This window comes from Ipomoea triloba, chromosome 13 (genome assembly GCF_003576645.1).
Source record: "Ipomoea triloba cultivar NCNSP0323 chromosome 13, ASM357664v1".
NCBI classification, from domain to species: Eukaryota; Viridiplantae; Streptophyta; class Magnoliopsida; order Solanales; family Convolvulaceae; genus Ipomoea; species Ipomoea triloba.
The window spans coordinates 22,119,739-22,184,173 of record NC_044928.1 but is presented as its reverse complement, the minus strand read 5'-3'; the positions used below and the strand labels follow the sequence as shown (position 1 = coordinate 22,184,173).

At 35.5% G+C, this 64,435-nt stretch overlaps 6 protein-coding genes and 1 non-coding gene across 8 annotated transcripts; 3 read left to right on the top strand and 4 right to left on the bottom strand.

The window, feature by feature from the left end:
- Nucleotides 1-7,267: 7,267 nt before the first annotated feature.
- LOC116001362 (mitogen-activated protein kinase kinase kinase 17-like) lies at nucleotides 7,268-8,263 on the bottom strand. Its single transcript, XM_031241243.1, has one exon. It carries the CDS (start codon nucleotides 8,261-8,263, stop codon nucleotides 7,268-7,270), a length of 996 nt encoding a protein of 331 aa, XP_031097103.1.
- A 6,390-nt stretch (nucleotides 8,264-14,653) lies between these two features.
- On the top strand, nucleotides 14,654-17,676 carry LOC116002503 (ubiquinol oxidase 3, mitochondrial-like). The gene is made up of 4 exons (XM_031242651.1): nucleotides 14,654-14,975; nucleotides 15,096-15,224; nucleotides 15,954-16,442; nucleotides 17,490-17,676. The coding sequence occupies exons 1-4, from the start codon at nucleotides 14,727-14,729 to the stop codon at nucleotides 17,547-17,549; spliced, it is 927 nt and encodes a 308-aa protein (XP_031098511.1). The 5' UTR covers nucleotides 14,654-14,726; the 3' UTR covers nucleotides 17,550-17,676.
- Nucleotides 17,677-19,341: 1,665 nt separating this feature from the next.
- LOC116001782 (pentatricopeptide repeat-containing protein At1g08070, chloroplastic-like) lies at nucleotides 19,342-22,245 on the bottom strand. Its single transcript, XM_031241722.1, has 2 exons — nucleotides 19,836-22,245; nucleotides 19,342-19,680 (listed from the first exon to the last, which is right to left on the bottom strand). Exon 1 carries the CDS (start codon nucleotides 22,159-22,161, stop codon nucleotides 20,356-20,358), a length of 1,806 nt encoding a protein of 601 aa, XP_031097582.1. The 5' UTR covers nucleotides 22,162-22,245; the 3' UTR covers nucleotides 19,342-19,680; nucleotides 19,836-20,355.
- LOC116001361 lies at nucleotides 22,160-23,448 on the top strand. The gene is made up of 2 exons (XM_031241241.1): nucleotides 22,160-22,215; nucleotides 22,698-23,448. The coding sequence occupies exons 1-2, from the start codon at nucleotides 22,160-22,162 to the stop codon at nucleotides 23,446-23,448; spliced, it is 807 nt and encodes a 268-aa protein (XP_031097101.1).
- Nucleotides 23,449-27,597: 4,149 nt separating this feature from the next.
- On the bottom strand, nucleotides 27,598-39,858 carry LOC116002159 (alpha-glucosidase 2). Its single transcript, XM_031242217.1, has 23 exons — nucleotides 39,723-39,858; nucleotides 39,085-39,382; nucleotides 38,911-38,979; nucleotides 38,693-38,830; nucleotides 38,507-38,624; nucleotides 38,226-38,308; nucleotides 37,734-37,829; nucleotides 34,059-34,227; nucleotides 33,815-33,957; nucleotides 33,652-33,738; nucleotides 33,237-33,422; nucleotides 32,336-32,503; nucleotides 32,039-32,159; nucleotides 31,656-31,725; nucleotides 30,566-30,653; nucleotides 30,346-30,466; nucleotides 29,987-30,180; nucleotides 29,776-29,884; nucleotides 29,491-29,646; nucleotides 28,903-29,005; nucleotides 28,587-28,757; nucleotides 28,151-28,296; nucleotides 27,598-27,921 (listed from the first exon to the last, which is right to left on the bottom strand). Exons 2-23 carry the CDS (start codon nucleotides 39,328-39,330, stop codon nucleotides 27,728-27,730), a joined length of 2,976 nt encoding a protein of 991 aa, XP_031098077.1. The 5' UTR covers nucleotides 39,331-39,382; nucleotides 39,723-39,858; the 3' UTR covers nucleotides 27,598-27,727.
- A 10,892-nt stretch (nucleotides 39,859-50,750) lies between these two features.
- Nucleotides 50,751-63,365, bottom strand: LOC116001777 (probable LRR receptor-like serine/threonine-protein kinase At3g47570). Of its 2 annotated transcripts, XM_031241714.1 has the most exons (4): nucleotides 62,400-63,365; nucleotides 58,455-58,817; nucleotides 51,644-53,620; nucleotides 50,751-51,325 (listed from the first exon to the last, which is right to left on the bottom strand). In XM_031241714.1, exons 1-4 carry the CDS (start codon nucleotides 63,313-63,315, stop codon nucleotides 50,910-50,912), a joined length of 3,672 nt encoding a protein of 1,223 aa, XP_031097574.1. In that variant the 5' UTR covers nucleotides 63,316-63,365; the 3' UTR covers nucleotides 50,751-50,909. The 2 variants fall into 2 exon arrangements, with proteins under 2 accessions (XP_031097574.1, XP_031097576.1); XM_031241716.1 differs by lacking the exon at nucleotides 58,455-58,817.
- On the top strand, nucleotides 58,085-58,162 carry LOC116003215. Its single transcript, XR_004094647.1, has one exon. It is a non-coding gene; the product is annotated as a small nucleolar RNA Z199 (small nucleolar RNA).
- Nucleotides 63,366-64,435: the final 1,070 nt, after the last annotated feature.

Sequence of the window (64,435 nt, the reverse complement as noted above, 5' to 3'; positions counted from 1 at the left end):
GGGGGGGGGGGGGGGGGGGGGGGAGAATTAAAAAAAAAAAAAATAGACAAGTTTTTGTTAGCCTAGGGATAAATCACTGTCAATCTTGTGCTTACACATATGAGCAACATGGGCATATAGAAAGACGTCATATGCACATTGTTAAAAGCAGTCTCACATTGTTTGCCCAAACTTCTATTCATCCTAGCCTCCTAGGTATTGGACTTATGCCTATGAAACTGCAGTTTTTCTTATTAACATTATGCATTTTGCCACCGTAAACAATATGAGTCCCTAAGATTGAAATACTCAAAAGATCGGGAATTGAACACTACAAACCAATCTAAACTCCAATTCCAGTTAATAGTAAGCTAAGTGTAATAACCACAAGTCAACCATATGAAAATTCTACATAGTACCGCAGCTTTGTTGGAGCATTTCAATACCTAACCATCACTCGCCCGAATCTATCCTTTGCAATCAACAAACTTTGTCAATTCATGCACTCTCCAAACATTTAGCACTGTGTGACACTCAAACAAGTTCTAAGGTATGTCAAAGGGGATCTAGACTATGGACTATGTGACTATGATGATATATATCCATGCTTTCTCGGACCTATGATGATATATATCTATGCTTTCTTGGACTCTGATTGGGCAGGGGGCCTAATTACTGAAAATCCACTAGTGAATTTGTTGTCTTCATTGTCAACAATTTAATCTCTTGTGCTTGTCGCAAGTAAAAGGTAGTGGCAAGATCTTCAACATATTAGAAATATATATATATATCAAAACCTCTATTTTATAAAACTAAAAATCCAAAATTAAATTTTTGAAAACATCCTACATATATAAAACAAAGTGCAAACATTATAAACATCAATTAATATCTAAACTAGAAGAATTAAATTATTTTAAGGCTAATAGCATAATTAGATAATATTGTTGCATGATATATATTTGATATTAAATCATCAAAATTTTAAATTTTAAATATAATTATTACAGTGTATAAATGTTTGATTTTTTTTTATTTTTTTTTTGCGCCAATAAACCTAGTAATTAATGGAGAAGGACAATGGTTCAGATTGCTGAAATTTTCATTTTGACCAATAAATTCATAAATTATTTAGTATACCCATCTCGCACTCTGCTTTCAGTGGTACACTGATACATATATATATACACGAGAGAATTTAATGTAAGCACATGCATGCCACGTAACTGACAATATAATGCTTATTTCCATTTTGCGATTTGGACCACTGGTTTTCATCCTTACACTTTCAACTCCATCTATTGCAAGTAAATTACACACAAACCATTGACTTCTCAAATAAAGTATTCCTAATTTTTCCTTTCAATTCCATCTCCCTTGTTATATTTTGTAGCCAAATATTGCGCATGGTGTAATTAAATAAATATTTAATTAGATAAAAGTAATAAAGTTATAAAGCAAATAAAGAAAAAGAGAGAAAAAGAGGTCAAATACTCAAATACACCTCCAACTATTAATGAATTAATAATTAAACTTTCAAACTTTAAAAAGTTATAATTAGATATTCAAATTCAACTAAAACATGTAATTAAACATTTTTACCATCTATTGTCAATAGCCTTATGATTATATGACACATTATCTTTATATTTACTTAACTAATATATAATAATTAATAATAATATTTTAAAAAAAAATTATATCTACTTCTTCCTTTCCAATATCTAGAAGAAGAATGAATAAGGATCAATGGTATTATTCTATCTGCACTGTAAATTACATTAAAAAAAGAAAAAGCAATCCCAAGTAAAAAAATCAAACAAGGGTATTTTGCAAGCAAAATAAGGGTAAATTTGTCTATTCATATTTTCTTTTTCTTCCTATTCTCACGGAATAGAAATTCCTGGAGAAATGGTGGTAATTAAAATTCCATGAAACAAGGGAATTGTAATTTCGTAAAATTACAATTCTCTCCATGTAAATAAAGGGAAGTGAGGAGTAATGTGAGAAATTGGGTGATAACATGTTATTTTGGGGTCTCCACCTCCCTAGAGCTCACTGGGTGGTAAGAGAGTCCCAGCCTTCGTTTATTTTGGGGTCTCCACCTCCTTTCTAATTCAAGAAAAATAAGGAAATTTTAGAAGTTATTGAGTTATGTATGAAAGGAATTAAAATTCTCATGTACTTGCCACATGTTATTTAAAACAAAATTATGGGGTGTTTGGAGTAAAACGCTCCCAATTCAAACGTTGTTAATTACTAACCCTTTGGGTCTAGTTAAAAAATCGATTTAAAGCGATTAAAGTTGTGAGATATTTCCACCACCATAAATAATGAGGCTTAGAATAAAGTTATTTTTAATTCAACTTTTCATAATATTAAGTTTAAATTAGTATATACAAAATTTATATATTTAGAAAATATATTAAAAGTATCACTAACCACAAAAATTTAAATTTAAAAATAATTTTAAAAAATACTAAAATATAAGCATAGAAGATCAAAGAGTTAATTTGACTAAAGTTCTTTGATTAATGGGTCAGATCTTTGACCTTAATAATCAAAGATCCGACGCGTCTCACGGATTGAGACTAGTGAGACTGTTAGTTTTTGTCATGCGGGTAACACTTGTATAAGGCCGTCTCACGGATTGAAATCCGTGAGACAGTCTCACATAAGTGTTACTCAAAAAGTCCAGTGTTGCAAAAATCGCGCCTAGGCGTCGATTAATCCTCGCCTAGTCGCTAGGCACCGGTCGACCACCTAGCGTATCACTTTAAATGGTGGTCTAGGCGGCTGGCCGCCTAAGCACCGCCTAGGCCGCTTAGGCGCTGTCCACCTAGGCCTCTTAGGCACCGATTAGGCTGCCTAGTCAGCCGATTAACTATTGTTTTTTTTAATGGGTTATTTCGCTCAAAACAACATCATTTGAGCGAAATAACCCTAAATTGTAAAAATTCTAGATATTTTTAGGTTAATATTTAATGTTTTAGTATTAACTATTAAAGTATTATATACTTTATAATTATTAGTCTTTGAAAAATAAAAATAAAATAAAAAAATATACAGGCACCTAGGCGCCGATTAATCCCCGCCTAGGCGTCCTAGGCACTAGGCGCTCCCCGAGCGCCCGAGGAGCGCCTAGCGATTCTTTCAACCATGCAAAAAGTATAATGAGACATAGAGAATAACTAAACTTGAAAGAAAACGTAGATGATAGAGATTATATTTTACTCATATACTTGTACACGTGCTCGGTATGTGTACAGAGACCGGGAGGTCCATTTACCAAGCATGTCTGACCCCCTTGTGTATTGCCTGACCAGGGTCAAATCAGAAGATGGTCCCTTCAAGTTAATAGAAAGCACACTTTGCACCCGGGAGTAAATCCCCGATCACATTCGATCAGGAACATCATCCCTGTTAAGAGTCCCACATTGATAAAATATGAGGGGGAGTGTTAAGAGTCCCACATTGATAAAATAAGAAAGATAATATGGGTTTATAAGGCTATGCGTTAGACTAGCTAATTGGTTGAATTCAATCTTTTAGTGTGGTTTGGCCCATGTGCATTATAGTCCAGTTCAGTGATCCTAGCGCAATATTAAATTATATAACAATCCCGAGCACCGAACCCCTTGTTGCTAAAGGATAAATATAACCTGGCCGTGTTGCCCGCGGCTTGTGCCCCTCCAGACTTGTATATAAGGCGCATTAAATGGTCATTTTAAAGGTGTTTAGAACGGTGGAATGCCCTAAACACCCTCCCGTATAGGCGCAAGTGTATAATGGATGAATTTCATATTTAATTTATCATGTACTCCGTATAATATTGCAATAATGGCCCTAGCTAGCTTTCTTCTTGAAATAAAAGAACAAAAGAAGAAAAGCAATTGTAAGGTTGGCTTACTATATAGTATACATTACTCCTTTAGATCATAGTTGAAATGATGAATGGTAGGTGTTGGCATTTTTCAGTTAGGGTTCAGAGTTCTACTTTTGTTTTTCAGGTTCCGGGAAGTCAGAGAGAATTTCATGAAAGGGGATATGATGCCATGCAAAAAAGGATAAAACGTAGCAATAATAGGGAAAGGAAAGGAGAGCACAATCCCCAAGAGATTGGAAGATATATAGGACAGGATTTGGTATCTCAAAATCTACAAAATTTTGGAATCGCACTAACGGGAAATTATATTGATGGGAACTGGGAAGTAGGTCAGTGTTTTTCACAATTAGGGAATGAAAATACTTCATGATGTGCCTGTGGGAAAATTATATTCTTGAATTGTTATATACACAAGTTGAGATTGATTATGAAAAAAAAAAAAAAAACCTATATATTGGTCATACCTATTGCTTAATGAGCCAATAATTATACCATAGACTCGGTCTACCTTACCTTGCAAGGTGAATCCGTCTCCGTGTTCATTTATATAATAAATATATTTAAATCAAAGTAAGTGTTTGAGCACTGGAGAAAGATGTGTTTCGTCTCGTCTCATCTACTTCTTCTGTTGGATGACACTCCTTCCACCCTTTTCTTTTGCCACAACTCAGCCCGGATCAGGGTCTACATAGTATTATGGACTCTGGATCGAAACGGTAGTGAGGTACAAAATTTATATTTGTAAAGCATAGAATTTTATAACACAAGACACTAAAATCACAACGCAAGACACATGCATGTTATATATTTAATTACTTATTTTTTCAAATATGATTTAGGTACATATATAATTTGTGTTCATAGGCTAAAAATTTCACAACACAAATACTAATTTGTTTCAGGTACAAAATTCATACTAATTTGTTTCAGGTACAGAATTCATACTATTAAAGTACATAATTTCATAACACAAAATATAAAAGTTTTCAACATAAGAAACATACACTTCCACTAAGGTGCACAATATAAATATTTATTTCAGTCACATGCCATGCAACTTTTTTCATTGCCTTGTATTTATTTTATTTTATTTTAAATTTAACTTGCAAGAATCCAACTTAACAAAGGGCCGGTCCACAAAAACCTCAACCAAGGGTTGCTCTTAGTTAGAACGTAACATCCCTATTGATTCAAAATGTTGGGGTTTTGCTATCTTTTTCTTGGGGGCGGGGCGATAAATATGATGTGGAGGAGTGATGGAAGGGGAGAAAAAAAATTTAAAGATTTACGGCCAAAATCTCAAATCTTTTTATTTTATTTTATTTTTAAAAGAGACACTCGCGTTGCCTAACAAGCAGCCCAACCTAACAATGCAAGATAGTGACAAGTTTGATCCTGTATTTTTATCTACAATCTACTATCAGGAAAGCATGAATCAATTAAGTTGTCTGTGCCGACTAGCTTTATTTTAATATTCTTGCATTCCCTTAAAATGAATCACACTAGAATTACGAAAATACAATTCAAAAGCTAATTTGATAGGAAATGTACAATTAAGAAGTTATGCATGTACTTAAATTCGTGTATAATATTAGAATATTGTATTTAGCATGTAACAACAAAGAGCCCTATTGCTACATCTTAAGCATTAGTCTAGCCGACGAGAAATCTTAAAGCTTATTTCTAGCATTAAGATGGTAGTTTAATTTCTGCTACGAACATTCAATTTTTTGTATGAGTTGGGTTGTGTGCAGAACCTTTGAGGCAAGTTCATCTTACTTTGACTTTAGTCAGTTAGCTATGGACAACTAGGTTCACTTCATTATGTAGTGATCTTTCGTCGGCTAGAGTCACAAGGTAGTCAAATTCTACCTGCTTGTGGTCCTTTATTAAGGGGATTTGATTTTTATTACTAAACAATAGTCTTACTCCATGCATCCACGTACTGTTATGTTGGAAAAAATGGCAATAAATGGCATTTTAAGTGGCCATTTTGTGGTATAAATATATGTAGGGTCCACATCCGATTTGGGTCGGGTCAAAGTGGATTCGGGTTCTTCGTTCTTAGACGAAGATATCGATATATTATACGCTCAAAATGGATAATGGGTGAATGAGAAATTGGTTCTCAAAGTAAACCCATTGAGATGGAAAAATGTGGGAAAAGCTTTAAGGAAAAGCAATTGTCCCACATTGGTTTGGGAAGAAGATTTCACCCACTATATATACAAGAGTCATTTTATGACTAATTAACTTGTATAGCATAGATGCTCTCTCTCGCGCGCAGGGGGTGCAAATCAAATCCCAAAAATGCCTTCGAAAGGCTTGAACTTGTGTGCACCTGGATTTAGAGTTAATTGCATATTAGCCTTCGAAAGGCTTGAACTTGTGTGCACCTGCAGGCACGAATGTACCTCGTTCAGGGGATTTAGAGTTAATTGCATATTATTGGCAAAGTTAATACTTGGTTAGTGGGTGGAGGTTACAATGCCATGATAAATGCCAAGAATCCTTCATCTCCTCTCCTATATATATTTCCAGGTCCCATTAATCCATCCTTGAGGTTACAATGCCAGATTTTAAAATATATGAGAGAGGTTACAATGCCAAGGCCAAGATGTTACAATGCCAGATTTTAAAATATATGAGAGAGGTTACAATGCCAAGGCCAAGAATCCTTCATCATCGCATCATCTCCTATATATATTTCCAGGTGAGCAGCAGGTTACAATGCCAAGAATCCTTGCAGCAGGTTACAATGCCAAGAATCCTTCATCTCCTATATATATTTCCAGGTGAGCAGCAGGTCTCCTAGCAGATTTTAAAATATATGAGAGAATAACATATACGTGATATACACGAAATACTTTCCACCTCGAAACTCTGCTCTCCTTCGTTCTAGCCACCTGTGTTCATCCCACGTTCTCGTTCGCCGGGTCCAAGTTTGTGTGCTCAAACGGCGGATCGTAGCACGTTTTATCCTGGGAAGCCTAGGCCGCAACGTTCCAGCACCTCGGGAAGCGGCAAATAAGGTTTTAAGGATAATGACAACACGACTCGTGCTTACAACTACCCTAAAGTCCGTTATACACCGTCCCTGTATTCCAGGTTTATCTAACCTTTGTTGTAGGTTTAAATTCCTGAAATTTTTTCCTTGTATTTCTTTTGTTGTAATCCTTCGTGGATTATTATTTCTTGTAATATTCGTTTAGTGAATTTTTCTATTTCATCCATTTTCTTGGGTATTTCGAGAATTGTTTCCCAACATGTTATTCCAAGAAGTTATACACTCAATGCTTATACAAATTTCTAGCTTGCTTATTGACTATAATATAAAATACTTTGAATTGAGAACCTGTATCTATTTGGAGTTGATAAGATGATCATATGAACTGAACTGCCTTAGCATATATACTCCTCCTCATCATCCATGCAATCATAATGGGAATATCTGTTGAAAGTTGAAAACAGATCCTTGTTGTTCACCCATTGATCATCATATCCAAAAGGGTTTTCCCGCAATTCATAATCACAGTCCACTTTGGTCCAATATATGACAGGAGCCAAGTTCCTCAAGAAGAATGGGTGTGTCATTAACCTCGTAGCATTCCATCTCCCCTCAGAGTTTTTGTTCAAACACTTGTTGAGAAAATCTTTGCAAATTACAGAGACATTTTCTGGAATTTTGGGCTCTAGGGTTTCAATCTTGGCCATCAAATCCGCTCTGTTGCAGTACTGTCCCCAAACTGATTTTCCGGTGATCATCTTCACAGTAATGCAACCCAACGCCCAAACATCCCTAGGGGCCTTGTGAACGCCGTATAAAGATTCCGGCGAGGCGTATTGTAACGTGCCACGACAACCGTATTTCTTGCTAAGTTCCTCTTCTACCTTTTTTCCATTATTATCATGAATTGCCAGCCCGAAATCTGCAATCTTGAGATGATTAAGCCCGTTTTGTTGCATGGGGAAAACAAGAACGTTGTGGGGTTTTAAGTCGCAGTGGACGATCCCCATGGCGTGCAAATCCGAAAGACCCACGAGAAGTTGATAAGCGTAAAACGCGACCTCGCCTTCCGACATCTCTCCTCGGCGCGATTTTATCAGGCTTTTCAGGGAACCGCCGGCGGCGTATTCGAGCAGGAGATTGTACACTAGTTTGCCGTCGTCTTCCAGGCTGGTGTCCGTGCCGTAGCAGTGAACAAAGTTGGGGCTTCCTCGCAGGGAATATAGAAACTGTTCCTCGCGTCGGAGAGAATCGGAATGCTCTATGTCGGCGCTCTTGACGGCCACGCATGACGGCGAGGGGAACCAGGCGGAAGAAGAGTGGCCTGGAACGCCCAAGGTGACCGTGCCGTAGGATCCGAAGCCAATAACTCCATCTTTTTTCCACCACATTATTATTATTATTATTATTATTATATTGTGTAAGTGTGAAGTGATCAAAGAGGGTAAGTGGCTTTGATAGATGAGAGAAGAAATGAAGAATGAAAGCATTTCTAGATATATATATATAGGTCGGTGAAGGTTTACAACTTTGCTTATCCCAATTTGAGTAGGATAAGGCTTGGTTAATTCTAATAATAATAGAATTATTAGTACTTTTTTTAAGGATAAAAAGTAAAAACTTAATTTATTAAATCATGATAAAGACTATTTACAAGGAAATTAGGAGGTTATCAAACCACTCCCTGCAACTTAACATAGAACTGAGAGCTTCCCGAGCAAAAGTGTGGCCGACACAGTTCGCAAATCGCTTAACAAATCGAAATTCAATATCACCAATTGCAGATGCTAATTCTTTAAGGGTCACACTTGTGTGAGACCGTCTCACGGATCCTTATTCGTGAGACGGGTCGGGTCGGGTCAAAGCACCATGCAAATGTCATACTTATATGTGCAAATCTCATACTTATATGCTCAAATATAACACTAATAAAAAATACAATTTTTGTTACTTATAAGAGAAAAAGCAATACATTTTTCATAATAAGTAATGTTGACAAGTGCCTCCCACTTATAAGGGCAAATATAATACTTTTGAGGAAAAATGTAATACTTTTAAATCGAAATGTAAAAGTATTGTATTTTTCCTTAAAAGTATTACATTTACCCTAATAAATAACAAAAATTTTATTCCTGATTAATATTACATTTGAGCATATAAGTATGGCATTTGTGCATATAAGTGTTACATTTGCATCTTGACCCGACCCGTCTCATGGTGAGATGGTCTCACACAAGTTTTTGCCATTCTTTAATATCACCAACTAAACCAAAATCAGGATTAAATCAAGAATTAACAATAGCATAAAAAATAACCTGAGAGTCCATTTCAACTTCAACATTACACATATGCCTGTGTTCTTAAGCCAACTGAGAGCCTCCCTGACACTAACTGCTTCACCTTCCTCAACAGTATAAGAACTCATGACCCGTTTATTCTTTGCTGTTAAGAACCGTCCATCATCATCCCAGCCAAGACCCTTTAAATTATTAGATAAATCAAAAGCCGCATCCGTATTTAATTTAGCTTGATTTTCCCAAGTTGAAGTTGAATCCAATTAGTAACCGTATGGGCTGCACTAGAGTTGCACAATGAAACATTTGCATACTGCCAATTTTCCAAGAACATAAATGCCTTACAAAGCATAGCATTGAGATCAAAAGGCACCCCATTCCAAACATTGTCATTCCTGCTACACCAAATACTCCAACAAGTTATAACAAATTTAGATAGCACATTTCCATTCAACATGGCTAAATAACTAAAGAACTAGTCAATACCACTATTACCATGTGCAATATTTATGCTAGGTAGCCCAATTTTATTCCATATTGTGGTTGCAACATTGCATGTAACAAAAAGATGATAAGCACTTTCATCCTCTTGTCATTACATATGGCAAAGTATTTACCTATAGTATCGCCTTCTTGCACACTAAGCTAATGATCTGAGACACTTCGTATCGCATAGCACTGGAAACATTTGAACTAAAGCACATAGTTGATTTAGTGTAATTTATCAACTGACCAGAGGCTGCCGAATACAGGTCTAAAATCATTCTCTTACATTGACTTTCCTGAATATTAGCTCAATGAAAAAGAAAACAATCATCCGCAAATAGTAGGTGTGATAAAGGAGGCGCCCCATGTGCTACACAAACCCCATGCAAGTTGCCCAATCTCATTTGTTTTTCGATCAGAACACTAAGTCCCTCAACCACTAGGAGAAACAAATATGGTAATAAAGGATCACCTTACCATATTTGAGGGGCAGAGATTTGAGGGGATTTGTTTTCGCCATGTCTACCGAGAACAGAACAGATTGGCGGACGCACTACCTAAAAAATCTCTTAGTCAAAATTGGGGTTTTTTTTTTCAGTTGGATGAGGTCCTCAGTGACCTGACGAATACGCTCCATGAAGACCAAGTCGGGATAAATTTCCACCGTTTAGTCCCCTGCCATAGGGGCGAGACCATGTCTTAGTTTTTTTCTTCGAGATATCTCCCTCCTTTTTCATTAAAAAAAAAAAAAAAAAGAATCACCTTGACGTAAGCCTTGTTCTGGAATTATTGTGCCTAGTTGACGTTTTTCATACAGAATGTGATAACGAAGCGATCGAACTGATTCAAGGAGGATATCTATCCACTATCGCTTAAACCCCAACTTGAGCATCACATCCTCTAGAAAGGCCCAAAATTATTAGTATTAAGAGACTATTTTAATTTTTAACCATTTTTAGTTCATAAATTGTACGTTGTTTAGGAGTAATAATACATATTACGTACTGTTGAAAATCTTGTGTTTGACCCGTTAGCTCCTAACTGGTATATTGTTGACAATTTAGAGTATAAATTAAAACGGGGAAATATAGACAAAAGTGATGATTAGGAGAAATCTTGTGCCCATTTGGCGCGTTAGCTCCTAACTGGTATATTGTTGACAATTTAGAGTATAAACTAAAGCAGGGAAATATAGACAAAAGTGATGAGGAGAAGAAAGGAACCATATAATCATTTTATTCCATCAGCAACATATGTCCAAATAGGGTACATACATATATATAATATATATTTATAACGAAAATCATAAATAGAGACATATATATAATAAATAAGGTACGTGGTTTTTTTTAAAGATCATTTCATTCCATGAAGTTTCGCGGCATTCCATTTCAATTTAATCATCTCCCCCTAATGCTGTGAACCGATCTTCATGCAGTTAGTGTATCTATTGTGTCTCTCTGAGGAGCAATATTGAAGACAACATGAAGGTTTAATTTAGAGGTATACTATGCTGGTTATGTAATAGATTGGACTGCATTCATAAGAATAGAATGACAGATTTGGGAAATATTTATTTGAAAATCACGTATTAGATGTAAGGGGTAATAAGGATATGCCGTGTGTCGAAATTTTTTGAAAGCATGAAGATTGCATTTCCCAAATAAGTATTCGGCACATTGGAGCTTTGAAAATAATTTAAACTTATTTAAGGAGCTAAACCATTCTGCTATGTAGATAAGGTACGCCATGGTCCACCTTAATGCCCAATCTCATACAAAACGAAAAATTGGGTGTTTTCAAGTATTAGTCATCCATTCGCACATGTTTAAATAGTCGACTCATATCCGGTTCTTATAGTTCGTGAGAGATGAATAACACATGTGATCAAAGTAGGGTATTTACAATTAAGCGCAAACCTATAGTAAGTTTAGTGCATGGAACTTCAGGTCAGATTGTTTTCTGTAATTAACAATATGGGCTATGATAAGGTATTTGGAGTTATGAATTTTTTGTATAAAAGGGCAGCTTTACCGAAACCCACCAAGGAAACCTTAACAATAATGGCAGGAAGAAGTTAGAGGTTCGCATAAAGATCATCCAAAAAGGGAACATCACTAAAAGGGTGTTGAATTGAAAAGTAGGTTATCAATATTGCCAACAAGAGCATTTGCTTCAGGCAAGGTTGCGCTACTTGGTTGGATTCAACATTGTGATGTTCATTTATGTTTCAACAAAATGGTTTGGGGTGTGGCACGCACGTGAGCAATGCTTTTTACACCCATATGTGAATCATAAATTGCTTTGGGCCAAAGTTATGACTTTGTGATTGTTTTTTGTCGAGTTGGATCATTTTTGCTTTTTATTCAGGTTTCGAGACTGATTTTTGTTGCCACCTCGGCCATACCTCTTTCCCGTCTTCTTTCGCAACCCCTCTTGGTGGCACTAGTAAGTGACATTTGTGTGCTTCGGGCACCTATGCAGAGCCAGTTGGACATGCATTATATATTTGCATCAACAGGTGGTTGTGAGTCTACACTTACGGGAAGGAGTGTGGTGCAGAAAAGAAAACAAGGTCTCAACAGTCAAATTGTGATTTTAGAAAGGACCACTAATATTTGCTAGTCAAAGTTTATCCTTTAGGAATTTTTATAACGCATATAATTGATATCACAAGGGCAAATTAAGGTTTAGCAACAACAAGTGCAACCTAACAAAATCATGTCATCATTTTGCGGTATGCAAACCCAAGAATAAGATACCAATCCTTGTCAATATATTCTAGAAGCTCATTTCATGGCCTATAGCCAATAATTATTACCAATGAGAATATTATGATGGTTCACATGACCACAAATTAAAGCAAATTTGAGCAAATAGATGTTCTCAAATTTGAACAAGAGGATGAGCATTGTGCAATTGTGAGCTAAAAACGAGGGTTCACCTCTAATGAAAATAGGACTAAATAACAAATGATGGGAGAAGATCTTAAGAAATTGAGTTAATCCAAAATTTGGAAAATTAAGCCCAAATCTTAAATTAATGAGTCCAGAATTTGAAGCAAGGCTTTAATTCTTTAAACAAACCAAAGAGGCCTAAAAAATCATTTGAGTACTTTAAGTGCACAAATCACACACTTTAAGCACAAAAACAAAGCACCTTTAAAATCACAAACCACGCACTTAAGGGTTTAAAATGACGCACCTTAAGTTTTAACACTGACACACTTTAAGCATACAAACTACGCATTTTAAGAAGGAAAATTACCCACCTAAAACATTTGCACAACCGTACTGAAGAAGGTCAACCGCATGGGAACTCATATATATATATATATATATATATATATATAATATTAATTACGCGTTATTCCTTTTAATCAATTATGACCCGTAAACTATATGGTCTCCTTTTCTTTCCGATAAAGGATTCAAGTTCCAAAATATAAAACACAACACAATTATACAAATTCTAGGCTGTCTGTGTTAATATGAGGTTAAAATTAATCAACTTAAATATCTCAAATTGCAAGATTGGAATTGCCAACTTGACAATTATTCTTTGGTTTGCTGGATGCATCTCAATAATCCCATTAACAACTAAACCAAACCAAATACAATTCATTAATAATTACCAATGCTAAAAAAAAAACAAAAAAAAAAAAACAAATAAACAATCATTACTGAAAGTATTGTTTTATGTACAAGATACGTCATGCATGACAATTTTTTCTTCTTAAAAATAAAAGTGACAGTTTCATGTATTATGTATGCGCAAAGTATAGGATTTATTTTACTAGTATTTGCATTCTACTTGTGTACGAAACCTTAATGACCAAACTATCTCGAAAAAAAAAAAAAAACCTCATTTGGGCATTGACTCGTTCTATATATTCCAAATCTTCTCGAAAAAACCTTCCATTGTCGCTCTCTCTTTTTGAAAAATCATTAAATCAAACACATAATTTACGTAACATCGTCTCACGAATTTTCAATCCTGAGACTAGTTAAGTTTTTCATAAATATTGCTCCGTACAATTTTCTTCATAAACAACTTTTTAACCTATAATATTATATTTTGATTCAAAAGTATTATAATTTTGATTAAAAACATCACATTTCTCCTCATAAGTATTGCACTTTCTCTCATAAATAACAATTAATCAATTTATCCTTGATTAGCATATTATGCTTTTTCTCATAAGTAACTGTTGAACGTCTAAAAGTATTACATTTTGATATAAAAATATTACATTTTTTTCTTCAAAAGTATTATGTTTTCCCTTAGCTTATAATTAACAATCAATTGATTTCAAAAAAAAAAAAAACAATCAATTTATTCGGATTAGTATTACATTTTATATCATAAGTATTATATTTCCATCTTGATTCTTGACCCGACCCGTCTCATGGATCCTAAGTCCATCTCCAATCCAAAACACCAAATAGTTTTACACCAAAAAGAATATTACTTGTATATTCTTAGACCAAATTTTATTCATTATCCCCAACCCATTTACACAAAATTTTATTCCTACACTAAAATAATTTGTATTCTGATAAATTAAAAATTTATAATTAATACTTTAATTATTTTAATATAAAATATAATTTTAATGCAAATAATATTTTTATTCTACATATAAATATAGTTAAGTATTTAATAAAATATATAAACACATGAAAACAAAATAAATGATAGAAAAGAATTAACTTACAAAAAGAATTAACAAATAAAAGCAAAACATAAATAAATAGTACGCCGCCACCCACTCTTCCCTTGGAGTCAAAATATAATATAATGCGCCAAATATTTTGGCAAAATAGTGTTTTGCCTTCTCTTTTGACCACCAAAAAGAATCATGCACTATTCCTTTCTCTATCCATTGGAAAATTCAAATGTGTATAACTATTAAAAAAAAAAAACCAAATCAAACACTATATATAACCCAGTTGAGAATAATGTATATGCGCCACACAACTAGTCAACCATACAATTCAATAACATACATACATCAAAGTGTTCTTCAATTTCTTACATTCGTAGCATTATTTCTGTTTTTTCGATCACGTTAATGAGTCATAACGGGGCGGTTAAACTGTCCGGGACGCTGCTAAGGCAGCTCCGACCGCGGATTTTCTCCGTCTCATCGTCGTACGGGATTCGGCACTGGAGCACGGCGGCGTCGCCTCCGGCAAGCGAAGAGAAGAAAGCACCACAAGCGGCGGGTGAGGGAAAGGTTGTGATTAGCAGTTACTGGGGGGTGACTCCAGCTAGGGTTTCTAAGGCAGATGGATCTCCATGGAGGTGGAATTGCTTTAGGGTAAGCTCTTTTTTTTTTTTTTGGTCACTTTCATAGTTTACTAATTAAGCTTTAATTTATTTATGCTTGATTTGTGGATGTAAAATTGAAATTAAAGATATATATTTTGAATGTGGACAGCCATGGGAGACGTACACGGCAGATGTTTCAATAGATGTGAAGAAGCACCATGTAGCTTCCACTTTCATGGACAAATTTGCTTATTGGACAGTCCAAACTCTCAAGTACCCGACCTACCTCTTCTTCCAGGTAATATAATAATGCATGCACTTTCTTCTAATAATATTCCACAAATACACAATCATTGCATTAATAAAAAAAAAATATACATAACTAGGGAGAGTTACCCAACCAAGATGCAAGCTTAAAATCATAATATTACATGTTCGAATCTCAATCTTTTTAATTAGTTTGAGCTGATTAACTATAAACAATTTAGGTTATTTATCTTTTTGTGGAGTTATGATCCTTTACTGGTTAGGTCACAAGTAGGTTTTTTCTGCACACACCGGATACCTTTTAGTTAGAGCTGGTTAATGACTATAAGTAATATAAGCTAGTTTACCGCTTTGTGGTCCTTTGTTGATTAGGTCATAAGACAAGAATTACCTAATACACACCCTCACATATTTTTAGGTTTGAGCTAGTCAACTATGAGTTATTATATAAGTTGGTTAGGATCACGAGGCCAGGTTTACTCATTGCACACTCTCAGATACTTTTTTGGTTCGTTTATGCTGGTCAACTGTATATGAATAATTTAGGTTGTTTACCCCTTATAGTCTTCTGTTGGTTAGAGTCACAAGGCAGTGTTTATTCCGTGCACACTCTCGAATAGTGATTATGAGTTGTTTTTGTCACCCAAAAAAATACTTAAAACAACTCTAATCAGGTCGTTGACTTGATAACAATCAAATTACAAGTTTGAAGCACCAGCCAGTTAGCCTTCTTGTTAGTAATGCTAATTTGATTGAACAGAGACGACACATGTGCCACGCACTGTTGCTGGAGACGGTGGCGGCGGTGCCGGGGATGGTGGGCGGAATGCTGCTGCACTGCAAGTCGCTGCGGCGGTTCGAGCAGAGCGGTGGGTGGATCAAAGCCCTCCTGGAAGAAGCGGAGAACGAGCGGATGCACCTCATGACATTCATCGAACTATCTAAGCCCCAATGGTACGAACGCGCCCTCGTCTTCGCCGTTCAGGGCCTCTTCTTCAACGCCTATTTCTTCACCTACTTGGCCTCCCCCAAACTCGCCCACCGCATCACCGGATACCTCGAAGAGGAGGCCGTCAACTCCTACACTGAGTTTCTCAACGACATAGAAAATGGGAAGTTCGAAAACTCGCCGGCGCCGGCGATCGCCATTGATTATTGGAGGTTGCCGCCGGATGCTAGGCTCAAAGACGTCATCACTGTGATTAGGGCAGATGAAGCGCATCACCGTGACCTTAATCACTTTGCCTCGGTACGTTAATTAATTAAGGATCATTTCATTTATTAATTTTTCTAATCATCTTTTTTTATTATTTAATTATCTTTTTATTGCTAAATAATATAGCACACTCCCGGTTTTTGGAACCGGAATTGAACATTTAACTGGAGTTAATTACCGATTTGGTCCCTCGACTATTGGGATTTCACTATTTTGGTCCTTGACATTTTTTTTGCCCAATTAAGTCCTCGACTTTGAAAAAATTAACCAATTTGGTCCTCCGTTTATTTTTACCATTTGATATTTGTTAAATCGGGACCAAATTGGTAATTTTCACTATAGTCAAGGGACCATTTCAATCAAAATTAATTACTAAAATGGTCCCTTGACTATAGCAAAATTACCAATTTGGTCCTGATTTAACGGCTGTTTAACACCAAAATAAACGGAGGACCAAATTGGTTAATTTTTTCAAAGTCGATGACTTAATTGAGCAAGAAAAATTATCAAGGACCAAAGTGGTGGAATCCCAATAGTCGAGGGACCAAATTGGTAATTAACTCCATTTAAGTGATTTAACCGTGAATTTTCGATTCAGAACTGGGAATTACAATATTTTTTTTAAAGAAAACTGTATTTTTTGGTCTTTCAGTTATAACTATGGTAAATACTTAATTAGTCTCTGAATTAAATGTGCGAATATCTTTAGCCTTTAAGTTCGTTATGTACGAAGTGACGATTTTACTCCCTCGAGAACTATTATTGACCAATATGTCACTTAATAAAGTGGCGAGTTTGGTCGTTCAAGGACTACACTTAGCTCGTCACTTTATGCATAACTTAGGGGTTAAAATGATCATGCATATAACATAGAGATAAAGTTTGTACCACATGTATGTATATAACTAGAAGATAAAAATATAACTTTTTTCTATTTTTTAAATCAAAATTCATTTTATTTCAAGAAAATAATTTTGATGCAAATTATGTGCCACATTATTACTAAAACATTGTTAATGTTTTTTTTTCTTTTCTTTTTTTTCAAAAACTAATTGATATATTTTTTCTTCATATATACAGGATATACAATGCCAAGGGCATGAGCTGAAGGAGTACCCTGCTCCAATTGGGTATCATTAGATTAACCTTCGGAAAGGGTTATTTAATTTACTCTAAAACATAATTAAATTATTAAAATGTTGTCTGTCTCGTATGCCATTCATTGTAAATAAACTACTGTCTTATTCACTTATTTTCTTTAATATTATCTTATTATCTTTAGTGTTTAATAATAATTTAAATATAATTTCTAAATATATAAATTTTTAGTTCTCTAATTATGATGACATAGTTGACTTAGTTCCTCAATTATTGAGGCCACCACATCTAATTCCTTAATTATCATCTTGTTGGCAAATATAATTCCTTAGTAATAAAATTTGTTAAAATCTAGCTCCTTGACAGATATAGTCCCCTAAAATTAAAGGTTTGTATTGACTATTTTTTTTCATAATGAGAGGACAAAAAATATCATTTTTCATTGAATTATAAATAATTTGAGTCAATCATTATTAACCAACTCAAACACATAAAATGATAATGCTGGAAGAAAAAATAGTAAAATTATTAAGAAAAATGAATGATAAAAATAACTAATCTATCATAAATTAAAATAAAAAGACAAGAGAGAGAGATTATAGTTATACAAGAAAGTAAGCGAAATAACATTAATACATTATAACATATTACACTAGATAAGTTGCACTAAAAAAATTTTGTGTGGTGTGCTCAATTATTAGGTAGGTGGTGTCATCACACTAGCTACATAGTAATTAGCGGAATCTAATCATTTTATGTGCACCAATGATAATTAACATTCATTTATTTGTGGGGAAAGTAGCATCTTTGGTCTCCCATTTGGGAAAAATAAATAACTTAGACATATTTGATTCTTGAATTATTATGTTGCGACAAAATTAGTTTTAAAACTAGAAAAATATTAATTTTGATTGTTAAATAATATTTAAGATTTTAACTTTTAAAGTTTTTTTTTTTGGAAAAATTGTAATTTATGCCCCTTCATAGTATGCCAATTATCAATATCACCCCTGAATTATTAGTGGTGTAAATGTTGCCCCTCAATTTTAAAAAACGATACATATATTGTCCCTCTCGTGGTGTAAATATTGCCCCTTCTTTGGTACGGGAAGGGCAATATATGTACCGTTTTTAAAAATTGAGGGGCAACATTTACGCCACTAATAATTCAGTGGTGACATTGATAATTGGCATATATGGAGGGGAAAATTGACAATTTTCCCTATTTTAAAAAAAAATAAAATATTGTAGCAATCTTTTTCCTAATACAATCTAATTTGTAGTTAGTGTGCAGAACTGCAGATTACTAAATATTGTATAAAAAAAATCTTTTTCCTAATACAATCTAATTTGTAATTAGTGTACAGAACTGCACATTACTAAATATTGTAAAAATACAAAAATAACCCTAGAGTTAGGGGTTTTGATTATTTATCTATCAGAGACTAATTGACAAATAACAATTCAGAAATCATATCAATATGATGACACATAATAGGAGGATTAAGTCAATCCTACAATAAGTATCCAAAGTGTCAATTCACCTTATAAATTATCATTACAATATCAATAGTCAGCTAGCAAAAGAGCCATGTTTTGCCTATATTGGCATTTTAATTTTTAACCCCATTATTTTGGATTATATTAGACCACTTTTCACTCTTGATCTTATAGAGATATAATGATTTTGGTCTTCATCAAATAGATGAGAAATGATAACTCTGACAAAGATTTTAATAGTTTTGTTACTTCAGGAGTTATAAATGCACCTTTTTTGAAAAGTTAGGAGTGTATATTTCAATGGTAAAAAATTAGGGATTAAAATCGATAGTAAAGAACAATTGAAGGACTAAAATTACATTTTATCCTGAAATAAATTAATGGTGCTCCAAGGTACACTAATCATAGCAAAATTATGATGGTTCAGCTCAGTTAGAAAGGTTATTGAGGAAAGGGGCTATGGACATTTAGTAACAGGAGAATTCTCCTCTCCTCAATGGGGATTAGTCACTGTAATCGACGGTGAAAAACTCACTTGCAGGAGGGTAATCATACCATAGCACAAGTTTTCCTGTAAGCGGTGCTTTGGCCTTTTCCACAATCCTTCAGTATTTGACATTAGTATACTCATACCCATCTACATCATCTTTATAGAGAGAACATTCAGCTTTACCTGCAGCATATATAGACAACCAATTTTATTACATTGATTTGTTTTTCCTGAGTAGTGTGAACACTCTTCTCTTTCTAAGTAAATAAATGATGAATTCCTAACATATTAATGTATCTTTTATGCTGAATATTAAATGTCTTAAATTAACATCTTACCTTGTTCATCCAGAGCCACAAGCAGTGATAAATCATCCGCAAGGCTCTTCACCAACATGTTGATATGGAAGACCTATTGAAATAATTGATCCACCCCAAAGGCATAACACTGTCAAATCCTGACATATCCAGATTTAGAGAAAACATAAAACAAGATAGGAAAATATACAGATAAAAGGATCATAAGAGAGCCGGCTATGTTTCGCTTAACCACTTCTTTGGTTATCTGATTTTCATATCCTTCTTAAAGCCAATTGGTAATAAGTAGGTGGACATTAACCATTTAACCACATCCCTCTATGGTAAGCCACAGCGACACGTCTTGAATCAACCAGGGGCTGAACTCAACTGACTTGGCCGAATACCTACCGGATGTGAATCTTCAAAATCAAAGCTTAACCATATGCCTTTAGGCAAGTTTTTTCTTAACTTGATCAACCTCGTTGCCATCCCGGCTACTGCTTAAATTCAGCACAACGGGATTATGGATACAAACTATAGACAAGATCGAGTAGAGTACTCATTCGGATTCTGAAGGAAAAGATTGCAGTATTTTTTGGAGCAGGCTAGATCCAGCTGCCTTCTGTACTCCCTTCTCAGCCATCATCTTTCTCACATTCTCTACATCATCCCATCTTCCCTCTGTGGCATATATATTCGATAAGAGTACATAAGGCCCGACGTCATCTGGCTTCAATTTTATCATCTGCCTAGCTATGATCTCCCCGAGCTCTGTATTTGAGTGGGTCCTGCAAGCGGATAGTAAAGCTCCCCAAAGTGCAGGACCTGACTCCATAGGCATCTTCCCGATAAGCTCCTCAGAATCATTCATCAATCCAGCCCGACCAAGGAGATCAACCATGCAACCGTAATGTTCAATCTTGGGTTCAATCTTATAGACTCTCTGCATTAACCAGAAGAACCACCAGCCCTCCAGTATCATCCCGGAATGAGTACATGCACTCAAAACACACACAAAAGTAGCATCATTTGGCATCACTCCGTGCCTTTCCATCTCTAAGAATATTTCAACAGCTCTCTCACCCTTCCCATGTACCCCGTAACCCATTATCATAGAATTCCATGATACAACACTTTTCTCTGGCATCTCATCAAACACACGTTTAGCCAAATCCACCGCTCCACATTTTGCATACATTGTTAACACAGCGGTTGAGAGCAAAACATCAGGCTTTATTCTCTCGGTGTATTTGATATAGGAATGAACCCATTCACCTCTGTCTAGCCTCCCCAAGTGTGCACAAGCCGTCAAGACACTCATTAAGGTAGCCTCATTTGGTTTAACATCTCCTTCTTGCATCATTCTATCGAACAATCTCAAACACTCATTACAATCTTTTGTCCGCACATAAAGTGCCATCATACTATTCCAAGAAACAACATTACGGTAATCCATTTGATCAAACAGTGCCCGAGCAGCAATGACATCTCCACTTTGAGAATACCCATCGATCAAACAATTCCAAGAAACAATATCTCTGGAAGGCATCTCCTCAAACAACTGCTTTGCGGTCTCCATATCCCCAATCCCCGCGTAAGCGGAAATCATTGTATTCCAACTAAAAACATCTCTTACAGGCATACTATCAAACACCCGGCAGGCAAATTGCACTTCCCCATTTTTAACATAACCATCAATCATAGTATTCCAAGTCACTAAATCTGATTCAGGACTCATATCAAACACCTTCCGTGCGTCCCCAATCCTACCACAAACCGCATACATGTGAATCATAGTATTCCTAACATATAAATCCAATTCAAACCCACATTTTATAACATTGGCGTGAACCTTCTCGCCCTCGCTCAGCAATCCCATATCGGCGCAAGCCTTTACTAACGTCGGAAACGTATAATTATTCTGAACGATTCCCTTTTCAACCATTTGATGATAATAAAACGCTAAAGCCTTTTCGGGCTCATCAAAATTCACGTAACCTCTCATAATCGTATTACATAGGAAAGCATCAGGCTCTTCAAGATACGAAAAGAGCTTCACAGCGTGAGGGAGTGTGAGTTTCGAAGAGCAAAGCTTTTTCAGTAACCGGCCGGAGGCCATTGGGTGCTGAAAGTTTCCAGAAACAACGAGCTGGGCATGAACTTGGTCGACCTGTTGCAGCGTGGGGTTGATTTTGTCCAATGTGAGCAAGATGGGGTGGCTACGGCGTAACGTGTGAACGCCTTCGTCGTTTGGGTCGTCGCCATGAGACCAGAGCTTCGGAGTTGGCTTTGAGAGGTTTTTCTGAATTTGGATGAATTTGGCGATGTTGAGAGAATTTAGGGTAGCTCTGAGTCTAACGTTCATGTTTTCAGTTTATGGAGTTGAGATGAACAAGAATATATATGTGATAGTGACTGTGTAAGTATCAAAATGATTATGGAATGCAGTCACATGTAACTAATGTAAGTATCAAAGTTATAAGTTGTGTAAATTTCATTAGAAAAAATGTTGAGGGGCTTGCCATATATGGAGTATATACTTTCACTGTTTTTGTTTTTTAGAAGCTTCTGGTGACTAATAGTTAATTGTTACATTAGAAAATTTATACTTAATCTAATTTCTAAATGTATAGTACAACTATTTTATCTGAAGTAACTTTTGTTTGATGATTTACGATTAAATTAGAATAAAAAAAAAATCAAAACTATCATTTAACCAAAGGTACTCGTTTCACAAATATAAGTACTCAAAACTAAAAATTTAAACAATTATAAAAATTTTGAATAAAATTACAAGTTTTTTTTTTTAAAAACAAATAAAATTACAAGTTAATTGTACTAATTGGGAGTTATACAGTCAACACCATTGCATCTTTTCAAGTTTTGTGCTCACACATGCAGGTTATGGGACAGTTTTTGTGATCTTCCTTCAATACAGTCAAATGATGACTTCGCTGCTTGGTTGTCGAAAGTCATTGAAGGGAGAAACGATGAAGCGATTCGTGCATGCATGGCACTGTGTTGGTCTATTTGGAAAAGTCGTAATGATTTGTTGTGGAACACTAAGCCTTGGACACCCAGTGAGGTGGTACGACGGGCGGTTCTTTTGGCGGAAGAGTGGAATACACTATTTGCAGCTCCAGGTAATTTGCTTATCAATGGTTCAGAACATGCAATCGATCCTGGTATTAATGATGGAGTAATTATTCATGTTGATGCTGCTGTTTTTTCTGATAGAGAGGAGGGGTATGTGTCTGCTGTGGTGCATGGGAGTGATGGAGGGTATTTGGCGGCTCGCAATTGTTCAGTGAGGAGTCTTCGGAATCCTATTCTTGCGGAGGCGATGGCTGTTAAAGAGGCACTCTCTTGGGCGAAGGATCGTGGTTGGCATAAAGTTGTGTTGTATTCCGATTGCCAGCTGGTTTGCAACCTTTTGAAGAGCTCCTTGCCGAATAATTCTTATGTTGGTTGCATTGTTCGTGATTGTGTTTCTTTGAAACGCTACTTTGTTGATGTATCGTTTCATTATATTGCTAGATCAGCGAATACGCTAGCTCATGTGTTAGCAAGAGCTACGGCTTCTCAGTCTGGTCCTGGTGTTTGGTTTTCTTCTTTCCCTAACTGTATTCAACATTTGCTTTTGGTTAATTAATATACTTGCTGTTTGGTTTTCAAAAAAAAATTGGGAGTTATACATTTTACATTGTTTAATTCACTAAAGAGAAAATACATATTTAAAGGAAATAATACCCAATTTGACCCTCAACTTTAAAAACTATTTATCTTGACACTTTGACTATTGAAATGGTAATACTACCCTTGAATTTAATGGCTCATAGACAGTTTTTCTAACATAAGACTAAATCGGGTAAAAATTTAATAGTCAAAGTACCAAAATAAGTAGTGTTAAAATTCAAGGGACATAAATTATCAAACATAAATAGTTGAGAGACTAATTTGGGTATTAATTTATAAAAATAATATCACGCTGCGCGAAAATAAATAGCAAATGGGTGTGTTTGGTTCGCACATGGAATCGGAATTGGAATGGGTATCAAATATTTGATAATGGTAATGAGTTTTTGTGAAAGTATTTTGCATGTTTAGTAGTAAGGTGGAATGAGAATATAATGGTTATTAATAGTTTGGGAAGCGGGGGAGCAAAGGAAATGAAACCCTTATTTTATTTTATTTTTTGAATGAAAATTTTGCAATTAATGAGGTAATCAAAACCGTGTTCTAAAAACATGTCAGCCAACTAATAACAATAACTTTGATATTCATTCCTGATAGCTAAACCTGTAAACCAAACACATCATATCTATTTACTCAAAAACATTTCTTATATATGACTTATTTTTCTAAAAAAAATAGCGTTTATGACAAGACCAAAGTAAATTGAGAAAGTATTTTTTTTAATTCCACCCTCAAAATCGTACCAGTTTTATTCAGTAACGTCAAAACCTTTACCATTTTAGTCAAATTCCACAATATTGAATAGGGGCTTGTCATCCTTGACTAACTGATATAGAAGTCCGAAGGGAATCAATATGAGTTTCTTGAGCTAGTTTAGATCATTACAAATCCTATGTAAACTTAAAGATCATGTTTCATGGAAGCACAAAGAACCTAGTACCCATTGCAAATGGCCATCAAATTAAATAACATAGTTACTATATATATGTCTATATATAACATAGGCGTTATGAAACTTTATCACTAAAAAGTATACGAAAAATTTAAAGATGGCCTTCACATACATATACCATGAGAAGTCATAGATTTTTTGACATATATGATTATTTAATTAGTACATAGGTTAAACAAAATGAAGAACAACACAATCACGAGAGCGAGAGTCCATTTGTTCTCTTCTCCCACGGAAAAAATCCCATGCAAAATTAGAAAGGCGATCGCCACAAGCACCCACGACCATCTGCCATTTTCATCATCTACATCCCTCGAGCTATGAGCTCGAGCACTTGCATTACCATGCCTCCATCGATAAGAAGATCCACAACACATACTCAAATACACAATAAGTATCAAAATTAGAGGGCCAAAAAGCATTTTTGTCACCATGTATGTGGTCAAAATTAGTGCAAGAGGTAATATGATTGTTTGGGTAGTGTAATATATCAAAAGGCAAGCTAGAAGAGGGATGAAAAGTACAAATGTAAAAGTTGTGTCTTGTGCTTCAAAGACTAATGACAAATTTCTCATTAGGGTTTGGCCAAGGAGGAGTAACCCTAAAATGAGTACTAGGAGAAGAGGGATTATTGGGGATGGCCCTTTGGCCATCTTTAGAAGAATGGTTTTGGAAATGATTGATGGTTTTTATTCCAGGTAAAATAGAATGAGTTCAAAATAGTAGTGGATATATCAATGTAGTGTAAGAAGGGGGTTAGGTACAAAATAAGTTATTTTAAATTATTTTTAAAGTTTATTGGTTGATTTAAGTTTTGTTTTTGTTCACCAACCCCTCTTGTTTGCTACTGCTACTTTTACTTCCCATTTATTTTGTGTAAAAATTTAGATTATGTCACTGAATTTTAATTGTGACACATTTTCGATCTTCGTTCAATCCTCCAAATTTGTCCACATTAAATTCTAATAATGGGATTTCGTTTAAGAAAGACAACTTATACCGTCATTTTATTTTGTGATGAAAGTTGATGGATTAATACAGTATGTTAATATATTTTATAGAATCAACAGTGAAACTAATGAATTGCTTTTACATTTGTGTAACATCACAAACTGACACCCAGATTATATGGGTCTCTTCCAATTTAATTAAAAGTCTCGGATTACTATCTTAAAATCCTAACAAGATTTGTCTCGGTGACTCCACAAACCAACTTGTAACAGAAAAGGCAGCAAGAGAAACACATGATCTTGGAGCTGCAGTTTAAGTGCATGAAACCACGGGCAAGTTTATTGTCTATCTGCCCCACATTTTCCAGAGACTTACTCCTAACCCACTCATGCTAATTGGGTTCTTTAAGACATTTCATATATTTGGGTAATTAGAGTTTAACCACTAATCCCATATCTTAAAGTAGAAAAAAACACTGGGATTATAAGCAAGGGATCAATGAGTAACTTGAAATAACAGTCAATTTTTGCTTCTAGCTAATAGGAAAACTAGATTAAGAAATTGGCAATTGAATACTTTGCTTTTGGATTTCTATTATTGTCCAAAATATTCACTTTCACTATCTTTTCCTTTTTTTTTTTTTGTTGAAAAATAAATGGTTGTGTGTCTATAGAGTTGTATCTATAGGGTTGTGTGTTCATGAATAGGTGGTTACTTAAGAGTTATGTGTCTCTATATATATGTATAATGTTTCTTCATTAGAAACATAGAATTATAGTAATATATAGTAATCTTTCAATATTATAATCATTTCTCATTCCTTAATCTTCATCTTGCTTCCGCCTAACTAGCGGGTGGTTGTTATTTTCTATACATTTTCGCATCGAAGTAGTTAATTAAGAGACATAGTGCTGATCATACTTAATTATTTTTTCATATGAGAAGGAATTTTGAACTCCCGACTTCTCTACAGGTTTTTTCTAGTTTTATCAAATTTTTCATACAAAAGGCTGTTTTGAACTCCTTACCTCTATAGCCTTTTCCTAATTTTATCATCTTTTATATTGCAAGGATCCTACAACACCAAATAACCTTGCCAGAATAGAAAGGCAAATTATACCATAGACCCCTGGTCCAAAATGACATTCAGATTATATGTTGTAATTAATAGGTTAACTGAAAGTACATAATTCATTAACTTTATGTACATAATATGTTAACTGCATATGCATAATATGTTAATTGTAATAAGCACATAATTAACTGAAAGTACATAATATGTTACAATCGTTATTTGTCCACACATATGTGTGAACCAAAAATAAAAAGTGCATTTTTAATATACTAAAAGTCCATTATTTGTATACGTAGAGTACATTATTTGAAAGTACATGATTTTTTATATATTATCAAATAATATATACTCAGTACAAAAATAATGTACTTTTAGTATATTTTGAAATTTGAAATGTATATTGCATTTATGATCCACACAGCTATGTGAATCATGATCCACTTATTATTTAACTACACATACATAATTTGAGACTTTGAGTGTCGTTTTGAAAGTCCACATTCCATGTATAACAATTGGAATAGACACCATTTTTAGTATGTCATACAAGACTTACAGGGCGTTTGGTTGGAATGAGGGAATTAGGGGGGAAAAGAATTGTAATTCGGTGAAATTACAATTCAATTAATAAAGTGGGAATTGAAATTACAGTGTTTGGTATGCAGAAATAAGAGTACAAGGAATTAAAAGGTAAGAAGGAACAAAATGACTAAAATGCCCTTATGTTGTGGTAAATGTTGTAGTAATAGTTGCAGTAATAGTAATAGTAGTAATAATAATAATAGTAGTAATAATAATAATAATAATAATAATAATAATAATAAGTATAATAATAATAATAATAATAATAATAATTCTTTCAAAATAATAATAATAATAATTATTATTATTTCAATTTAAAAAAAAAAAAAAAAAGACAAAGGGTATGAGAGGATGGACAAAATTGTCTTTACACCAATAAATTGCCCCTCCTCTCCACCGAATTGCAATTCATGGGGGTACCCCATGAATTGCAATTCATCATTTGGAGGGAATTGCAATTCCGCAATTCCCTCCAACCAAACATTGTAGTTTGGAAATTCACTGAACTACATCCAACCAACCAAACAGGCCATTATTGCACATCATTGAGAGGGAAGGGAGAACATTACACAGTTATCTGTTAGAAGCATTTATTAGACAATCTCCCATTACAAGTTTATTCAGCCACTAAAAGTTGCAAAACACAAGTTCTTAAATTTCATGGAGTACACAAGTTTAAGGTATGTTTGTGACCTCGTATTCGTGCGAAACCTTGAGAGGGGATTCCTTAGACACAGGCCTATCTTCTGACCAAAGCTCCAAGTTAACTGTCCCGCAACCCCAATGCACCATGCACTTGTATACTTGATCCGCGTTAAATCGGTTCACTAGAGCCAAACCGAGGCATTTGTCCACAAGCATCCATTCACCTGCACGATATACGTTAGCGAGGGTATTCAAACATGGCATCCCAGATTCGCTGTAATTTCCTCGAGGGTACAGCAGATTAGAGAAGCAAGAAGTGTAAATGAAGGAATGGCCCCTTGTTTACCCACATGCTATTCGAGAATTTCTAATGAAGGCAATTCTTTTCAGGTGAATGTTCAAATACTTGAAAGTTTGAAGGATTTGGAGATTGAAAAAACAAGAAACACTCACCGTTTGGGAGAAGATCCCCTTGAAAGATTTGCTCACCGGATTCTGGCCACACTTCATGCTTGGAACCATTAACGGATGTAAAGGACACATATGACTCGGTTGGGTGCAACAGCGTAAACGTTGGATGTACACGCAAGCATACGAGCCTACAAATTAAGAACATGTTCGGTTCACAGAATGAATATTAAAGGAATATGAATGCTATTCCATGGGGAATGGAATATGCAAGGAATAAAACAAGAATTGTATTATATTGTTTGATTCGCTGAAGGATGGACTTTAGGAATGCTATTCCAGTGTTTAGTTGGTATAAGGATTAGAAATAGAATGTGTTTAAAAGACATAAATACCCCTATAATAATAATGCAGAGTCATAAAAATGTTCTGTTTAGTGCTCCAGTTTACGTAATGCAGTATGGTATCATTAAGGGCAAACCTTGAATACCCTCCAGAACCAGCTCCAACTTTAGAAGAAACAATGGCAGAGTCGATCCGGAAAACCTTAGGGGTGTCTTTTGGCAAAGATATCTGTCGCTCGAGGACTAATCCACCCCCAATATCTCCTTGTAACATAAGAGATTTGACTTCTCCTGCCTGCTCTAGATCCCTTGCATAAAAATCTCATATTCTCAGTAGATAATAAAGAGAAGAAAACATGGTCATAAACATAATAATGCATACTTTGCAACACTCTGTATAAGTTAAAAAGTGTTATGGCAAAACTAAATTAACTCAAAGGCTTCTAAACTTACTCAATGACAGAATACTCTTCTGTACACCCAGCAGATCTGTACTCGAGGCCACTATATTCTTCGTACCCATGTATATCCACTTTGCTGTGAAGCCATTGAGTTCCTGCCAGAGCCAAAAACGAAATTGAAGTATAAAAAATCTCAAGCACATGTCACCTTTTTGAAATCATAGAAGAAGTTTCACTAAGAATTTAATGTCTATTCCTTGCCTCCTAAGTTCATGGAACTATATATGCAAGTAATTGCTTTTAAATTTCAAAATTACTAGTTTACTACAGAATTTGGGTAGAAAGGTTTGTTATAACAAAGGAAGTGACTTTGTTGGGCGAAGGCTGGTGAAGGGCCAATCCAGCACCCAACCTCTCAAAAATGTGGCGGTATAAGGAAATAAAGTTGCACATTCACTACTAGCTATAGCTTTTGACGTAGTGGTAAGCATTTGATCTAACAAGTGATATCAGAGTTATGACATGGGTTCGAGTCCCAACCAAAGTAGGCCGTTGAAGGGCTAAGTCCAACAAAACTAGCTATAACCATATAATTTTTTAGAAACATTTAAGAAAATATCCAAGTGAAAGCATGAATTACCAGAAGGAAGATGGTCCATGGATATTATTCTACCACCAATCCACGGAACCACTTTTAGCTCCCAAACCCCATTTTTCAGTACAACTGGTGTTTTGGAACGTTCTGCTCCCTCGTGCCCAGAGGCACTATCCACATGCGGTATACGTTTAGCATTTTCTGCAAACAACAATGGGTTTAAAACCAACAATTTTGAAATAAGGCACACTTCTAATGAGATGCTACAATGAAGTTTTTAAAATTGACAAATGATTCATGAACAAAAGTGATTTGGAACAACAGTCCTACCCATTCTAATCTTGTAGTTATTTTCACTTGCTAATACCAAACTCGACACTTCATTCTCTGATGGTATTGTTATTTGTATAGTCTCTCCATCAGTACCCCACGCATCAAGCTGAAACAATAACACTCAGGAAAGAAACATAAAGGCAATTCAAAATTGAGCATTTTCTTTTAACTACAAACCAGAATTATCTGGCTAGAGGGTAAATCATACCATAGCACCTTTACCAAGCAATAGCTTTACATGTAAGCGGCGCTTTGGCCTTTCCCACAATCCTTCGGTTTTGGCTACCCTCAAGGTAACAACCGAAGACTGACGTTCAGCAATATAGGTTGTCAACAGGTAACTGCCATTAGTATAATCATATCCATCTCCATCATCTTCATAGAGAGAACCTTCAGCTTTACCTGAACCATATACAACCAACTTGATTACATTGCTTTTTTTATTTTTCTGGAATAGTGTGAACAACCTTACCAGCTTCTCTTTTTACGTAAATAAATGATGAGTTCCTAACATATTTATGTATCTTTTATATTAAATATTATATATGCCTCGAATTAAAAAAGTACCCTGTTCGTCCAGAGCCACAAGCAGTGATAAATCATCCGTACGGTTAGCTTCACCAACATGTTGATACGGGAGACCTATTGGAATAATGGATCCACCTCGAAGGTATAACACCGGCAAATCCTAGCATTTCCAGATTTAGAGATAACACAAAATCAAGATAGGATGATATACAGATAAAAGGATCATTAGAAAGTGAATTAGGTTTCTAGGAATGCCTACTGGATGTGAGTCTTCAAAATCAAAGCTTAACCATATGCCTTTAGGCAGCTTTTTCTGAACTTGATCCACGTCCTTGTCATGCTGGCTACTGCTTAAAGTCAGTACAATGTTATTGTGGATATAAACTATAGACATGATAAACATTCCAAAAATATAAGGTAAAATAGAAAAGCTATACTAGGAATATTTTAGCATTCTTGTTTCACTCATATTTGTTAAAATTTAGGAACCAATTTAAAATACTAACTAGGCTATGTAGTTTTGCTGAAGGGCTACACTTTGAACATTAGTGTTAGTTGATACTTCCAGTACTCTTCGCTTGCAGCATTTTAGCTCTTAATGTAATGATGTGATAATGCCCCAAAGTTAGTATTTGGTTAAAAAATGTATAAAACTGTTGAGTTGGATGCAGAGGCCCATTGCATGACCATCATGTGAGGTATGTCCAAAGAAAAAGGAGGGAAATGGAAATTCCAATTTCCGAAGGGCTAATCCTTTCCTCCACTTGCTTTACTCTTTGCTTCTCGTTGTCTATATTCTTCAATAAGTAATAATGTCCAGCACTGGTTTCATGATTCCAGGATATCTCTTATGTGATAGAACAGTCAACACTGGCAGCTAGCTAGTGTAGGTGAAATGTTTTGTATATTGAGGACTAACCTTCTACTACAAAATAGGGTTGAAGCCATTGGGAAAGTTTTTATCTTTCCAGGAGAATTCCTCACTGCTACATTAAACTTACAGTTCGTAACGACCAAAAGACTTTGAACAGAAACTTCATCTCTGTTCCCCACATACCCCCAGACTCGAAGACTTTAAGCAGGAACATGTAGTGAATAGTTTTTTTTTTGGAGTGTAGCTCAGGGTTTCCACCGTCGAACACAGTGACTAATCCCCTCGCTGAATTGTAGCTGGCCTGGAAATTTAAGGTTACTCCATACCAAAGCCAAGGATTGAACCCTTGACCTTTGGTTAAGGATGGATGAGTCTCTTCCACTCAACCACACCCCTAGGTTTCATGTCTAGTGAATAGTAATGCAAAACAACTAAATAAATTCACAAAGCTAATCGTACGAAGGAGAAAGAAAACCTTGCATATACAAGAAGTGGTCCCAGCATGAATGAGTTCTCAAGTTTTCTTAACTCAGGATCTTTCAAATCTGCACAAGAAATTGGAAAATTTTTACTATATAAATAAACTACAAGAGGAGCTGATATAATGAAGATCTAATCTGTGAAGCTCAATTGCAGATTACTTCATAGGTACAAATTAAAGCATTTAGTAGTCGAACTTAATATACTCTGTAGCTTATACAAATCTAAATAATCTCTATGGATCTTAAAGAAACCTGAATAAATGAAAGCCAGTTTGATGTTTAAAAATTGCAAAAGTCTTCAAAGAAGTAAAATAGTTTTTATGCCATTATATCAACAAGCAAATAAGTTTTCAATTTTGACATTAAGAGAGCATACCAGCAAAAAATGTGGGAGTAGCCACAGGAGTGCCTCTTGTATGTGCCATATAAAAGAGAGTGTATATGTGTGGTAAAAGACGGTATCGCCTGATCAATGCAAGGCGGCAAACTTCCTCACACTGTCCAGAAATGAATTCGAATATTAAATAACATACAGTGAGCATTACAAACCAATTTAAACAAATACTTTTGCCATGTAAGAAACTAAGAATATATGCTTAACAATTCCAAATCATTTGGTTGAAAAAGAATATTTATAGCATGAATAGAGTGACTACTCATCAGGCAAGCATACCTCTTCTCCAAAGGACCAAGGCTCATGATCTGTAGTGCCAGTTTCAGAATGCCCACGACAAAATGGAAACAAGGTACCAATGCCCATCCACCTTCCAAACAGCTTCGGAGTTGCATTACCAACAAACCCTCCAATATCTGGTCCTGATAGTGGTTGACCACTGAGGCCCTGAAGAAAAAATTCCCCTCCATCACTAACTGATTGTATTGTCTAACTGTTAAAGCTGAATTTCACTCAGGTATATAATCTTGATAATGCATTCTTCTTATTTGGTCATTTAACTGCAAGCTGGACCTTGAGTCCTTGACAGTATCAAATCAATTTTTTTTGTTTTTTTGTTTTTTTTTTTGACATTGACAGGTATCAATTCAATTGCTAAAGAAAAAAAAAAAGAATTAGACAAGAAAGTTTAGTACATTGTTGGATGATCCATTAAAACGAAGACAGAAGCAATGGCAGTAAAGAACAGAGCAGTTGATGTGTTGGAAACTGAAAGTATTACCTGAAGATTTGCCAATTCACATATTCAAGGAGCAAAATAACACATCATTTTTGTTGGCTAGGAAATTAAAGGCAAATGTGTGTTTAGAAGAGTATGACCATTTCAATAACAGGAGGGAAAGAAAATTGCCATTCTGTTTAAGCCATTTGGTTTTTAGTCTTAGTCAATTTGGCCCTACTACATCCATGAACTTAATAACATTGTAGTTACATCCGACAAAATTCTCAAAAATAAAAAATAAAAAATGCATGGTTATAACATAAAGTTTCGTGAACTAAATGCTATGGCCATTCTGAAGTTCTTATCCATGGAAAATCAGTTTATTTTCAAACTAGAAGATAAGCACATAGAACTACTTGAAAGCTCAAAATCATAATTTCATCCTTTTCAGTTACTCACTAGTTGGAGAACCATGGAAATACTCATATGGAGGTGCTCCCATGTGGAGAGGTTATCTCCTGTCCATGTTGCAGCATGCTTTTGGCTACCAACAAATCCTGCTCGTGTCAGAACAAAGGGTCGTTTATTTCTATTAGCTAGCTTCATCCCCTCAAATGTTGATCTCGCCATCAGCATGCCATAGACCTGAAAACGACACCAATTTAAGTTGATAAGGTACAGAATTCTCACAGGAAGAGCATACCAAGAAAAAATTCTATTCACAAGTAACCACTACAACTAACCTGGTACTAGAATTGGTGAGCTAAACTAAACCTACATCAATGTATTAATTCGCATGCTCATATATGTATGTATAAATGTATAATAAAAAATTGGAACCAGAAAACAAGGAGTTTAGAAATAGTTACAGTACATTGTGATAATACAAGTGATTTTGTAAACCTCCAAATTCATCATCTCCTCTATGAATGTTGGTCTCGGGCATTGTCTTTGTTACAGTCTGCAGCAGAAAAGTTTCAGAAAAAGAACATAGCAGTAAAATATATGAAAATTTATTGTGAATCCCTTCAGTCAACCTTAAAAATAGCTGGCTCGTTCATATCATTCCATATTCCATCCACACCATTAGAAACGAAATCTTTAACTACACCAGCCCACCATGACCGGGCTTTTGATTGTGTGAAGTCGGGGAATACACAAGGTCCAGGCCACACATCACCTAATCATGCAAATAAAGGTGATAACCCAGAAACTGTAAATATTGAAGAGAAGATATTACTCTAATGAAGATTTAGGTGTACAGAAGTAAAAACTGCTTACCAACAAAAGGCTTGCCATCAGCGGTTTGAACCCAGACATCTTTTTCAGATCCGCTGTCATAGACAAAATAACCCTTTTCAGATTTAATCCCTGGATCAATCATCCAGATAGCTTTGAAACCGCTTTGATGAAGATCTTCCACAAGGGATTTTGGATTGGGAAAACGCTCCTGAGAAAATTTAATGTATTTGTGAATTTCATGTTCGACAAGAATTAGAACAGAACAAGTGAATGATATGAACATATTATATTAAATGACAAAGAGTCAAATAGTAGAACATGACTGATGGGCAAAAAAGATTTACATCAGCAGTTCCTGCATTCCATAGAGAGCATACTACTAACTTACAAACTCTGTTACTCTGAGAATTGCATATTCATCTCTTCAATGATGATGAATACCAGACCAAACCCAAGAAGAAAAACGTTGGGTCGAAGAAAGGTATCCAACCATTGACTTGTAAAACTAATTTTAATACATTATATAACCAGATGGCGTATGCTTCCTTTAAGTAAAATATGTAGGCACAAGGAAGAGGTTATCAAATGATTAGTGTTGAAATATCTTATTTCTTCTTTTTGTTAGACATAATAATATAAAATAGGAAGCATGTTCAGGGATTTCAGGTAGTGGAGCAGGTAGTGGAGCATTATCAGGGATAATGCCAGGATTTAGGGAATTATGTCCTTTTCTATTTGAATATATATGTGTATCAGTGTGTAAAAGTGTGAAATACAGAAATAATAAAAGTTTTCTGCTCTTCAATTTCTCAAGATGGTATCAGAGCCTGCTCTTTCTTAGGCCTGAAAATTTCTTCCCTTCCTCAGAAATGTCCATCAGCTTCACTGCCAATCTGCTTCACTTCTAGTACAACAAACCTGAGAGCTTCTATCAACAAACTACTGCAACAAACCTTCAATAAAAACTCCGGCGACCTTGCCCATCTTTTTCCGGCAACCTGTCACCCCCTCACGGGCCCTCACGCGCCACCCCGGCGATGCAATTCCGACACCACACGCCTCCACGCGCCGGCACGTGAGGCACTTTTCCGGCGACGTTTTCCGGCGAAAATTTCCAGATCAGCCTATCTCCCTGCTGCGACCCTATCCTGATTTTCTCACTTTTATTTTATCAATATGGCAGATGAAGAAATTATTGAAAGTGTCCAGAACACTTCTCCTCCCGTTCAAACTTCCCTTCCAGTTCAAACTTCTCTTCCAACTCAAACTTCTCTTCCCGATCAACCTAAAGTCTATGTTCCAAATCTTTCTGGGAGTTTAACTATCACCAGTGAAAAACTCATTGGTTCCCAAAATTATCAAGATTGGGCATCAGCAGTAGAACTATGGTTTATAACTTCCCCAATTGCCAGTCGAATAGGTAAAAGATCCACTCGAAATCCTTATCCTATTTATAACTTCCTTACACAAAAACGGTTGTCTCCAGAGTATTGTGCTGTCATTACCAGTTTATCTAATGTGTCTATTCCAAAAAATGTCAAAGAAGCATTAACTCATTCGGAATGGAGGCAAGCAATGATTGATGAAATGGAAGCACTACACTCATCTGGAACCTGGGAGTTAGTTCCTTTGCCTCCTGGAAAAACTGTAGTTGGTTGTAGATGGGTGTATAATGTGAAGGTTGGTCCGGATGGACAAATTGACAGACTTAAAGCCAGACTAGTGGCTAAAGGGTACACGCAGGTTTTTGGCATTGACTACACCGACACTTTTTCACCTGTTGCTAAAATTGCATCTATTCGTCTTTTCCTTTCAATGGCAGCAAATCGTCACTGGACATTGTATCAGTTGGATATAAAAAATGCCTTCTTGCATGGAGACTTGAAAGAAGAGGTATATATGGAGCAGCCTCCTGGTTTTGTGGCTAAGACTGGAACGAATCTTGTTTGTCGCCTCAAACGCTCTCTCTATGGATTGAAGCAATCTCCACGTGCATGGTTTGGAAGATTTAGTGATGTGGTTCAACAATTTGGCATGATTCAAAGCAAAGCTGACCATTCTGTCTTTTATAGACATCTATTTGGAAAAAGCATATATTTAGTGATTTATGTTGATGATATTGTTGTCACAGGTGATGATATGAGAGGAATAAATGAACTAAAGAAACATTTGTTTCAACATTTTGAGACAAAGGACCTTGGAAAGTTAAAATATTTCCTAGGTATTGAAGTTGCTCAATCCAATCAAGGTATCTACATATCACAATGGAAATACGCTTTGGATATTCTTGAAGAAACAAGCATGACAAATAGTAAACCAGTTGATACGCCTATGGATCAGAATGTCAAACTTCTTCCAAGACAGGGGGAGCCTCTATCAGATCCAAGCAGGTATCGGAGATTAGTAGGCAAGTTATTATACTTGACTATCACTCGTCCTGATATTTCCTTTGCTGTAAGTGTCGTTAGTCAGTTTCTGCAAGAACCATGTCAAAGTCATTGGGATGCAGCTATCAGAATTTTAAGATATGTGAAAAGATCTCCAGGTACAGGTTTAATCTACAAAGATCACGGACATACAGAAATTGTTGGCTACACAGACGCAGATTGGGCAGGGTGTCCTTGGGATAGGAGATCAACATCAGGATACTGCATTTTATTTGGAGGTAATCTTATTTCTTGGAAAAGCAAGAAACAAGATGTGGTTGCACGGTCAAGTGCAGAAGCAGAATACCGAGCAATGGCATTGGGGACTTGTGAATTAATTTGGGTGAAACAGCTCCTCATAGAACTCGATTTTTGTAAGATCGGTCCTATGAAGTTAGTTTGTGATAATCAGGCAGCTCTACACATTGCATCCAACCCTGTCTTTCATGAAAGGACCAAACATATCGAGGTTGATTGCCATTTTATACGAGAGAAGGTTGCATCAGGAGACATTGTCACCACATTTGTTGGATCAAATGATCAACTTGGTGATATCCTCACTAAATCTCTTCGTGGACCTAGGATTGATTTCATTTCTAGCAAGCTAGGAGCATTTGATTTATATGCTCCAGCTTGAGGGGAGTGTTGAAATATCTTATTTCTTCTTTTTGTTAGACATAATAATATAAAATAGGAAGTATGTTCAGGGATTTCAGGTAGTGGAGCAGGTAGTGGAGCATTATCAGGGATAATGCCAGGATTTAGGGAATTATGTCCTTTTCTATTTGAATATATATGTGTATCAGTGTGTAAAAGTGTGAAATACAGAAATAATAAAAGTTTTCTGCTCTTCAATTTCTCAAGAATTAGGTATCAGACTAATGCATTGACGGCATTGTAACTTTAAGAGGATAGTACATAATGTAACTAATCTTTTATAAAGCACCAAAGGAAGCTTCCTAATAAAACAGCCTCTCAGATTGTTTCTTGATGTATAGCTACAATGACTGAAACATATGATATCTCATAGCAAAGTAACCTGTTTTGTCCTTAAACTTACTAAAACATAACATATATTTAACCATAAAGAAAGAAAACAGCATAGAACAGCTCCTCTAGCTGGTGAGCATAAATGTAATAAGTGAAAGAGCACACCATGGACAAATACAAACAAAATGACAGAAAATGTTGTGGTGGACTAGTACATCTAATCGAGCTTGCTGTGATTGCAGTCAAGTACAAGGTACATTATTAGACAACTTATTTGGCCAGAAAAGAAACAACATACCTTATTAAATGTAAAACATCGAAAACCATCCATGTAGTCTATGTCCATCCATATGACATCACAAGGAATTTTTTTCTCCCGAAATGTCCTTGCTATCTGTGTGCAGTAAAGAACCAGGAATTAAAGAAGCTGATTTAATAAGTAATCCATAATTATGATTCAGGGAACATCATTAGACCATTGATTAACCTTTCACCCTGTAAGGATAAATCAATGTTGGCATAACTTTTCGATACAATGAATATAGGCATGTTAGGAGAACCCTGATCAAAACTTTCATCTCAATATCACACAATTACTAGCAAAACTGCAGAAGGGTAGGCATCGTGGTAGGAACGAAGAAAAGAGTGGGAGCTACTGGAAGAGGAATGAAACATTTAATAACATCTGAACTTGTAAATAGCTTCATTCGACCTCTATGTGACCAAAAAAATGTGCACATTCACAACAGGAGAGTTATAAGAAAATATGAAGAACAGCAGAGTGACCAACCTCACGAACTCGGGTGTCAGGCATGTAGCTCCAACGAGACTGATGATAACCCAAGGACCACTTTGGTGGCATAAAAACAGTCCCTGGATGCAAAACACAAGTGAACAGATAAATGATGATTAATGAGGAAAAAGGCCAAAAATTGTTGTGGGAGAGATAAATTAATAGAACAAGGACATAATCTTTGCATTAGCATTCTCTTAACTTTAATTTTAATTGGGAGAATAACATAAACCATTTTGAAGGCGAAGAATTGCAAGTGTCATGGCACAGCATATTACCAATCGCATGAGAGAAAGTTATAAGAACATCTGTTGGAGAAGCAAAGGGGCCAAATGTAATAACAGGATATGATGTTGGTGCAATAAACTTTATATTGGATTCTGTTCTCAAGTCAATCTGCATAAATAAATATAAAGAAATTAACCGAACTTTCCATCGGATAGAACAAGAATAAAAACACATACCTCACAGCGCAGCGCAGTATCGGCCAGAACACCTATTGCCTCTCCACTGGGAAGAATAGCCAGCACCCAAGGGTGTGATTGGTACAATGAGGTAGTTCCAGGACCATAACCATACGCATCAGTATTCCAGGTAAATACCTTCATATAATACCAGTAAAATTAGCAAATCCAAAGAGCACTAACATATCTATACTGATCAAAAAGCATTTAGCACTCACCCTTTTACCCGTTCTTTCAAGCTGGCCACTAACTTCTCCCGTACCATAGAACGAAGTGCCTAGTGGAAGCTAGATTGGATTCCAATTCAAATTCATTAGAAATGTTCAACATAGGGTACATTAAACACTTAACCGTTGCCAAATATGCTATCTGTCAAGATCTAGATGTAATACCTCAATATTAACAATTTGTTGCCCCATTGCACATTCAAAAGTAGGAATATAAGATGGAACTTTGTGAACACTCATAAGAGGTGTCTCCCTTGCTTTCTGGTTGACAAAAGAAAAACTTGGATTTGCTGCATTCCTATCATCAGCAGAGCAATCGAAACGGAAGACTCCTTCCTCTAAAATAGGCTCAAAAATCATATTCCCGGTTCTCACATCCGAAGTTGCAGATATCCCTTGAATCCCAGCCATCTTAGTCTCCGCTAAATTCACACCACCCAACCTTTTACCGGTACTTCTCTTCCTAAATAAGCAACTGTATCAGTACTTTTCCCAGACCGTGATCGTACAAATTACGCCCAACAACACTAGTGCCAAACAACAGATGCATCAAGGGAGTAAACGCAAATAGTCACACTTAATTAAGCTCAATTCATGCTTTAATATCATGAAAATCCACAGAAAAAAAAAAAAAAAAAAAAAGATTATAAACCCCACAAGAGACTCAATATTCAACCAAATGCAATTCACAGGTTTATGATCTCCGCCAATAAAAAGATACTCATGATTTTAGAGATCACTTAGACCAAAAGATAAAATAAAAGTCGAGAAATATGATCAGGTGAACTCAGAACAGAAATAACCTGATTGAATGGTAAAGGAAAGTTGAAGTCTTGGAGACGAGTAGAGAATTACGGTGCAAGAATCTCAGCTTCTTGGAAGACCCATTTAAAGAAAAAACGGAGTGAGAAATGATGCGAGGGTGCCTATATAATGAAGGCAATGTTTCACCACCCGCCACTGATTTTATGCTCTCAGTAAGCACTGATGCATCCATCTGGCTCTTGATCCAGCACTTCTGCAGCAGTTATTTTGCTTAAAATAAACATTATTTTAAAATTAAATATACAAATAAATAGTGGAAGAAAAGAATATACACAGATTCTGTAATTATTATTATTATTATTGAGTCACGAGGTAAACTTATAATCACTGCACCCGCGAGCAAATGATCACAAGTAGACAACCAGAATGTATTATTCATAACCGACTGAATCAAACCAAACAAAGTCAATAAGTCACTCTCATTGGAAGTGAAACTTGTAACCTTAGTGGTTACCCAATCAAGACTAACTTAGTTGGGATTATCCTATGAATTTGTTTAGATACACAACTTACAACATTTTTATATGTTCTTATATGATATTTGATACTAGTATTTTTTTATCAATTAAATTTCCTATGATACTTTCTCATCAATCCATATTACCTTTCCAAATAGATATCACAGGATTGAACCCTCCCATTTAGCATTTAACAAGAGTGTTTCAACAAAAATTATTGGGTAAGTAAATGTGGAGATATGTTTGTTGAACAATTTTATTGGAGAAATATTAGTAAATAGCATTATTATAGAAACATAACATTTATATTTAAAAAAAAAAAGAGTATTTTAAGCATTTGTTTTTGTATAACTTTCTTAAAGAAATTTTAAAAATTTTAATATGTCATTGTAACATACCCACAAGAAAAATCCGTTTTTTTTTCCCTTCTATTACACATTCAATAGCTGAGAGACATCGTAAACATTATTTATGAGATAAGTTTTTTTTAAGGGTCAAAAGACCAATAATAATAATAATAATAATAATAATAATTATTATTATTATTATTATTATTATAGTAATAATAATAATAACTTGGTCAATTGTATACCTTAGTTTTAAGTAATCACATTTAAGCTAAATTTTGAACTAAACACTTTTTAAGTTGACGGAAAGTGTAAAGTTTTTTGCCACCAAATGGGCTCCGAAAGCAGGGCCGGCCCTGGGCAAGTCTGCCCAGGGCCGGCGCACAGGGCCCCCAAAAATTGGGGGCCCCATATTAAAAAAAAAATTAGTATATATACGATTCTTTACTACCCTAACCGGCGCAAGTCACGCAACCCTCTTCAACGCACCGCAACTCCGTCGGCAAGCCGCAAGCCTAGTTGGTGATTTGGTGTTTTTGCCATCAATTTAAGTGATCAAATTGGCGAATTGCACTACTCACGTAAAGCACTACTACATTACACTACAGGTTCTGGACTTCTGGTTCAACTTTCATAATTATTCATTTATTCCTTTATCCTTATTAATTATTATATGTCATTCTCTGTTTGAAGTTTGATTAGCATCAAAAGTTTTGTACTTGATATTAATTTTTGGTTGATTATTTGATTTTAATCAAGAATTGAATTCTTGATTAATTATTTGTTAATAGAGTTTCTAAATAATTTTTTTTCTTTAGGGTTTTATAAATATGTCTTCTAGAAAATATTCATCTGGGTTTGAGAAGCGTAAAAAGAAAAGAAGAATTGAGCAACTAACTCGATCTCAAAATGAAGCTCTTGAAAAATTTATTACAAAAAAAATTCAAATAGATGAGCAAAAAGATGATGCCAAAGAAAAATTGTTAGATGCTAATCTTCATATAGAAGATCAATATGATTGTGAGATTGAAAAAACTTTAAATGATAGTGTGCACAACGATGATATGTATTAGCTTTAATCTCTTCAGAAATGAGTTTTTCAAAGTTAAAATTGTTGAAATCTTACTTACGATCAAGTATGTTGCAAGAGAGACTCAATGGATTAGCTTTAATCTCTATCGAAAATGAGATTTTGGAAGAAGTTGATATCAAATGTTTGGTGGATGATTTTGCGTGTAAATGTGCACATCGTATTTAAAAAGAAATTTTAGATATATTTTTTTATATAATATTTATATTTTAAATTTTTGACACAACTTTTTGAACAACTATTATTTATATATAGAAATTACTTAAAAGAGGGCCCAAATTAATATATTGCACAGGACTCCAATTTTTATTGGGACGGCCCTGTCTGAAAGTAGAGACTAGAGAATTGGGATATAATACACTACCAAAAAGAAAAAGATAATACAATAATTAAAGTATTAAACCTCCTTAAAGTTTTTAAAAATTTAATAATTATTATTTATTATATTGTCCTCTTGTCCCATTAATAATAATCTGGTGCGAAAATGTTGACACGTGAGGGAAAACTTTTTGGCAGGTTTCGAAAACGCCAAGAATGCATACTCAGCTTGCTGCCCTTGCTTTCGCCTTCGCAATGATTCTTTTCACCCGTGAGTAAAAGTATATCTTTAAGATGAGATATTTTATAAAGGCAAAAACTTATATGAGATTGTCTCACGAATTTTTATTTATGTAATAGGTCAGGTCAAGATGAAATATAATACTTATATATAATATTAAATTAAGAATAAAATGTTTATTACTTATATGCGAAAATGTAATATTTTTACATTTTGCATCAAAAGTATAACATTTTCATTTGTAATGCAATGTTACTTATAAGAGAAAATATAATACTTTTGATATTAAAAAAAAAGTAATATTTGTATATTAAAATATAAAAATATTGTATTTGTCCTCAAAAGTATTATGTTTGTTCTTATAAGTAACAAATATTTTATTTTTGATTTAGTGTTACATTTGCTAGTATAAGTATTACATTTGCATATTGACCCGATATGATTTGACCTGTTTCACGGATAAGGATCCGTGAGACGTTCTCACACAAGTGTGACTCTTTTATGAAATATAAATAGTTTGAGATGTGACACACTATAATTAGGTATGTAGTTGCTAAATCAAAATGCTTTCTTTTTATTGCTTTGATTAAATAATCACCATAATCCATAGATTACTATGTAATGTGATGATATGCTACCATTCTAAATAGGTGGGCACAATATCGAATCCGTGGTTGGATCATTAATTCTTTGGGCTCAAATAGATTGAGAAAGTATAGAACATATACTACATTATATTGTAAAGAACATCGTATCATATGCAAATTGGCTCCTAGGTGAGAACTAATGGTTCCAATTAAAGAATAAGTCTAGAGGGGTGAATAGACTTATTAAAAATTTTAAAAGTTCACAAATTTTGAAGAAAGCCCTTTTAAAAAAGACTGAGCAAGTTAATTTTTCATCACAACTAAATGTTAAAATCTTAACTAGGTAGTCTAAATCTAATCTATTTAATTTGTTAGCACACACTGTAATTTTGTTATGTATAAAATCTTTGAAATAGATAGAAATGAATATGAATGTAAAGTGTAGTAAAGTAAATAAGAGTTAAGAAAGATTTATAGTTTTTTTTTATCAGAAGAGAGGGGGTTAACCCCAGATAAAAACACAGACAACAATTAACTCGCCCCTACAAGAAGTATTCTTCTGTGCATGCCAACACCAAAGCGATCCTCATGAGCAACTCCAAGCAACTCCGGCGGTATGTCCGTCCAAATGCTGATCTCCCGCTGCATTAAAAGTCCTTTCTTAGCAAGGGCATCGGCGAGACGATTCTGCTCCCCATAAACATGCACGACTTGAACATTTGGAATACGAGATATTTCCACGGAGCATTTGTGAATGATGTTATTCCGGTGACCAAGATCCGTATGAGAGTCCCTCAAGCGCTCCACCAGTGAGCTGGAATCGCTTTCGACTATGAGGTTCATAATCCCCCTTCGGGAAGCCATGCGCAGACCATGCAAAACTCCCCAAGCCTCAGCGTCTTGGATAGAACATCGACCAATATGATACACGAAACCTTCCACCCAGTTCCTGCACGCATCACGGAGGACACCCCCACATCCTGCAAGACTAGTAGTCCGAGATACGCTGCCATCAACATTTAGCTTCACCCAGCCACTGCCCGGTCTCTTCCAAGACAGTGATGTATCCACGTAGCTTCCTGTGCGAATGCCAGGAACATCATGCCTGATGAAAGCACTCGTTGTCTCCATCTCCTACCTTCTCAACCAAGAGATTTTGTCGTTTGTAGACGTCCTTTCCTGTCTGAAAATAAAGTTGTTGCGCCATCTCCAAATCCACCACAAGCGAATCGCGAACCGGGCTGGCCACGAATCATCTAGTCCTAGTCTGCGATCGCCACGAATTTGCGCGGAGAGCCAATCGTCCCAATCAAGATACCGTAGTCGGCTTAGAACTGTCGGACTAAGCACATCTTGCCACAGGGAACTCGCTTCTAGGCATCTTCGAAAGAGATTATCGTAGTCCTCGGGCTGATCTGCAGATCACACAATACACATTAGAGGTCAATTTGCGTCTAGCCCGTTCAACATTTGTTAAAATCCTTTTATGATTTACAAGCCAAATAAAAAAAAATTGAGGAACTTTCAGAGCCCAAATCCTTGTCCAGAGACTATTTTCCTCCGTCGGTTGGGACTGAGTTGCCGCGGCATAGGCCGATCAAACCGTGAAGCAACCGTTTGTGTCATTCCCCCAACCTAACTCATCACTTGCAGCTTCAACCTCTGAGAGCATAAACCCGGCTAGCTTTTGAGAAATCTCAACGGGGATAGGGTCCTGAAGAATTCTCCAGTTCCAACCCCGACCCTCAACCTAATAGTCAGCAACATAAGAGTAGAGCTCTGGAAGACCTAGCGGGGATCGAAGATACTTATACAAAGGTTGCGTGGTGATTCACTTGTCCATCCAAAACCGAGTGGATCTACCATTGCGCACCAACCTCACCATCCCTTCCTGTAATTGTGGTTGGGCCGCCATGATCCCTTTCCACGCAGTCGAAGAACGGACATAACGTCCCCTGTTCTCAATTCTGTCCTCATGAGGAGAATATTTTGCCTTTAGGACTTCAGCCCAGAGGCTATCGCGCTCTGTAGTGAGATGCCAGCCAAGCTTGGCCATATAGGCCATGTTCAGTCGTTGGAGTTTGAAGATACCTAAACCCCCAGTTTCCTTCGGAGTTGTCACGACGTCCCATTTAACGAGGCTGAGTTTAGATCTATTCTCAGGACCATCATTCCCCCATATGAACTGCCTTGTGCGCTTCTCCATCTCAAGACAAATCGTAGCAGGTAAGTTAGACGTTTGGATAGCATATACCGGAATCGCATTTAGGACCGACTTAGCAAGGGTGGACTTTCATGCCATTGACAACAGTTTTGTCTTCCAACCTGCAAGCCTTCGATTAAACCTCTCTAGTAAATCGCCAAAAGACTTACACGTAGCCCTCCCATGGATCGAATGCACACCTAAATATTTACCAAGGTCCTTCGTCGACGCAATTTGAAGCTTGGAAGCGATCGCATCCCGAGATTGGGGTCCATATTATTAGAGAACAAAACCTGGGATTTGGAATAATTAATCCGTTGGCCAGAAACTTCGCAGAACCGGGAGAGGCAGACACGGATTAAATCGACTTGGTCTAATAACGCCTCGGAGAATAAGACCATGTCGTCCGCAAAGCAGAGGTGTGAGAGGGTGGGGCTCGAAGGCGACATACGAATCCCTTTCCACATCCCCGAGTGCACCTTCAAGGAGATCATTTGGCTCAGTCTTTCCAGGCATAAAACAAAAATTGCCGGAGACATTGCGTCACCTTGACGGATACCCCTTTCCGACCGGAAGTGCTGAAGACGTTCTCCGTTCCACGATATAGCCATGCGGGGAGACCGGATACAAGTCATCAGAAGATTTATCCAATTCACGCTAAACCCAGCTTCCCGGAGAATAGATTCGATGAAATTCCACGAGAGGCGATCGTAGGCTTTCTCAAAGTCGAGTTTAAAGCCATATAACCAGTTCGTCCTTTTTTTGTGCGCAACAAATGCATACCTCCTGATAAATTATCACATTGTCTGATATTTGCCTTCCTGGAACGAAAGAGCTTTGAAAAGGTCCTATCAGCTTCGGAAGGATGCTCTTTAGACGGTTAGTCACGGATTTGGTAATGATCTTATAGCTCACGTTGCATAGGCTAATCGGCCGAAATTGAGAAATCACCTCCGAGGAATTTACTTTCGGAATCAGAACTAAAAGAGTGTTATTTAAATCATCCGGTAGGTGACCAGTCTCAGCTACGGTCATAACAAGCTCAAAAATGCTATCACCCACAAACTCCCACATTCGCTGATAAAAGGCCGAATGAAAATCGTCCGGACCGGGGGCTTTGAACGGGGCCATATCAGTAAGGGCGGAATGAACCTCGGCCTTGGTAAAAGGGCGGTTAAAGTCATTCCAGTCATCCCGAGGAAGGATAGGGAAATCTCCCTCCAAGACAAGTTGTTGAGAAGAACTAGCTTCCTGGGAAAATAAGGATTTAAAATACTCACGCACATGATGTTTCAGACGACCAGGGTCCGAGATCCAGTTCCCAAGGTCATCCCTTAAGCTCTTGAACGAGTTACGAGCTTTACGAATAGTCGTGGATGCATGATAGTATGCAGTGTTTCTATCACCGGAAGTGATCCACTCTTCCCGAGAACGTTGGAACCAAAGAAGCACTTCTTGAAAAAGGATTTATTGATACTCTGTCGCCAATTATTGTTCCAATTTAGCCAACCCACGATGGAAAGCTATTGAAAGACGTCGTTGCACTCCACCAAGGAGGGCCAACACAGTTTTCTTCCGTCGATGAATGTTACCAAACACAGACCGGTTCCATAAAGTCAAAGCAGATTCTACCCGATTAACGTTGCTGCAAACATCCCAGTCTTAACCCACGAAGTTCGGACTAAATCTATGAAACTCGGATCAGTAAACCAAGCCGCCTGAAGTTTGAAATAGGAGCGAGCAGGACTAGAAACACGTTTCTCAATTTTTATCAAAAGGGGGGCGTGGTCCGAAGCGATCCGTGGGAGATGAGAGATAGTGGATTCGGGGAAAATCTGTCTCCACGTAACATTGCAGAGAGCCCTATCTAAACGAGCACCTTTATCTATTCCCGTGGCCTGGCCACGAACCCAAGTTAAAGGAGGACCATTGAAACCCATGTCGATCAAACCTTCAGAATTTATCCAATTTGTAAAATCGGAGCTACGCTGAGATGAGAAACAATTTCTCAGTTTTCTAGAAAACTGAAACACTATTAAAAACTATTTTCTAAATGAAAAACAGAATCAACTATTATCTATTAGACTATATGTCACAATAACGTAACCACATTTTCACCATTATCTACTTACATATTTGTTCATTACTATGATTACGTTCATTATCATCTTTTATCTTTTTTACTTGCATTACTTATTTATTTAAACATAACTTATTTGTTTATGCTTAAAATTATACACCATTCACATTATCAAAATTAAAAATTGAAATCTATACCACACTTTATATTTTGATTGAACACAATTGATTATTCGTTTGGATATTTTTAATTATGTTATATCGGATACAAGTTTTGACTAGATATCGAATATCAAAATTTCAAATATATTACTATAGTAGAATTCAAAATAAAAATTATATATGATATACATGTCATTCAAATGAATATATCAAAACATATTTTAAATATTAGCTCAAAAAATATTAATATTATCTAAACAAAATTTTAAGTGAACTTAATAGGTTATTGGTTCGGATATATTTTTAATTATGTTATATACATATATAAATTTGGTTCGGATATCAAATGTAAAAAATTTACATTTATTGGTCTTAAAAGTAAAAATTATATTTATTCTATTTAAACCAAAATATTTTAAAATATTTTAAATATAAGTCTAAAAATCACTCGAAATTAAAATTATAAGTGTTAGTAAACAAGTTTTATAAACAGAAAACAGAGAATGAAAACTGAAATATTAAAAAACACTTGTGCTTAATACATGTACGGTAACTAATTCTTATTACCATCTCAGCTTCCATTTGTCTCTACGCGCGATATTTCACGACTATTTTCTTATGGTGAATGACCGCAACAACGGAAGATTTTCTGATTTCTCTAGTAACCTTCTAACTTTTGCTAAGTAAGAAGTCCTAAGTTGTTGCAATGTACCCACAATTTCCCTCGTGTTGATCCTTTGCTAGGGAGAATCTCTCAAGCAAGCTATTGCTAAGCCACAGATTGACAACAAACACACTGCCTTTATGGCAAAATACTCATCTCCTTCTCTGATCATGTTGCTATCAACAACTTCCATGATTGAGTTGCACTCTATACACCGGCTTACCATAAGCTTCAATAAATATTATTTGTATATACACTATGTTACACAATCATATAAGAAAATGTGTTTGATTAGAGTTTAAAATCACATATACAAAAATTAAAATTTACATTTTTTTAATTTATAAGTATAATTTTCTTAATTATTAATTCATATTGTTAGAATTAGAATTATAATATATATGAAATACAATTAGGAATAATTCGATTTAATTATGTAAATTTTTCTCTATAAATTTATCTAAATATGTATATGATTAGGGATTATATTAATCATACAAAATTTTAATTTTAATTTTAATTTTGTATGCTATGATAATAGATACTTGACCAAATATATGAAAATTCAACTATGGCCCTGTTTGGTAAATGGCTGTTAGCTGATTGGGTTGAAAGGTATAATTAGTTGATAACATTAGCTGATTGTAGAAAGTTGTTTGATAAATTAGCTGTTAGCTGATAGCTGTTTGGTATAATTTTTTTTCTTAAAAAGCTAATTGAAAAGACTGCTTTGAGTAGCCTTTTGAATTTTAGTATTTTGTAGTTACAAAAAGCTTATTAACCAAACACTTATATTGATTTTTTAGCCAAGTCAAACAACTAATAGTGGTCAAATAAGCCAAAATTAACTGATAGGCTGATTATTTACCAAACAGGACCTATATTATTATATTGTACATTTTAATATATTTTATTTTTAAATTTTTTTATTTAAATTCATAATAACAAAAAAAAATTCGTACATCGCACATAAAACAATATATATTTATTTCAAAAGTTACCAACTATAATGGGTAACCGTCTAGCTATAACTTACACAAGGGAGTACATCTGCAGAATATTAAAAATTAGCATTTTTTACTAGACAAACTTAACGCCGTTGCCGGGGATCGAACCCGGGTCCCCCACGTGACAGGCAGGAATACTCACCACTATTCTACAACGACTTTGATGTTTGTTAGCTGAATCAAACTAAATTTTACCCAGAGAAAACTTGTATTTACTATACTCGCAATGTTTTTTTTTTTTTTTTTTCCTTTCATTCTCTAATTATTAATTTGATATCATTAAATTTGCGACTAAAAAAGTAGTGTAAGTGTCATTTTCTATCGTCATTTAAACTTGGGAAAACACCGCTTTTGCCCCCTCAATTGTTTTACTTTTAGAAATTTAGTCCCTATCAATTGATTTGAACACATTTGGTCCCTGACATTATATAATGATAATTTTTGTTAATAATTTTTTTTCATGGAGGTTATATTTGTCAATTACTCAACCATTAAACTTCCTCTAATCAAAACCCTGTTCCTCTTCTTTTCATCTATCCCTGCGTATCTTTGATCATCATTTTCTGACGTAGAGCTGCTCCACTCAACTCTGCCTTGTACCAGACATTTTCTCTACTTTTCTTAAAGTAAACTAAAACATATTGAATACGTGTAAATAATAAGGTCAGATCGTACATGGATCTTTTAATTGTTTTCTTGTTGGTTTAAATCTTGAGCTCATGTGACGACATGAGATTAGAGAGTCCCGAGCTATATTGTGGTATGTGTAGATGCCAGAAAATCCTCTCCTCTAGAATTAAATGCAGTATTTATAGCGAAGGGAGGGAGACAAATGTAGGGCTCTCGGCATGTCTAACACATGTCGTACATGCAATCGTTTGGCTCGGGAAAAACGCCCTAATAGCCACGTGAGTTGATATTCTTGACTATCCACTAAGGGATGTGGTCGAGATAAAGACAGGAATACGAGTTTTAATTCTCCAAGTAACCCTTCTCGAGATGACTAGGGGTATCAAAGTGGTCGAAACCCGCGGGTTAGGAGTACAAAAAAAGATGGCTCGCGAAAGAGCAGACCTAATGGTCTTGTCTCGCTAAGACCCGCGGCTCGCGTGGGCTATGGGTCAGCCCGCGAGCAAGGCCGTATTTAATATATATATATATATATATATATATATATATATATATATATATATATATATAGCAAATAGTCCTAAAGATGCCGATGCTTTGATCATTGCAAAAGTAAAGAATCTTTAATGAAGACAAAGCCAAAGTGCAACACATCTTTTCAAAAAGGAATATTAAATTTGTCTCACATGCCTTTGCTTTTAAAAATCCAAGGAATTGGGAGCTGATGAGGTTGATTTGTTGGACAAAAGTTTTTAAATATTTTTAGGAAAAAAAAAAGTGTTAGCCCGTAGGCCGACACGCGTGGGGAAAGTTAGGGTTACAGGTTCTTAGCCTGCGGTGGGGCGGGCCGGCCTGCTTTGTCAGCCCTAGAGACGATCGTCCCGATCTAAACAAGTCAGGGTTGGTCCCCAGGTAATGAATCGCTACGGTAACAATGCTTTAGATCGGCCGTCGTAGTAAGGTTGGGGATACCAGGCTCGTGGTCGGTCAAGGTCGGGATTGACCCCTTTTGGTGAATTGACCAAATATCGAGCAGGTAAACGGTACGTAGAGGGAGGTGTACTCAAAAACTATTCTCTATCAAATATAAATAAAAAGTCAACTACCATATACTGTGATAGCATCTTAGTTACCATTCCAAATGGGTAGTCATAAAGAATCATGAATATTTAAAAATATATATATAAATAAAATAAAATTAGAGTTCAGTTGGATGACGGTAAACAATAGTTGTCTTGTTTTGGTTGTCTTTAATTAATTATTTTACTATTAAAATGCACAAAACTAAATTTAAAAAAAAAACTTATGCTTTATAATACATGTACGGTAACTAATACTTATTACCATCTCAGCTTCCATTTGTCTCTGCGCGCGATATTTCACGGCGATTTTCCTGTGGTGAATGATCGCAACATCGGAAGATTTCTCGATTTCTCTGGTAAACTTCTAACTTTTGCTAAGTAAGAAGTCCTAAGTTGTTGCAATGTACCCACAATTTCCCTCGTGTTGATCCTTTGTTGGGGAGAATCTCTCAAGCAAGCCATTGCTAAGCCACAGATTGACAACACACACTCTGCCTTTATAGCAAAATACTCATCTCCTTCCCTGATCATGTTGCTATCAACAACTTCCATGATTGAGTTGCGCTCTATACACCGGCTTACCATAAGCTTCAAGTTCATTTCTCCCTCAAATATTTCGTCGGTGGGCTTCTTCCTAGTGAACATTTCCAATAGTGTAATGCCATAACTGTACACGTCACCACTTTTTGATACTATTCCGTCCATCCCGTACTCTATAAAAATAATCAAAATTTAAATTAAGTATATCAATTAAGTGTAACGCATATATAAGACCAAATTAATATCCAATCAAGGGTGGTTGGAAGTAGTAAATTAGTTAATTATTTATGGTTTATCAGCATTGGATGGTAAAGGTTAAACATGTCATATCAGTAGAAAAAATGGTATTTTTTTTATTTTCAACGATAAAGATATATAGTAGTATAGTATTTTTAACTACTATAAAATAATAATTTTAAATGTAATTTGAATGTGGATGAGATCCATTAAAAACTCAAAAATATTAAATTTAAGCAATAGTTAGGCCTAACCTGGTGACATATATCCAAGTGTGGCTAATGTCTTAGTTTGAGCCATTGACTCAGATCCCTCAAAGAGCTTCGCAATGCCAAAATCAGAAACATGTGCAACCATGTCTTCGTCCAACAGAATATTACTTGGCTTTAGATCGCAATGCACGATAGATGTTGAATAACCGTAATGGAGATACTCTAATGCCAATGCAACATCAATTGCTATGTTCAATCTTTGTAGGATATCTAGATAGTATTCATGAGAATGCAACCACTTCTCCAGACTTCCATTAGGCATGTACTCGAGAACTAATGCTTTGAAATTAGCATTGCAGCAACAACTGATGATTTTTGTGAGGTTTCTATGGCGAACACTGCCCAATATTTTACATTCAGCATAAAAGCTCCTCATTGATCCTTCTACTTGCAAGTTGAAAACCTTCACTGCTACATTGGTGCCATCATTGAGCGCCCCTCTATATACTGAACCGAAACCTCCTACGCCAAGAAGATTAGCTTCGCTAAAGGAATCTGTGTCTTGCACAAGTTCATAGTATGATACCTTCCTAAAAAATGCTTCAGGTGGAAGAATTGTAGTTTCTGCTGCATCTTGCTCCATGGTTTGGTTTCGGTTTCGTGATCGCATCCACAAAATAACAATCACTACCACAAGCATTGCTACTATTAACTGTGGCAGAATATACTTTACCAAAGATGGCTTATGATGGTTGGTAGGGCATGGCAGGACATGTAGCCATGCTGGACCGCAGAGTGCTTGGTTGTGCAGAAACGATTGAGGCGTGAAGTTTGAGAAACACCCACCACTTGGAATTTCACCTTCTAGCTTATTGAAAGACACATTCAAGAACTGGAGATGTTTGAGATCCTGTAGTGACTTTGGGATTGTACCCGACAGATTATTAGAAGACAGATCCAGGTGCTCTAAGCCTATCAAGTTGGGCATAGACAGAGGGATAGGACCTTCAAATTTATTGTCTGCCAAGGAAAGGTAAGCCAGTGATTGTGCTTTGCCTATTGAGCTCGGGATATGACCCGAAAGCTTATTGCTTGATAAGTCAAGATCGGTAGCTTGCTTCAGGTTTTTAACCAGTGATGGTAGATTGCCAGTGAAGGAGTTTGAGGAGAGGTTTAGAGCCACAAGATCACCAAGCTGAAAAAGTTTTAAAGGAATTGTAGAGTTGAAGTTGTTGGAATCCAAATAAAGCCTTCTTAGTGATTTTGAGTCTCCAAAACATGTTGGTATCGGTCCACTGAGCATATTGTGAGAAACATAAATGTCTCCTAAGATGCTTAATTTGCAAAGATGAGTACGAATATGTCCTTGCAACCTATTATACTCCAAATAAATGCGTTCAAGATGGACTAATTTCCCAAGGGTGGATGGGATAAAGCCTGTCAACTGGTTGCTATCCAAGGATATCTCTGTCAAGCCTGTCAAGTTTCCAATACTAGTTGGAATGACTCCCCTAATTCCGCACCCAAAAGCAGTGAACCGCTTAAGTGAAGTTGAGAGATTCCCTAAAGAATTTGGCAAGACGCCATTAAACTGGTTTAATGACACTTCTATTAACTCCAAGTATCTACAATTTGCTAAAGATGAGAGAAACTTCAAATTTCCCGTTATATTATTTCCTGCTGCTATAAGCCTCCGTAACTGTCTCAAATTGCTAAGATTTGGTAGTGAGCCTGTGAAATTGTTACTGGTAATGGATATTGTACTCAACTTTGAAGCATTTGAGATGGAGCTAGGGATGAACCCTTTTAACTGGTTGTCGCCTAAATACAACTCTTCAAGATTGGGAAGCCATAGGCCAAAACTTGAGGGAAGATGTCCTGAGAAATGATTGAGTGTCAAGTCTATGGACTTCAGTGTTGATATGTTGAATATTTCAAACGGGATGAAGCTAGATAAACTGTTTTCATTGAGTCCAATTACCTCCAGCTTTAGTCTGCCCAATTCGGCAGGTAATCCACCTGCAACAAAAGGAAATACATTAGCTTGGGATTGGTTCATATCATACAATAAATGTCTAAATCAGTCTTTTATTTACATTTTACCATCCAGTTTCAAACAATAATGTGGATTGTCCTCAGTGCTATAAAACATAAAATTTCACTCTAATTCTTTTAAACGTAAGTATATTCACAAGAAAGGTATATATATTAAAGCATATATACTTGGAACTATAATCTTACAACTTTTTCCATCTTTGCAAAGGTTATAGTATTCATACTTAGAAAGTTGTTACTACTATTCTGATAGTGTGTATATGGAGTATATATACAAAGGAAAGTTTGTTAGGTAATCTACAATTCTAACTAATTGTTGTTCAAATTGAAACAAAACAACTGCTAACCAGATTATCTAACAGAGCGACTACTTTTAACTAATCAGATTATCTTTTTACATGCTCCCGCTTGACTTGTATCTACATCCTTTGATATGCCTCCGCAAGTTGGAGCATATGCCTCCGCAAGTTGGAGCATACACAAAGTGGATGCCTAACTTGGAAATGAAAGTAAGAAAAGAACTAGGAGGGTGGGGACACTAATACAAAAATGACCATGAAAATAAGACAATTTGTGTACGATGTTAAAATACCAGACTTTTAAAGTGACACGGTGGTATTTTTGTAATTAAAAGTTCACTATTTTTTTTTTAAAAAAAATATTGGACAATCTGCGTTTGAAGTAAGGTGCTTTGGACTTAGATCATTTTACGCGCTTATAATTTGCGTATGAAGTTTGGTACTTCGAACGCAGATTGTTGTCCATTATTATTTTTTAACATATGAACAATTTGCGTTTGAAATACCAAACTTCAGACGCAGATTGTTAGAGTTATTTCCTTATACACCAGATCGATCAATTCGTCTTCCCCACATCCACATCACTCACTGCCTCCATCAGACTATGTTTTCTCATTGCCTCCATCGTCTTCCCCAACCGCTACTCCTTCGGCGCCATCGACTTCCCCACATCCTCCGCCATCGTCCATCGCGCGTTTCATTGCGTTTTCGGATCTCATCTCTGTCTCCACTCCTCGCCTCACGCCCTATCGCTGCCGGTCTCCACCGCCCTCCGTCGTCGTCCAGCACCGCTACCCTCCGTCGCCGTCCAGAGGCCCTCTTCCAAGTATGGAGCTTTTATTTGTGTTATTGTTAGATATTGATGTTGTGATAGTTTAATAAAAAAAACAATTATGTATTATGTGTGTGTGTATATATATATATATATACACTTGTTATTGTGTATTAAAAATGTTTAATAATACATTTTATAAATTTTCTTGTTTATTGTGTATTATGTGTTACGTATATGTATAAAAAAATTGTGTATTGTGTATTATGTGTTAAAAAATTATTAAAAAAAAATATAATTATCAATAAACAAAAAATAATTTTATAAATATCAAATTAAAGTATATAAGTAAATAAAAAATTACATAATATTTTAACTATTATGAGAAATTTTTTGAAAAGATAATATAATTAATTGTGTATTATGTATAACTTATCATTGTGTGATAAATTGGTCAATAATACATTACATTTTAAATTATTTAGTTAGTTTTAGGTAGTAAAATATTTAATTAGTTTTAGGTAGTGATAAGGATGAAATCCCGGTCTACGTATCCGACCTCCCGGGCTGTGTGCCCAGACTAAGGGTTAACCAGACCCTCTGAATCCTCCTCCCGATCTGACTAGGCCGGGTGTCCTTGCACTCCGGGCTGTGGTAAGGGCCTTTGCGGAGGTTCGAAACAGAGTGACCAGTGCATGACCGCCACACGTTTTACATGCCGCCAGACCAGAATCGTTGTTGGAGCCACTATAAAAGGCGCATTTAATGCAGTAGGGGAGGACTTTTGGCGATTTCTTCCAAGATAGTAGCTAAAGAGACTGAGAACCTCTGACCCACTGTCACGTAGCTCGGTCTCGCTTAGGGTATTCTTCCTTGTACCCAATCAAGTATAAATACGAGTATTCTGTTCCGTATTTTGCTGTATCAGATAGTATTTTAAATTTTAAATTATTTAGTTAGTTTTAGGCAGTAAAATATTTAATTAGTTTTAGGTAATATTTTAAATTTTAAATTATTAGTTAAAGCTTGAACTTGAGTCTTTAAGTTAAAGCTCAAACAAACTTACTCATTTATCATATCCTAAATGTTGTGTGATAATAGGGGATATGGAGCGGAGTTTGATGTATAACAAACGCAATACACTTGAATATGTTCATGGAGTTCAAGATGTGAGCGTAAATGTAGTATGTGCAGTCCAACTATCAGCTTAGGCTTTTAGTTGAGATGGAGCACATGCTTTAATTTGGTATCAGAGCCATGCAAAGGTCATGAGTTCAAATCTCCGCGTCACCCAAAAAGAGACTTCCACGTGTTGCTTGGTTGGAATCCACCGCACACGTTGAGGGGGCGTGTGAGCGTAAATGTAGTATGTGCAGTCCAACTATCAGCTTAGGCTTTTAGTTGAGATGGAGCACATGCTTTAATTTGGTATCAGAGCCGTGGTTCTGAACAAATTAAGAGTCATTTGATATGTCGGGGTTTTAAGGAAGGATATGACCGGTGGATATGGTATATATGGTGAAACTGTACCTCTTAGTGTGAGTACATGTGATATTGGATTAGATGTAGAGAAAGATCAAAGTAACGAAGATAATGTTGGAAATGATGGAGACAATGACCGGCTAGATGGATTGATGCGTGATATGCTAAAAGGACTACTAGGGGATTTCTTAGGTAATGCTAAAAGGACTACTAGGGGATTTCTTAGGTAATGCTAAAAGGACTAATACAATAAAAGCCATGCAACTAAATTGATAATTTTAAAAGTTAATGACCATAGTTAGGAGTGTTATTAAGTCATGAAACCAAAATGTGAATTTTTTTAAAAAATATTCTTTGCTCTGATAAGGTCTAACATTAGACTTTCCATTCAAAATAATGGAAATTGAGTATAATTTTTTTTTTTTAAATACTCATGATTTGTTATAAAGTAGTGTATAGTAGTTGGCGGGAATGGGGTATTATAAATAAGTAAGAGTAAATAGCACTTTTGGTCCTATGACTATAGGGGTCCTGTTAATTGTAACACTTGACTTTAAAAACTAACAATTTAGTCCATTAACTATGCTTTTTCTAACACATTTGGTCCTTCCGGCCAAATCACCGGTTAAATTTGGCCAGAAAGTTGTAATTCATTTTAATTTGCTTAAAAATGGGGGCATTTTGGTATTTTCACCAGCCTAGCTCTTCTTCTCCATTGTGTCGCCGGAAATGTCGCCGCCACCGTCCCGTTCATGGCAATTGGAGCTTCCCACCAGCACCGCATTCGGCTCTCCTTCCTCATCTGACCCAGCTGGAGACTCATCTCAATTGGATGTCGATTGTGAGTGAGCTACAAATTCACTCAATCCAGAAACAATCGTCAAAGAGACACAGATCTGAACCAAAACCATTGATGCACCATAGTGATAGAAAATCCCGATTCAAAGTTCTAGCAAATCACTGGACTGTTAGATCTACTTCGTCGAACAGAAAACAACTCACTGGACTATCAGATCTGAACCAAAAACTCACGCTTCGTCGAACCACCGCCTCACGCCGGAGCTTCGCCATTGCTCTAGCTGCCACCATTGCTATCGATGCTCTGCCCTGCCGGAAGGAATAGAGGTCGTCGGAGGAGAAGACAGAGGTCCATGGGGCCGGCATGTGATGACGACGTCGCCGCCGCATGAAGCATCGGCCTCGTGATTTTGTTCCTTATGCGATTTTGTTTAGTTCCTTATGCGATCTTCGCCGCCGNAGAAAACAACTCACTGGACTATCAGATCTGAACCAAAAACTCACGCTTCGTCGAACCACCGCCTCACGCCGGAGCTTCGCCATTGCTCTAGCTGCCACCATTGCTATCGATGCTCTGCCCTGCCGGAAGGAATAGAGGTCGTCGGAGGAGAAGACAGAGGTCCATGGGGCCGGCATGTGATGACGACGTCGCCGCCGCATGAAGCATCGGCCTCGTGATTTTGTTCCTTATGCGATTTTGTTTAGTTCCTTATGCGATGATTTTGTTCCTTATGCGATTTTGTTTAGTTCCTTATGCGATCTTCGCCGCCGCGTGAAGACAGAGGTCCATGGGTCCGTAATACAATTTATATGCGTGAAGACAGAGGTCCATGGGTCCGTAATACAATTTATATATTATACAAAAATAAAATTTAAGTCCGTAATACAATTTATATATTATACAAAAATAAAATTTAAGGTACTCAAGGTAGGGATTGAATACTGAAACAATACTTTTCTTTAGTTCCTTATGCAATAATCATTATCTGTTTTCTTCAATACCGCCGCGGAATCATTATCTGTTTTCTTTAGTTCCTTATGCGATTTTGTTTTTGGATGTGCTTTTTGATAAATCTCAATCATGTGATGAGGAAAAAAACTACAACAATATGAATTTACTATTCTAGGAATCATTGTATTTAGTCTCTGATGATTTCGATGATGCAATCACAGAGTTGCCGGCGAGCAAGTGCAAGGAAGAAGAAGTCATCGTAAAAAGACCGTTTTGCCCTCACTTATAAATAATTAAAATAGGGTTATAATTTTTCGGCCAAATTTGACCGGTGATTTGGCCGGAAGGACCAAATGTGTTAAAAAAAGCATAGTTAATGGACTAAATTGTTAATTTTTAAAGTCGAGTGTCGTAATTAACAGAACCCCTATAGTCATAGGACCAAAAGTGCAATTTACTCAATTAAGTAATTGCAAACAATAATAATATAAGTACCTGTCAAGTTGTTAGCGTTGATGTCTAGAAACTTTAGAAATGTGAGGTTTCCGAATTCCCTGGGCAGGCTACCCGTGAGTTGATTTTTTGACACTTCCAATTTCTGAAGGTTAGTTAATCTATATATCTTGGTTGGGATGGGCCCCACAAGTTGATTGCTACCAATGTATAATTCCTCAAGGCCATGCAGATTATAACTTAAGTCTACAGGCAAGTTTCCAGAAAGACTATTGTTATTGAGATCTAGTCGCTTCAAAGAGGAAATGTTGAAGAGAAAACTAGGAATCTGCCCTGTTAAACTGATACTTGCTAGTCCAAGTGTCTTCAATTGTGTGAGATTACCTATCTCTGCTGGAAGTGTACCTAACGAATTAAACCAAAATTCATCATAAACATTTGATGATCGAGTTGTATGATAATATATAAATTAAGAGTCATTGTCATTTTTGGTCTTACTGTTATTGGGGCATTGCCAATTTTAATCCACTTCATTAATTTTTGTCACATTGCAGTCAGTCTTATTTAGTCTTTGCCACTTTTAGTCCACCGTTAAAATTTCCGTCAAATAGCCGTCCAAAATAGGGGTATTTTCATATTTTCATGCTTTGGTCATCTCTTTTACTCTTTGTAGTGGTTTTCGTACACATTTTCATCCAATGGAGACCTAAATCTTTCTATGCAGCGTCTCCTATTTTGGACGACTGCAAAAGGGTAAAGGAGAAATGAGAAAGGAACGACTACAGATGTGTAAGGAAAACCACTGCAAAGGGTAAGAAGATGACCAAAGCATGAAAAGATGAAAATACTCCTGTTTAGGACATCCATTTGACTATAATTTTAACGGTGGACTAAAAGTGGCAATGATTAAATAAGACTGGCCACAATGTGGCAAAAATCAATGAAGTGGACTAAAATTGACAATGCCCCAATAACAGTAAAACCAAAAATGACAATGACTCATAAATTAAAGTTTAAACTAATTAGATATAATTTGGGATATTCTTCATTAATGGATGAATGTTTATGAAATTTAAACTAAATATTCATTGACTCTTTTATTGTAAAAACAACTGCTTGTATGTAGTTAATTAAAAGTTTTATAATGTTTTCTAACTTTTCATATTTTTCTTTGTTTTGGTAAAGAAAATTTTAATTAAAGTTAATAGAAAATGTCAATTTGACAAAAAATGCCTTTCTTGATATTTAGTTAAAAACATTTTTAAAAGTTTTATTTTTTCATCTCTCGCTCTTCTTTCTCATCACTCTTCAAGTTAGTTTTCGGATTATTATTATTACCACGCACACCACCTGTACTCCTCCTCCTCCTCCTCATCATCATCATATCATCATTATCATCATCATAACAAATAATAAGTTCATTTTCAAGAAAATCAACCAAACATAAAAAAATACGAAGTATAATTTTTTAACTTTCAGCCAAAGAGAAAACTATAAAGCTTTCTGACCTTCAGTCAAACAATAAAAAATTAAAATATTTTTTAAAAATGAGTTATTTTCTGAAAAACTTTTCATTCTTTAGTGTTTAGTTCAAGATCATAAAACAATCATTTTTCTTGTTTGGCTTAAAGTAAGAAAGTTTTTACTTTTTTGTTTGCTTCATTTTCGAAAAAAATAACAGAAATCTATTACAAAAGTATTTATTATAAATATTAATTGTTTTAATTATGATGCTATCTAATTATTACTTATATTAACATAATAAAGTTATAAGTTACAATTAGGGGTGGGCACTTCGGTTCGGTAAAACCGAACCGAACCAAACCGAACCGTACCGAAGTGGTTCGGTATAAACCAAAAGAACTGAACGGTACTTAATATAGAGAAACTGAATGGTTCGTTTTTTTTTTTTTTCCGAACCGAACCGAAAACCGTTCTGTTTTTAAATATATATAATAAATAATAATAATTAATATTGATCCGTGATGAGGGGATGATGGATGAACAAGATATTACTTTACAATTTGGATTGCTATGTTAATTTTGTGTTTGAATTGTTTTGTTTTTATGTAATATTTATATTTTAGACTTTGGATTATGCGAATATGTATTGTTTGGCAGTGTGTTGTTTGGAAAATTAGTAAATGTTGAAAATTGAACATCCTAAACCGAACCGAATCCCGAGCCGAAATAATTTCGAACCGAAACCGAACCGAACTTTATTGTAAAACAGAATGGTATCATTTTTTGTAATACCGAAATACCGATATCGAAAATAACCGTACCGAATCCCGAAGTTCCCACCCCTAGTTACAATAATAAAAACATGTAAATAAATATGGAGTAACTTTTAACTTGCAATTATTATAATAAAATAAATACATAAAATGTTAAATATAATAATTACTCTAAACTAATAAAATTGAAGAAAAAAACTTACTTTTTAAAACTATTTTTGAGCGTTGGGCCAGGCAAAGACTTGTTATTGTTTAGCTTCACTTGGTCTGGCCCATATTTAATTTGGCAATGATAAATGCAATAACTATATACTAAAAAAATTGAAGAAAAATAAACTTGATTTTAAAAAATAATAATAAAATTGAATTATGGGTCGGGTTAAAATTTTTGTTGTTCGGCCTAGCCCAACCCAATTTATTTTTTGAAAACGCCCAACCCAATTTATATTCAATCAGATATTGATATACATAATAACTCTAAACTAAAGAAAATTAATAAAAACTTTAGTTTTGTTGGGCTATGGGCCAAGCTGGCAAGATTTTTATGGTTTGGCCTAGTCCAACCTGAGCGGCAAATTATGCTATGGACCTAGGTCTATGTCCATAAATTTAGAACTTTATGTTTACAATTTTAGAACTCTATATTCACAATTTTAGATCTCAATATATAAAATTACATTATTCAATATTCACAACTTTTTAAACTATATATTTACAATTTTGTTATATAGATTCAAAAATTGTGTTATACTGTTGAATATAAAGTTTTGATAATGTTGAACATAGAGTTATGAAATTGTGAACATAGAGTTATAAAATTGTGAACATAGAGCTATGAAATTGTGAACATTAAGTTATGAAATTATGAACATAGAGTTATGCAATTGTGAATATACACCCGGGTCCATGGCATAATAACTGAACCTGAGCCATATTTTAACTGGGTTAGCACAACTCAATTTAAATAGTAACTAAACAGATGGTGGGCCAACCCACCAAATTATACTGTGGATAATGGTCCACGTTGCAATGTGCACGGTAAATAAATGCTCATTTTTATTATATTGAATTGAATATAAATTATTTGAGTATTATTGAAGGTACAATATTTGGTAGTATACCAAATAATGTACATTTAATACTCAAATAATGTATCTTTAAAAAATAAATCTTTAATGTATTTAAAATGTACTTTTAGTATATTAAAAATGTACCTTAGTTTAGTGATCCATCTTACAAGATGGACCATGGTCTATGGTATAATGATTGCCAATTTGGCAATTGACACCACTCTAGAGAGAAAGAAAGTGAAAACTGAGCATGAGAAAGATATTTGAAAATGACTTTTGAGTAAATAGTAAGATTTTTTTTTATTTAATCAAAGTGAGTCATTTTTTCATTAATCAAAATGAGTATTTTTCATTGATGGCTTTATTTTTCTATGATAACCAACATAGAAAAATCTGAAAAATGACTTTAGGATGTCATTTTCTGGTTTTCAAATGGAAGCGAAATGTAATATTCAGGTATTAACAAGTAAAAGATGTAATACTTTAATGAGAAACTCGACTCATCTAACATATGAAGATTTGAGATAGCTCATAGGAGTTTTTGCCTAACTTCAATGATTCTTTCACTATTATTATTTATTAAGCTAAAAAAGAAAATATGATCAAATAATATAATTTATTAAACGAAAATACTAATGAATTGAAAAGTAGATAAATAAGAAAGCTAGGCAATACCGTACCGGCCCTGAAGTTGTTTACTGAGAGATATAAGGAGTGGAGCATGGTGAAACGGCCAATTACTTTTGGGATACTGCCATTAAACTTGTTGGAATACAAGGCTAGAAGTTTGATCTCCTTACAATTGCATATAGACGATGGAATCTGGCCGTCGAACTCATTTTCATAGAGATATAATTCTTGAAGATTGGTAGCATGATTATTGCACATATCTGATGGCAGTCTCCCAGACAGGCCATTACCCTTGAGATTAAGGATTCGCAAAGAGCTTACGTTAAAGATCCTGTCTGGTAGAGAACCTGTGAGCATGTTACTATCCAGGTACAGCGATTCCAGCTTGGAAAGATTCCCGATTTCTTGTGGAATATTCCCTCGTAACATGTTGGAGCCCATATCCAGTTGCTCCATCATTGAGATGTTGCATAGAGATGGTGGAATGGTCCCAGAGAAATTGTTGTTATAGAGAATGAGCTTTTTGAGGTGTGGTAATGATCCAACCCAAAATGGTACTAATCCGACCAAATTGTTGCTGCCAAAGTTCAATTCTTTTAATCTGCGCAACTTTGATAGGCCACCTGGAATTTGGCCGGTGAAGTGGTTGTCGCTGATGTCTAGTGAGGTGAGGAATGTGAGATTTCCGAGACTCGGCGAAATTATGCCGGAGAGGCCGAGGCCGGAGAGATGCACGGCGGCTACCCTCGGCTTGCCGTTGCACACGACGCCGGTCCATTGGCAAGTGGGGGTGCCGGTGGACCAATTTTTGGCTAGTATGTTTTCTGGGTCTGAAGTGATGAGTGTTTTGATGAATTGAAGAAGAGCAAATTCATCGCTTTCTAAGTTTGTAACAGCTCCGGAAAAGTAGATACAATAAGCTAGCAACAGAACTGCTACTAAACAGTTTGGGAAAGGATTCTTCATTATTTGTGTTTGTGTGTGTGTGTTTGGGTTCTGAACTTTGCTAACTGGAATCTGAGATTGTAGAAGCTAAGTTATTGGCATATTCAAGAGAAAAATAACCTCAAATATTTTATGTATTATTGTGACATCATTTATTTTTTGATTGACTCCACAGAGTGACAAAGTACTCATTAATGAGTTGTGTGGTGTGTAAGGTAGTTACATTTTAAGGGCTTAATCTAATGGTGTTAATGTACGCCGATTTATCTACCGGTGTTAGTGAACAGAGCTTTCGACAAATTACTCGTGTTCATGCTCGATAAGCGTTCTTTTATATTCGTTTATTAAGCTAAATAAACATTAACAAACAAAATTTAGAGGTCACTTCATACACGAACAGAGTCTAAACAGTGGTAAGTTCATTTGTTAAGAGATCGTGAACAAGCTCATTTGTGTTCGTTTAATAATGTTCGCGAACAAACTCGTTTAGTGTTTGTTCAATAATGTTTGTAAACAAGCTCATTTAGTGTTCGTTAATAATGTTCGCGAACATGTTCACAAACATATATATATATATATATATATATATATATATATATATATATATATATATATATATATATATATATATATAATGTTCGTGAATATAGATTACGTGTTGTTCACGAACGAATTGTGATCATGAATCTATGCAGGTGTTTGGTTATTAATTATTCATGAACATGTTCATTAACATTCGCGAACATGTTTGTGAATGTGTTCGTTAACGTTAACGAACACGAACGTGTTCGCGAACGTTAACAAACACTAATGAACGCTTAACAAATGAACACGAATAGGATTTTCAAAAACCTTAACAAACGAACATACACGAATACGAACACTTCAAAATCCTTAACAAACGAACACGAACAACCTCTGCTCGTTTATATTCGGTTCGTTAATAGCCCATGATTTATCCCATTGCAGGTTGAAATTTTTGCGAGCTTTTACAGATCGGCTCGCAAAAATCCGCAAGCTAGAATTCTTCAACCCTAACCGGCCGGGCTTGCAGACCAACTTTAAAAAGTTATATATATATATATATATATATATATATATATATATATATATATATATATATATATATATATATATATAT

Coding starts and splice junctions, on each gene's coding strand:
- LOC116002503 (XM_031242651.1), top strand. CDS start 14,727: ATGAGTCATAACGGGGCGGTTAAACTGTCCGGGACGCTGCTAAGGCAG. Junction 15,225..15,953: donor CGACCTACCTCTTCTTCCAG/GTAATATAATAA, acceptor TTGATTGAACAG/AGACGACACATGTGCCACGC. Junction 16,443..17,489: donor ACCTTAATCACTTTGCCTCG/GTACGTTAATTA, acceptor TCATATATACAG/GATATACAATGCCAAGGGCA.
- LOC116001782 (XM_031241722.1), bottom strand. CDS start 22,161: ATGAACGTTAGACTCAGAGCTACCCTAAATTCTCTCAACATCGCCAAA.
- LOC116001362 (XM_031241243.1), bottom strand. CDS start 8,263: ATGTGGTGGAAAAAAGATGGAGTTATTGGCTTCGGATCCTACGGCACG.
- LOC116001361 (XM_031241241.1), top strand. CDS start 22,160: ATGTTTTCAGTTTATGGAGTTGAGATGAACAAGAATATATATGTGATA. Junction 22,216..22,697: donor ATATATGTGATAGTGACTGT/GTAAGTATCAAA, acceptor TCACACATGCAG/GTTATGGGACAGTTTTTGTG.
- LOC116002159 (XM_031242217.1), bottom strand. CDS start 39,330: ATGGCTGGGATTCAAGGGATATCTGCAACTTCGGATGTGAGAACCGGG. Junction 32,160..32,335: donor CTTGGTCCTTTGGAGAAGAG/GTATGCTTGCCT, acceptor ATTTCTGGACAG/TGTGAGGAAGTTTGCCGCCT. Junction 27,922..28,150: donor AGGGGATCTTCTCCCAAACG/GTGAGTGTTTCT, acceptor TATATCGTGCAG/GTGAATGGATGCTTGTGGAC.
- LOC116001777 (XM_031241714.1), bottom strand. CDS start 63,315: ATGAAGAATCCTTTCCCAAACTGTTTAGTAGCAGTTCTGTTGCTAGCT. Junction 58,818..62,399: donor AGTAAACAACTTCAGGGCCG/GTACGGTATTGC, acceptor TTAATTCGTTAG/GTACACTTCCAGCAGAGATA. Junction 51,326..51,643: donor ACTTGGATATATGTCACCAG/GTTAGGCCTAAC, acceptor TTATTTTTATAG/AGTACGGGATGGACGGAATA.